A 72,089-nucleotide genomic window follows, 5' to 3' on the forward strand; every position below is an offset into this window, starting at 1 on the left:
ACAGCCATGACAGCACCAGCAAAGAGTTCCTTCCCCTTCTCTCCACTGCCCGGGGAGGCTAGCGAGCTGGACTTCAGAAGCCCGCCCACAGCAGTTTCCATTGGTCGCCTCGTCGCTGGCGTGATTAAAGCCCCGCCCCCTTCTCTCTGGGACCACTCTGAGGCCATCTCCGGAAGCGCAGGGGCCTCGGAGGAGGGCCCGCGATGCATCCTGGGTTTTGTAGTACATCTGCAGGACTGTAGCCTGAGAGTGGGTCCTCGCGATTCGGGAAACTACAATCCCCAGCAGCCGGGCGGACAGCGGAGGCGGGGGGGGCGGTTCGCGTCACGTGGGAGCTGGGCCTGGGCGGGTTGGTTCTCGGTGCGGCGGCGGCAGCGGCTCGGGGCACCGGGGCCTTTTGTTTGGAGCGGCGAGGCCGGCGCCCTGACCCTGCTTGCTCGGTCCCGGCCGCCCCTCGCGGGGGTGGGGGGCCACCCCCTGGGCCGGGCCTAACCTTTGGCGCCGCCGCCCCGCCCTTGGCCCGCCCAGCCCGGCCCGAGGGGAGGAACCGGCCCGGCCTCCTCGCGCGGCCCAGAGCCACCTCAGGAGTCGCAGCTACTGCCCTCCGCGAGCCGGACCAGAGGCTGCCCCTCGCCCCTCAGGCAGACGCCATGAAGATCAAGGATGCCAAGAAACCCTGTAAGATGGGGTTTGGGTTCGTCGGGTTGGGAGAGCACGTCAGGCCGCGTCTGGAAAGCCCTTGGCCGGGCGGCCTGCTTCGAAACGGGTTGCTCCCGCCGGCACCGCGCGCGGGATGGGGGCGGAGGGACGTTTTCTGCGCCGGGTTCCAGGCTCTCTTCCTATCCGCCTAAGCTCGGCTGGCGAGCGCTTGCCGCCCCCTGGCCTTTTCTCGCACTTCCTCCTGAGAGCTGGGAGGTGCAAGCGGGAATTTTTGTTTCGGGGTTTGGCAGGCAAGATTAGAGCTACCAGTCCGCGCTCCCAGCTTCCTCTGAAGTAAAGCTGCAAACTGGTGGTCACGGCTGTCAAATTGCGCGGGGACATTTATAACTTTTTTTTTTTTTAATCTCTGAGCTTTTTGCTTGTGTCCTTGAATTCCACGGTTCCCGGGAGTTGTCACTGTTGTTTAAACACACGTGCGTGTAACCTACCGGTGGGTGAATACCATGATTTGCTTTTATTTAGAATAACAAACAGTTCATGGTTGTTAAAAGAGGAAAACTACCGGTATTCCCGCCACTCAGAGCAGACCGCTAGGAATGTTTTGGTGACTGCTCATATAGAGATTTTTTTAAGACTATAGAGCATGTACTTAAAAATTTTTTTTTTCCATATTTAAAGAGAGTAGGTCGCTTTTATTTGCTTCCTTTTATTTTTAGCCTATTTAAAACTTTTACTCCTATAAATGGCTTATTTAATCACTCAGCCATTGTTATTGTCATACTTGAAATCCATTCTTCTGGGCGACTAGGAATACGGGATGCATGCTTCTGTCTTAGAATTGTGTTGGTATTTTGCCATTTTACAGTGTCGTGTGATTCTCCCAAGAGTTCTAGGAAATCGCTTGCTGTAAAAACGGAGCACTGGTCTTGCCTATAACCGCCCCTCCGGTTTTTTGAAAACCTCTGTGGAGAGTCAACCTACCAAAGCACTCTGAAATCTGCTAATTGTCATTTAAATGTGAGATAATTTAGTTTTAATTTAATGCTGAGGAAATTGGGACTTACTGGGCACCAGAGTAACTTTTCCGAGGCTGCCCCGACCTACTCTATGCTAAATGAGGTTTGATGCCCTCGGGCTCCCTGACTCATAGTCGTGTGTTCTTTTTTTTTTCCCCACCTGTAGGGCATAGTCTGAATACTTAGGGAAGCACAAACCTTTCTAATCTGGTAGTTTTATCTGCCAACTAAAACACTTTTTTTTTTTTTTTTAATGTTTATTTGGCTGCTCTGGATATTTAGATGCAGCTAGGTCTCAAGTTTCCCAACCAGGGGTCGATCCCTGGCCTGCTGCATTGGGAGTGCAGAGTCTTAGCCACTGAGCCACCAGGGAAGTCCCCTAAAACATTTTTTTAAACAATATTATTTTTTTAAAAGAATGATAGATAAAGGGTTCTCTTTCATCAGTGTGTAAAATAGTGATGGTGAAGGCTTTAATGACAGTAATATAGAAACACTTGTAATTTACTTTAACATTTGCTAAATTAAATGAATCTTAAACAGATGCTGTAAAGTAGAACAGTTGGACATCTTCCTTCAACACATACGTTTTCTCATCTCGTTTTAGGATTTCCATTTAGGAAAGTGAGTTTAAGTTTAACCATGACAAGCTTATATTCTGACCCTGTGGTATTTTATTTTTGCCACAACAACAGTTCTATTACTTAGATTGGGCAAACTTGTAGTCAGGTGTGGATACCAGCTCTGTCAGAGGTGTTTCATATTTAGCAAAGATGACAATTAAGAGTTTATAAAATAAACAGGTTGAGGACTAATCCCTATTTTTATGTGTTTATTTTTTTTATCTTTTACCTTTTTGTAGTGGGGTATAACCCATTGACAAAGTTGTGGTAGTTTCTGGTGCACAGCAGAGCAGCTCGGCCGTAGGTATACACGTCCATTCTCCCCAAACCTGCCACCCGTCCAGGCTGCCGCATAACATTCCATCCTCCCCAAACCTGCCGCCTGTCCAGGCTGCCGCATAACATCGAGCAGAATTCCATGCGCTGTACAGTAGGTCCTTGTTGGTTATCCATTTTAAATGTAGCAGTGTGTGCGTGTCCATGCCAAACTCCCTAGGAATCTCTCTCCCCCTTCCCTGGCAACCATAAGATCACCTAGTTTTTTAGAAGTAATTTACTTATTACTACATTGTGGTACATCGTGAGACCATTAATTATGCTGAAAAAATCAGTTAATATGATTTAGAAGCCTGAAATAACATTTCCAGTTTCTAATATGCAGAAGATGACTTTACTGTCTACTCAGTTCTTTACAATAAAAATAAAGAACATCTTGTTTTTGTGCAGTGGTAAAGAAAGTATTTCAACTATGAACTGCTGTGGATAAGTACATACATACATATATATATATATGTCTGGAAAGTATTATTACTTTTCTTTTTTTTTTTTTTGGCCCAAGCTGTGCGGCATGTGGGATCTTAGTTCCCAGACCAGGGATGGAACCTTGCCCCTTGCATTGGGAGCTCCGAGTCTTAAAGCTCTGGACTGCCAGGGAAATCCCTGGACAGTATTTCTGATGTTTCAAACCACTCAGGTTAGCTAAAGAAATATTTATTTTGTTTTGTTTTTGAGTTCTTGTATAGGGTTTCTTTTTTTAATTATAAATTTAGTGAGCGCTTTGTATGTAAGGCACTATGTACATGCACTGCATTGTTTACTCCTTAGAGCAGCACTAATAACTCATACTAATAACTCATAGTATGTATCTCATACTAGTTAAACAAGTGACTTTGGTGTAGCACACTTTCTTAACAGTTACATAAGTGTTAGAAAACATTGCTTTTTTAATACATCACTAATAATATACCAGCTTATAAATCACATGCATGTATTTAACCAGAAAAGAAGAAAAGGAATTCATCCTCTAGGTTGTATAACAAAGATGAGCATTTGAAATTGTGTATTAATTTAACTCCAGGGGAAGGATGAAGTGAAACATTAATGAAAATTTTTTGCTAAAACCAAAACGATGGCAATATTTGCTTTACCTTTACTTGTGCTCTTCACTCTACTTAAATAATAGGTAATAAAAATCTCAACAGTGGTGGTCCTCTGTATCTCAGCTCACATAACTTTTTAAGTGAGGGGTCAGCCTTTGTTTTGCTTACCTATATGGCATGCAACATGATTAACAAGGTGATAATAAAAGTTTTATATATAAAGGAATTCCCTGGCAGTCCAGTGGTTAAGATTCTGGGCTTTCACTTCTGTGGGCCCAGGTTCTGTCCCTTGTTGGGGAACTTAAGAGCCCACCCGCTGCAGGACAGCTAAGCCCACACACAACAGTGAAGACCCAGGACAGTACATCCTCCCCCATTTACAGTATAGGTTTGTATGCCTGCTTTGCTGATCCAAGCAGTAAGACACCCAAGGGTTCTGTCAAGACCAGAGAGATGTATGTAGCATATGTGTGCTGTTTGCGTCTGTGTAATTTGGCCTGTTTGTAAACTGAGTCACTACTTAGGAAGGATCACTTCAAATAGATGGTAAGGTGCAGTTGAAGGTGATAGTTTCTAATATTCCCTGAGATGTAACTAATTTATCAAAATGGGGGATATCTTCTGAAGCTTGTCTGAAGAATTATAATACTGAAGGTGTGAAAATGGTTTATTTTCTTAGTCTGTTTTAAAACAGCACTTTTATTTGGAATGATTCTTGGGAAGAGTGAAATGCCTTTTATTCAAGAACTTGAGCCATATCTGGAATTTACTAGTGCACGTGTCCAGTTTAGAATTTTGTTCCTTAAAATGTTTTGAACATTTTCAGCTTTTGTCTTCTCTTTCTGCTAAAGAACAATTAAATCTAGTTTGGCATAGTATCCCTTTGGGCTAAAATCTGCATGGGGCCAGTTGCAATTAAATAGCTCTTTAATGCTTCTCCCCTACCCTTACCAACACTTAACGAAAGACCAAACTTTTATTTAGTTAGTTGTTTTTGGCCACACCAAGCAGCTTTTTGCTTTGTTCGGTTCCCCAACCAGGAATTGAACCCTGACCTTAGCAGTGAAAGCTAGGAATCCTGACCAGTAGGCCACTAGGAAACTCCTGCGCAGCTTCTTGGAAATGAACAGTCTGCCCTTGGGCTAGAATATCTTCTGTTTAATTATCTGAAAAGACATTCAGTTTTCTTCTTTTGTATACATAATCTGCCTGGTAGGTAGCACTCTGCTTAAGGTGGTTCTGGATATTTTTGTTACTTATGGGGAACTAATATAGCAGTTCTCTTGGGCTTAGGTCAGAAATAGAGTTGAAGCTCCTATTTTTTGGAGGGTCACATAAACAGATCTTGAGAGAGTCTAAGAAATGCTCAAAGACTGGAGAAGGTAATGTTTATTTGCCATCATCAGAGGAGTTTTTTATATTTATAGATTGTGTATTTTGTTCATTAGATGTGTATTTTGTTTCATTTTTTTTTTTCCACCTTGACAGTGGAGAGTTTTATTCCCAAAAGAATGAGAAATGCTTAGGTTATATGTAGGAAGTAGGATGCTTTCGCACTGTAACCTACTTTTAAACTGTCCCTAGGCTAGAAGCAACAAAGCTATTGATAGAGAGATTTGCCTGATTTCTTTAGAAAGTGATATTTTTCTTACCTCTTGGAACTATCAGTAGGCCTGTGGTTGTACTTAACTTTGTAGTTTTATTGCAAATAAAGTTTGATTTCATGGCCATTCTCCCTCTCACTTTGGTTAGTGCCAAAGTAACCAGATTAAATATTTGCTTTAATGGCACTGGCAATTAGATCACTTACTAAATGAAAGGAGTGGATCATAATTAAGAATATATATTTTCTGTGTTCTGATAGCCTCCTCCATACTTTTTGAATGGTGATTGCTTCTCTAGCATAAGGAAGTAAATTCTAGAACTCTGCTGAACTGAAGGATCTCTGTGCAGGAAAGAAGGGAGCTATCATGTTCTAGTTTGTATGTTGTGGTTACTAAAACGTCATGATCTGCAATATAGGGTCTCCAGTTACCCCTCCTTTAAGAGCTGATGCTAATGTTTTACTTATTTAAGATGGCCTCCATTGCTAGCCACCTGATAAAACTGAGAAAATTTAGTTTCTTCAGCATCTTAGTTGTTTATACAAATCTATAGGTGACAAAAGCATAGTGCCTGTATAGAGAAATGTATAGAATCCTTTCTCATTGATGTTCCCAGTTCCTAATGGTATGCTCATGTAGAGTAAATATGAATGCTTAAGAAACAAAGTAGAATTTTAGAGGGAACTGCTTATCCTTGACAACTTATACATCAGTTCAGTTCAGTCGCTCAGTCGTGTCCGACTCTTTGCGACCCCATGAACCGCAGCACGCCAGGCCTCCCTGTCCATCACCAGCTCCCGGACTCCACCCAAACCCATGTCCATCGAGTTGGTGATGCCATCCAGCCATCTCATCCTCTGTCGTCCCCTTCTCCTGCCCTCAATCCTTCCCGGCATCAGGGTCCTTTCCAATGAGTCATCCCTTCACATCAGGTGGCCAAAGTATTGGAGTTTCAGCTTCAACATCAGTCCTTCCAATGAACACCCAGGACTGATCTCCTTTAGGATGGACTGGTTGGATCTCCTTGCAGTCCAAGGGACTCTCAAGAGTCTTCTCCAACACCACAGTTCAAAAGCATCAATTCTTCGGTGCTCAGCTTTCTTCACTATCCAACTGTCACATCCATACATGACCACTGGAAAAACCACAGCCTTGACTAGACGGACCTTTGTTGGCAATGTAACTTATACATAATGACCTGTTAAATACTTGCTGTTAGGCATTTTGTAATCTATGTATCTTAAGTATGAAATTAGTTTTCATTCACTGTCATGATGATTAAGATCCCAGAGAAGAGAAACAGACCTTAAGGAAACAAGGTTTTGACAGGTTAATGATTTTTCCAGTGTCATGCAGCCCAGTTAGTAAGAGTACCCAGTCCCAAATCCAGATGATGATGCCTACCCAAGTGTGCCTTTCTCCAGATAGGTTTACCTTCAACATTATGAACGACTAATTTTTATTACCCAGAGGCCCTTAAAGAAGCCTAGTAAGTTTAATGGGCAAAGAAAAAAGGTTCTTATAAGGAGGTTCTTTTCTCTTGGGTTACTTGACATGATTCTAGACCAATTTTATTACATTTAAATCTTTTTAGAAACATTTTCAAAAGGTAATGACATATTACTATTAAGACAAAATTGGTCCTATTTTTTGTCTTAATCTCCTGGAGCACATGATAAGTATATAATAAATGAAAAGAAATGCCTACCAGAGCAAGAATTAAAAGATCCTTGGGATCCAGGAATCCTAGGTTTCAGGGTTTTAGAAAATGCAGAGTAGCACTTTGAAGGGAAAAGGATGAGTTGCGCGTAGAAGATGTGTCTTACCTCATAAGTTGACTGAGTGCATGGTTCACAGGCAATAAAGTTTGTGGCTAATTAACTAGCTCCTAATTTGTATTTCCAAAATCAAGATACATATTTTTATTTTTATCCACAGCTTTCCCATGGTTTGGTATGGACATCGGGGGAACTCTGGTAAAGCTATCATATTTTGAACCTATTGATATCACAGCAGAGGAAGAACAAGAAGAAGTTGAGAGCTTAAAAAGTATCCGGAAATATTTGACTTCTAATGTAGCATATGGATCCACTGGTATTCGGGATGTACACCTTGAACTGAAAGATTTAACACTTTTTGGCCGGAGAGGGAACTTGCACTTTATCAGATTTCCAACCCAGGACCTGCCTACTTTTATCCAAATGGGAAGAGATAAAAACTTCTCAACATTACACACGGTGCTATGTGCTACAGGAGGTGGTGCTTACAAGTTTGAAAAAGATTTTCGCACAGTAGGTATTTCACTCAGAGGCAAAAATTGATGCCCGTTCTCTTCAATTTTTAAAATATGAGGCTTGGTTTCTGTCTGGTATGTTCCTTAGACTGGTTCTCCGTGCTGTTGCAGAGGAAGTATATATTCTTGACTTGCCTTTTTTTTTAAAATTTTTATTAGGATATTTGCTTTACAGTGTTGTGTTGGTTTCTGCCATACATCAGCATGGATTAGCCGTAGGTCCACTCCCTCTTGAACCTCCCTCCCACTCCTCTGGGTTGTCACAGAGCACCAGGTTGAGCTCCTTGTATTGTACAGCAAATTCCCGCTGGCTATCTATTTTACATTGGCTTGGTAAAGAATCCGCCTTCCAGTGGAGGTGATGCAAGAGATATGGGTTCGATCCCTGGGTTGGGAAGATCCCCTGGAGTAGGAAATGGCAACCCACTCCAGTATTCTTGCCTGGAAAATCACGGGGACAGGAACCAGCAGGCTCTGGTCCATAGAGCTGCAAAGAGTCAGAGGTGACGGCACAGACAGTGCACATGCTCCAGTGGACCTCTCTCAGCTCGTCCCACCCTCTCCTTTCCCAGCTGTGTGCACACGTCTGTTCTCTGTATCTGTGCCTGTATTGCTACCCTGCAAATAGATACGTCAGTACCGTTTTTCTCGGTTCCATATATATGCGTTAATACATGATGTTTATCTTCTCTTTTTGACTTAGTTCACTCTGTAAAACAGGCTCTAGGTTCATCTACCTCACTAGAACTGATCAAATTCGTTCGTTCTTATGGCTGAGTAATATTCCATTGTAAATATGTATAACTTATTTATCCATTCATCTACATGACTTAGTTTTGATTGGAGCATTTAAAAACCTTTATACAGTAAGTAAAAATTGGCCAGAGTTGGGCTTGTTATACATAATATTTGGTAAAACCTGCTAAGCTTAGGAACTGCTACAAAGTTACAGTAGAAGTAGACTCCAGTGAATTTGGTAGTGTGCAAAGCCATATATAAATGGGGCTTGAAATATTTTCATATTATTATCCTGTGTTTGCATGGTTTTTTGAGTATTAATCTAGTCATCTCTCCTAAGGTCACCCATCTTCCCAGACTCCAACTGAAGTCTGTATGTTTTGATTAATAGACACCTGAATGAAGTTCCTGTTACCCCTTTTTTCCTTGGGTTTTATATCATCAACCTCACCACATTCCAATCTTGAAGGGGGGGAGTCATTTGGATGTGGCAAGAGGATTATGCAAACATTGATTTCTGTGCTAGTAGGGGTTTGCCAAGCTTGCAGTCCTTCCCATTAGAACAAAGATTAAAAAGTTGATACTTGGATTTACTGAAATTTGTTTTTCTTGAAAATATGCATGAGGACCATTTAAATATGCATGTGAATTTCTCAAATTCATGTAAGAAAAATCTATTAATAGAGCATAAGTGATCACTTATATGGCTCACAGAAGTGAATATTACTAAAAATTTTTATGATGAGTAGTACTGATTTGTATTCAGTTTATTTATGGTCAGTAATCTGACCATAAATTTCATGAATTTGAAACCAGTTTGTTTGGATGTGTGATACTTAATGGTTGCCAGTATTCTTGCCAAAAGGAGTGTCCTTGAAGCCACCTTTTGTCAAGCCATTGGAAATACTGGTATTCAAATTACAGAGTTCTAATTTTCCTTAAAAGGAATCTTAGTATTTTCTAGTGATGAGGTTTTATAATATTTGTTTTTGTTGGTGTTCAGTTATATACTAAGCTAATATTTGACCATCTGGTATTTGTTAGGTTATTGTGCTAGACACTGAGAACTCAGCTAGGAATAAGACACAGACTAGGCTGTCAAAGAGGACGGTTTCCTAGACCACACGGTTAAGTGAATTACAAATAGAAGTACAGTGCATTATACTTAATAGTATTGCTGTGAAAAGAGATGCCATGGACACTCAAGGGGGATACCTGGTAAGTCCTTAGAGAACGGGAAAGCACTATCAAAGCTGAGATCTTTCATAGCACATATAATCTACTCTTTACTAACCAAAAGTGAATCTAATAATTTCACATTAGTGCCGAAACTATAACATAAAGATAGGAAATTAAGGTATAACTGATTAATTTTGTATATCTTTAAGTGGAAGTAGGTGGATTCTCTGATAGGGTCATATGGGAGGGCATAATGAAGTAGTTAGATTTAGGTGCTTGTGTGGACATAGATTAGGGCTTTCCAGGTGGCTCAGTGGTAAAGAATCCTGCCAATGCAGGAGACGCAGAAGACACAGGTTTGATCCCTGGTTCGGAAACATCTCTTGGAGAAGGTAATGGCAACCCACTCCAGTATTCTCACCTGGAAAATTCCCTGGATAGAGCGACCTGGCGGGCTATAGTCCACGGCATTGCAAAGAGTTGGACAGGACTGAGTAACTGAGCACCCACTTATGCATGTGCATAGATTGACCTTAATTTCTAAAGCCACACATGCTAGATTGATACGGTATGTTTTATTGGAGAATCAAATATGTAAGTGGTGTTGCTATTGTGATATAACTCTCCAAGATGCTAAACAACACAAGGTAAAGTTCCAAACAAAAGTACAACACTTCCTTAGTTTATATGACGATTGCATTCCTTGCAAATTTAGGATGTATTTAAAACCATGTAAAAAATACCTTGTATTTATATACATAGATAGATAAAACACTTGTTTACATAGGCTCAGCTTATTAAAAACATTTTCCTACTAACTGTCTAAACAAAAATATCTGTCAGAATGTTCAAAGATAATGCAGAAAAAGGGTTAATTCTTTGTTTTGCACAACTGTCCGCCTACTCCAGATATCTAGTACCCCACCCAAGTCCTTGCCCACTAAATGTTAGTTTGATTCTCCCCTCCTCCCCATCTTGGTGAAAACTAAAATGTCCCCACAGATTTCCAGAATGCCTCTAGAAGTAGTACTACCACTTCTGAGAACCACTGGACTAAATGAAGCCCCTGAGAGATTTGGGGGCTTCAAAATCTCTTACAAAAGAAAGCAAGTAAAAACGCAGGGGTTGTAGCTGATTTTGAAGTTTTGTGAAGTACATGAAAATTACATAGTGAAGTATCTTGAATGCTATTTGTTCACTTTATGAAACGTCTTTTGGGGTTTGTTTACAGATTGGAAACCTCCACCTGCACAAACTGGATGAACTTGACTGCCTGGTGAAGGGCTTGCTGTACATAGATTCTGTCCGCTTCAATGGACGAGCAGAGTGCTATTATTTTGCTAACGCCTCAGAACCTGAGAGGTGCCAAAAGATGCCTTTTAACCTGGACGACCCCTATCCACTCCTGGTGGTGAACATTGGTTCGGGAGTCAGTATTTTAGCGGTCCACTCCAAAGACAACTATAAACGAGTGACCGGAACAAGGTGGTAGCGTGTTTGTTCCTAGAGCAGCACTCATGTTGGTTTATTCTTAGAAATTGTGAAATCTGCATATATGTATATGGTAGCTTCATCAGAAAAAGTGTATTTTGCAATAGCTAAAAGTGTGGACATGTGAGTGTAAGTTATAGTGTTGCAGATAGGACTGTTTCATAAGGCGTGTGTGTGGACTCAAACTAAAATCATGAAATGTTTGTATTTGGTTAGTGGCAGTTGTCATTAAAATTTCCATAATAAAGCGTGAATTTTTATCGGGAATGATCCCAATAATACTTTTATTTTCCAAAATATTTTTCTCATTTTTATATAGATATATTTAAGCCTAAAGCTTGCCACATGCTTATTTGATTCATATTTAAAGTACAAAGTATTTGGGGTTTCCCTGGTGGCTCAGTGGTAAAGAATCCACCTGCCAATGCAGGAAACATGGGTTTAATCCTTGATCTGAGAAAATGCCACATGCTGCTGAGCAGCTAAGCCCATGCACCACATTATTGAACCTGTGCTCTAGAGCTTGGGAGCCGCAATTACTGAAGCCTGCACACCAGAGCCCGTGCTCTGCATCAAGAGAAGCCACCACGATGAAAAGCCTGTGTACCACAACTGGAGAGGGGACAGACCCCTGTCCCCGCTGTGTTGTTGCCCGTGCAGCAACAAAGACCCAGTGTAGCCAAAAATAATAGTTTTTTCTTTTTTAAGTTGAAGTATTTAGCAACCTTGTAATTAATTCAATAGGATGAATTTAACATGAGCTCTACCTGGTGGCTCAGATAGTAAAGAATCCGCCTGCAATGCAATTGAGGAGAACCGGTTCAATCCCTGGCGTGGGAAAATCCCCTGGAGAAGGGAACAGTTACCCACTCCAGTATTCTTTCCTGGAGAATTCCATGGACAGAGGAGCCTGGCAGGCTACAGTCCATGGGGTCACAGAGTCAGAAATGACTGAGCAATTTTCACTTTCTTTTCTATAATACCTGAAATATAGATGTGAAATGAGATTTTTAAATTTCCTTATGATTCCAATACTTTATCAACTTTTAAGGAAACTTGAGGAAAAGATTTTAGGATTCTTAAATAAGGTTGTTTTGTGGCAGCGAGGGTGTGGGAGGGGAAAACACTTTATTTTTTGGCCACTCGGTATAACGTGAAATCTTGGCTCCTAGACCAGGGGACAAACCCACGGCCCCTGCTTTGGCAGCACAGAGTCTTAACCACTGGATTGCCAGGGAAGTCCCCCAAAAGCTCCTTTTAATTTCAATATAGTATGCCTATTTGAATGGGACTTAAATTTAATTAGTATTTTATTTCTATGATGACTGAAAATCTACCTCCATTGTAACTCTATGCTAAAGAATTACAAGGAAATATTACCTACTTAAGTCAATTCAAAAAGATAGAAATTCAGTCTGTCAGCTAAATTCCAACAGTGATTCAGGAGTAGAACCTGTTAGAAATTCAGGTGAGACTAAAGGAGCAAAGGTTTTGATTTTAAGGATTAGAGAAACATGATTTCATTTTATGAGCATATTCAAAGAGTATTAGAACCGAGTTAATTTCTGTCTTTATAAATGATCTCACTGTATTCATTTTGGAGTCATGTAAATGTTTATGTATTGACTTAGAACTACAATTTTCCTCCTTTTAATTTGTGTGGTGCTAACTTTTTTGTTTTAACACTCCTTTTTCATGCACACAAAGATGTATTTTTAGCAGTTACAAAGTGTGAGGTATCAGGTGAAGATACTCGGAGACACAAAAGGGCTCCTGTGTCATGCTGCTTCCACAAGATTTTTTTCCTTTGGTCTATTCTTTGATCTGACAAGTTTGGTTTTGCTATGCATTTTTCTTAGGTTTAGTAAATGATTTCTACTCATTGGAGAAAGAATACAGTGTGTAAATGCAACTTACCACGTCTGTTTTTTTTCTTTAGCCTTGGAGGGGGTACCTTTCTGGGTTTATGTAGCTTATTGACTGGCTGTGAAAGCTTTGAAGAGGCTCTTGAAATGGCATCGAAAGGTGACAGCACGCAAGCTGACAAACTCGTCCGTGACATTTACGGGGGAGATTATGAAAGGTTTGGTCTGCCTGGTTGGGCTGTAGCATCTAGGTAAGTTTAACACTTACACTATAATTAAGCTTGCTTACTTAGATTTTAGAAAGCAGTGTATCAGGAAGTTGTAAGGGGGCTTCGTTTTACCCAGTTCAGTTACAAGTTTTGAACATCTGTGTGATTTCAATATTAAGTTCACATTAAGAAGTCTTCCCTCGGTGCACTGTAGGAACTGTTTTTATTCATTCTTGTGTATCCTTCCAGTGTTTCTCTATGCAAATACAGATATGTATCCTTATCCTCCTCTTATAAAAGGTAACTTTTAGAGGATAACTGTAAAATACCATTACATAGCATTTTATAGCATACCGTATACAGTTCGCTCTCCTTACCATGGTTCTGCACCTACACAATCAACCATCCTCAGGTTGAAAATATGTCCTGAAAGTTGCAAAAGCTAAATTTGAATCCGCTGTGCCTAGGCAGCTATTTACGTAGTGTTTATATTGTATTAAGTAATATGGAGATGGTTTAAAGTATATATATAGGTTATATGGAAATACTGCATCATTTTGTACAAAGGACCTGAGCATCTACTGATATTGGTGTCCAAGGAAGATCCTGGAGTCAGTCCTTCATGGATGAGAGGGATGACTGTATAGTCTAGAACAGAAGTATTTCCTAGTCTGTGTGCCTGCTCCCTTAACTTTTCTCTCTTTTTTTCCCTCTTTTTCTGCCTCCATCTTCCTCTTTGTCCTCCCTTTTCTCCCTCCCCTCCTTCCTTCTCTCCCTTTTTTATAAACAGCTTCATGGTATTTCATTGTGTGACTATCAGTTTGATGTATGTTTGGGTTGTTCCCAGTGGTTGCTATGCGCAGTTCATTGGGTCATTAAGTAACTTTGTACATTTATACTTTATTTTGCACATGTGTAGATTTATGTGTAGGCTCTAGTTCCAAAATGTATGAGATGTTGCTTGTCCTCAGCAGATTTGATTTTGTTTTTCATTTCTCTACAGTTTTGGGAATATGATTTATAAGGAGAAGCGAGAATCTGTTAGTAAAGAAGATCTAGCAAGAGCTACTTTAGTTACTATCACCAATAACATTGGTTCTGTAGCACGAATGTGTGCTGTTAATGAGGTAAATTTTTTTAATTACATGAAAAATGTGACTTGGAGTTTTCTGTACATGTATCAGGCTTCTTCAAGATTCTTAAGGAGGCCTCTGGGATTGAGATCTCTTAATCCATTAAATCCCAAGGTACACTAATATATATGTTACCTACCCAACTGTGATACTTCATTTAAAGAAAGTAGCAGATCATTCAAATCGGAAATTAGGGCAAAGAGATATTTACATTTATCCAGAAACCTTTTCAGAAATGTATGTCCTAAATATCTTGAAATTGTAAAACAGAGATTCTCCCTAAACAGTAAAACATTTTGAGGCAATGTTGAAAGTGTGGGTGTTGTTTTTTTTTTTTCCTTCCTGTTAATGTTGCATTTGATTAGTGAAGCACTTGGAAGTTTCCTTACTGCCCTCGGCTTCTTTACAGTGCTGCCTTGTTGCATATGGATCAAGCAGCATTGTACAGGGCTATGAAGGCACTGAGACTTGTTCTTCACATGATGTTTGAATGGTGTACACTTACAAAAAGCATATACTGCTAGATTTACCTCATAATTGGGTTATTTTTATTTAAAGAAGGTTATACAATTCTGCCTTCATGTAGTAGGTGTATATGCCCATTTAGTTTTTGTAAATATCAAGTATGTTGTAAATGAGATGGAAACTGTACTTTATGAAGGAGTTCTTCATTTGTTCACTCTAACATTTATTCATTGAATAAATATTTGCAGATTATCATTTGCCAGGTATTGTTCTGGGCACTTGAGGTAAATTAGTGAAGAAAACAAAAATCCTTGACTTTGTAAAGCTTACAGCTGTTCTGGTAATACAGTAAATAAGTAAATTGTTCAGTATTAGGTTGGAAATGCTATTTTTAAAAAGGGAAAATTAGGGACTTTCGTGGCGGGTCAAGTGGTTAAGACTCTGAGCTTCCATTGCAGGGGGTATGGGTTCAATCCCTGGTCAGGGAACTAAGATCCTACATGCCAGGTGCAGCAAAAAAAAAAAAAAAAGAAAGAAAATTAAACAAGTTAAAGAGAATTATGAGTAGACCAGAGAGTGGCAGAGGACAAATTACTAAGTAATTAGGTAGTTAAAGGAAGGCGTTGTTGAAAATGTGACTCTTAGGAAAAGATTTGAAGAAGGTGAGAGAAGCATGGGTGCAGATATTTGGGGAAAGGGAGGCTCCAGCAGAGAGAACAACTGCAAAGGCTTGAGTTAAGCCTCTGAATTATTCTAAATTGAAAATCAGAATTCCGTCTTTTAAGTTTCTTTATAACAGTGTAGTAAGTTAGTTGAGGGAGCTACTAGCAGGTGTTTTAACCTAGAGTTGGGAAATATTTCACTTTGGGGGACTGACAGTAATCTGGGACCTTTTTTATTAGCTCTTACAGGTCCATTTTCAGTGACCAATTAACAGTAATTAAGGCCATACATCGGAGAAGGCAATGGCACCCCACTCCGGTACTCTTGCCTGGAAAATCCCATGGACGGAGGAGCCTGGTAGGCTGCAGTCCATGGGGTCGCGAAGAGTTGGTCGGACACGACTGAGCAACCTCACTTTCACTTTTCACTTTCGTGCATTGGAGAAGGAAATGGCAACCCACTCCAGTATTCTTGCCTGGAGAATCCCAGGGACGGCGGAGCCTGGTGGGCTGCTGTCTATGGGGTCGCACAGAGAAGGACACAATTGAAGCAGCTTAGCAGCAACAGCAAGGCCATACATAAACCACAAGACAACAAGTCAAAGGTTCATGAAATGCTGTGTTTAGTTGCTCTGTTACATCCAACTCTTATGACCCCATGGGCTATAGCCCACCAGGCTCCTCTGTCCATGGGATTTTTCAGCAAGAATATTGGAGTGGGTTGCCACTTCTGACCCAGGGATTAAACACTCATCTCCTGCATTACAGGCAGATTCTTTACCACTGAGCCATTCAGTTCAGTTAAGTCGCTCAGCTGTGTCTGACTGTTTGCAACCCCATGGACCATGGCACGCCAGGCCTCCCTGTCCATCACCAATCCCTGGAGTTTACTCAACTCATCTTCATTGAGTCAGTGATGCCATCCAACCATCTCATCCTCTGTCGTCCCCTTCTCCTCCTGCCCTCAATCTTTCCCAGCATCAGGGTCTTTTCCAATGAGTCAGTTCTTCACATCAGGTGGCCAAACTATTGGAGTGTCAGCTTCAAAATCAGTCCTTCCAATGAACACTCAGGACTGATCTCCTTTAGGATGGACTAGTTGGGTCTCGTTGGAGTTCAGGGGACTCAAGTCTTCTCCAAAACCGCAGTTCAAAAGCATCAGTTCTTCGGCTCTCAGCTTTCTTCATAGTCCAACTCTCACATCCATACACGACCACTGGAAAAACCATAGCTTTGACTAGATGGACCTTTGTTGGCAAAGTAATGTCTCTGCTTTTTAATATGCTGTCTAAGTTGGTCATAACTTTGCTTCCAAGTAATAAGCGTCTTTTAATTTCATGGCTGCAGTCACCATCTGCAGTGATTTTGGAGCCCAAAAAAATAAAGTCAGCCACTCTTTCCACTGTTTTCCCATCTATTTGCCATGAAGTGATGGGACCAGATGCCATGATCTTAGTTTTCTGAGTGTTGAGCTTTAAGCCAACTTTTTTCACTCTCCTCTTTCACTTTCATCAAGAGGCTCTTTAGTTCCTCACTTTCTGCCATAAGGGTGGTGTCATCTGCATATCTGAGGTTATTGATATTTCTCCCGGCCATCTTGATTCCAGCTTGTGCTTGTTCCAGCCAAGCGTTTCTCATGATGTACTCTGCAAATAAGTTAAATAAGCAGAGTGACATATATAGCCTTGACGTACTCCTTTCCCTCTTTGGAACCAGTCTGTTGTTCCATGTCCAGTTCTAACTGATCCTGACCTGCATACAGGTTTCTTAAGAGGCAGGTCAGGTGATCTGGTATTCCCATCTCTTTCAGAATTTTCCACAGTTTATTGTGATCCACACAGTCAAAGGCTTTGGCATAGTCAATAAAGCAGAAATAGATGTTTTTCTGGAACTCCCTTGCTTTTTTGATGATCCAGCGGATGTTGGCAATTTGATCTCTGGTTCCTCTGCCTTTTTAAAGCCAGCTTGAACATCTGGAAGTTCACGGTTCATGTATTGCTGAAGCCTGGCTTGGAGAATTTTGAGCATTACTTTACTAGCGTGTGAGATGAGTGCAATTGTGCAGTAGTTTGAGCATTCTTTGGCTTTGCCTTTCTTTGAGATTGGAATGAAAACTGAACTTCTCCAGTCTTTTGGCCACTGCCGAGCTTTCCAAATTTGCTGGCATATTGAGTGCAGCACTTTCACAGCATCATCTTTTAGGATTTGAAATAACTTAACTGGAATTCCATCGCCTCCACTAGCTTTGTTCGTAGTGATGCTTCCTAAGGCCCATTTGATTTCACATTCCAGGATGTCTGGCTCTAGGTGAGTGATCACACCATCGTGATTATGTGGGTCATGAAGATCTTTTTTGTACAGTTCTTCTGTGTATTCTTGCCACCTCTTCTTCATATCTTCTGCTTCTGTTAGGTCCATACCATTTCTTTCCTTTATTGAGCCCATCTTTGCATGAAATGTTCCCTTAGTATCTCTAATTTTCTTGAAGAGATCTCTCGTCTTGCCTATTCTATTGTTTTCCTCTGTTTCTTTGCACTGATCACTGAGGAAGGCTTTCTTATCTCCTTGCTATTCTTTGGAACTCTGTATTCAAATTGGAATATCTTTCCTTTTCTCTTTTGCTTTTTGCTTCTCTTCTTTTCACGGCTATTTGTAAGGCCTCCTCAGATAGCCATTTTGCTCTTTTGCATTTCTTTTCCATGGGGATTGTCTTGTCGTGATCCATGTCTCCTGTACAATGTCATGAACCTCTGTCCATAGTTCATCAGGCACTCTGTCTATCAAATCTAGTCCCTTACATCTATTTCTCACTTCCACTGTATAATCATAAGGGATTTGATTTATGTCATACCTGAATGGTCTAGTGGTTTTTCCTACTTTCTTCAATTTAAGTCTGAATTGGGCAATAAAGAGTTTATGATCTGAGCCACAGTCAGCTCCTGGTCTTGTTTTTGCTGACTGTGTAGAGACTGTACTGAGCCATTGGGGAAGCCATTTAAGGGCATAGTTTACACTATTCAGAAATTCAGTATGCAAAAATGTATACTCTAAATATATTTTTGTGAGAGCAGGTACAGATTTTCTGGAAATTCAAACATTGCTTTCTCCATCAGTGATTTTCTAATCTTAGAGGTACCTAAGGAACCAAATTAATGAGTAGAATCTTAGCAAAGAAAGTGACTTGTTGGGTTAGGCTAGGTACAGAGAATGCTGGAACCCTGGGGATTGGATGGCCATGCCAGTATTCCAGCCAGTGTTATCTCCAGTGCTATAGATAAAGTTCTCATATCATTGCTGAGCATAAACTGCAACATGCTGACCAAGTTTACAGCTGTTTTAAAAAACCCTAAACACATCTAAAATACTTTTCTTTGGTTTGTCTGCTTTTATCTCATCAGTAATGTTTCTTCAAGTTACTTTCTTTGCTAAATGTATTATTTATAGCTATTTTCAAAAACAAGTCTGTCTCTAATCATTTAGCTAGAGATTTTCCAAAACATTTCTTTTTTAATTAGGCTTTATTTTTTAGAGCAAGTTTAGGTTCACAGCAAAACTGAGTGGGAAGTACAGAGTTCGCATTCAGCCTTGACCCCACAGATGCACAGCCTCCCCTGCTATCAGTATCCAGCACCAGTTTGGTACGTTTGTTGCAGTTGGTGAACCTACATTGACACCTCACTGAGTCCATAGTTCACTTCTGAGGTCACTCTTAGTGTAAATTCTATGAGCTTTGACAAGTGTAGTGACTTGTCCTGAACTAATTTTTTAAGTATTCAGGATTACGAAGGCATATACCAGGAATGTAGAAGGCTCTAATAAAAGGTAGTAATTGTTTATATTTGTAAATAGAGCTCCCATCTGTATTGTGTTGTAAAATCTACCTGATAATTCTTTTTTCAAGTTATTTTCTTTCTTCTTTTAGAAAATAAACAGAGTTGTCTTTGTTGGAAACTTTTTACGTGTCAATACTCTCTCAATGAAACTTTTGGCATATGCACTGGATTATTGGTCGAAAGGTCAGCTGAAAGCATTGTTTCTGGAGCATGAGGTATGATATTAAAAATCAAGTTTTGTGAATTTTAATAGCATGGTTTTGTATACAGGTTTCGTATATTGTTCCTTGCCTGGTACTTTTAAAGTTAAAAATGTGATTTACCTGAAGAGTGTATGGTTCCCGCACTTCAGTTTGCGTTAGGGGGTGGGGTCACTGGAACCCGGCAGCCATCCCTTTCGGATGAGAATCGCACAGTTGTCCTGACCAAGAGAGAGAGCAGTACCAGGTCTGTGAGCTCATGAAATTCTGGGGCTGCTTGTGTACTTAGTGGATTTGTTAAATTGTTTTGTTTTTTCTCCCGGAGAGAACAAATGTTAAATATGAACAGTGAAACAATATATATAATTTAGCAATGCTGCTGCTGCTGCTGCTGCTAAGTCGCTTCAGTCGTGTCCGACTCTGTGCGACCCCATAGACAGCAGCCCACCAGGCTTCGCCGTCCCTGGGATTCTCCAGGCAAGAACACTGGAGTGGGTTGCCATTTCCTTCTCCAGTGCACGAAAGGGAAAAGTGAAAGTGAAGTCGCTCAGTCGTGTCCGACTCTTAGCGACCCCATGGACTGCAGCCTACCAGGCTTCTCCGTCCATGGGATTTTCCAGGCAAAAGTACTGGAGTGGGGTGCCATTGCCTTCTCTGATCCAATTTAGCAGTGAAAATCTCCTTATTCCTCCCACCACAACCTCACCCCCACCTCCAGAGGTAACCTCAACCACTTTAGCATTTTCGGAGTTCATTCTTCAAGATTTTTTTTTTCTTTCACTCGATCCAGTTAATTTCTGACCTGACCAAATATCAGTTCACAAAATGTTTTGCATTAAGTAAACTTACCTTGAATTAGTTTGTTTCTGGTCAGTTAGATACTCGATTAACCATCTTCGTAATACAGATGCCGAGTGTCTGCTCTGCTCTCAGGAGCTTCCGTGTGTCACTGCCACAGCTCTTGCTGTTCAGCTCAGAACGGGCCCCCTTGTGCACGCCCACGCAGCATGCCCTATGCTGTGGAAGTGGAAGCAGAGCCCAAGGAACTTTCTTCAGGAGAAGCAAGGAGAGCACAGAATTGCAGTAATTGTCCTGGAAGCTTTAGTATCTAGAAGTCACTGTTTATGTATTTCAAAGGTCTACATCTTGAGAATACAGGCTTTAAGAAAAAAATTTTTTCAATAGCTGATCACAGATTGGTAGCTTTCTTCTTCTTCTTTTTTTTTTAGTGTATAAACATTTATTAGAAAGTTAGGAAATTCCCTGGTGGTTTGGTGGTTAGGCTTCTGAACTTCCATTGCATCAGGCATGGGTTTGATCCTGATCAAGGAACTGAGATCCCACAAACTGTGTGGAGCAGCAGCCGATAAATAAGCTCAAGCAGAAATCAGTTGTCTTCTCTTTATCCCATAAGCATCCATCAGCTGCCTGCCAGCTGTGAAGATGTTTGATTGCTGTCATAAATGCCCTTGAAATCTTCAGGATAACAGAACATGCACACCTTTGCTTAAAACCCCTTGTTCCTTGCATTGTAGCCACTACCTTTCTTCACACCCCAAGGAAGCCATCCTTTCTGAATTGATGTTCTTAAATAGATGATACCAAATATGTGTTTTTAATAATGGTTAATAGTACATGCTCATTTAAAGCTGCACTACATGAATAATTGTTTTTAAATTACGCAGGGATATTTTGGAGCGGTTGGTGCACTTCTTGGTCTGCCAAACTTCAGCTAAAGTATCAGGTTTATCTCTGCTAATGTCATTCAAGAGGAACTGAAAACCAGAGGCATTATTACTGAGTTATTTTTCATTGGGAACCAAAGGATAAAAGAGTAGCACTCTTCCTGTTGATTTTTAAATGTCAGAATGGTAAGCTGCTAAATGTTGCCATGTTAAAAAGAGAGCTCCAGTAACATGAAATATTTCTAATTGGATTGCTTTTCCTTCTGTATATAGCCAGTGTTAAATCCTTAAATGCAATACAGCCTCTGATGATTGAGCTTCCTCTCAAAAAGACTTTCTATTTATTTTACGTAGCCAGCATTGCAGTACTGTATGTTCAAACATGAATCTTTAAAGTCTCAGAAATGTTTCACTCATGAAAATAATTGATTCTGAATATTTGTTACAAGTCTGTTCTCTGTGTCTTTTGGTTACTAATATATGGACAGTAACATACCCTGTGTGGAAACTTATTGAAATGGCAATTAAAGATGATCATTTTTATGTGATTTTAGAAATGTTAAGGAAATATTAATTATTCATTATTGTTTTCCAAACATATCTTCTCCCAAAAAACATGTTTATGTGATCTACCCCCAGAAGTATAACCTCTTTCAAATGCCATCATTTAATTGAAATACTGTTGTTAAACATTACCTGGAACTTCAGAGTGAACCCTAGGAAATGTGCATAATTGGCAATACTGCATTTTTTGTATTTTGAGTTTATCAGTACATTTTAAAATGTTTTTAAGTTGGAGGCTTAATTACTTACTTGAAAATCTGCTCGTTGAGGGCCCAGGATGATTCGGATGGGTTGTAGCTCATGTGCACTGGTAGGGCGCTATGCCCTTTCTGCACCACATCTGTCTTAGGCCCAGAGTCAGCCATTTCTATTTAACTAGGTCTGAAGCATCAGAGATAAAGATTTTCTTCTTTTATGAACAGCAACAAAATCATTTACTCTAAACAGATGCTATGGAAATCTAAAGGACAAATGGTTTTGAAACTAGGGGAATCTGAGGCAGTATTGCAGAATTATGAAAGGATCATTGTATATTCTGGTAATAAAAACATTATAGTTCCAAAATTTATATATCCTTTTGCCTTGGAATTCTCTATTTTGAAGTCATTTTTAAATAATGTTATAAATTTTTTCAGATATTTACTTTTGCAGTAACATTTTGGAGGTCCAGTAATAGTTCAGTGAAGTTTTCTGAGATTGTTAGTGATGATTTAGGTAGTTGAAAGACTTGGGTAAATTGGGAAAAAATAATTCACTTCCTTAAATTACATCTGGATGTAATCTGGTTGTATTTAGAAAATCTGGATATACTTTGAAGAGCTTAAAACTTGTTTACAGAAAGAAAGAAGTGTTAGGATGTGTTTTTACAGTACAGTTTTGCTCCGTAAAGAACAATTTTCAGTTGACTCTCGAGCTGCTTGATAAAGATATTTCTCAAATTTTGTGCTCAAATACTTAAAATTCAGTTTTTCTTTCTCTGTAGACATGAACATATGAATAATAGGAGTAATGTTCAGAGGGGAAAGCATGTGAAGGTAATTTTTTAGAATTTAGAATATTTGGAACTTTGAATTCATTTCAGTCAGTGGTCATTTTGAAAATCTACAATGATTAAAGATTTTCTACTTAAATGTTTCCTTTTTGTGACTAGATATTTCAGCCAAAAGCTATCTGTTTATTTTAGAATTTTGTGATTTGGGCATCTGTACAAAAAGATTTTGCTTTTAAATGCTAGCTTTAAGTTTTACACTTGTGACAAACTGTATGTTAGCAGTTACAGGTTTGGGGCTGTCTTTAGAAAGGAAATGGAATGGTAAAAGTATATAAAATTTAATTTGATCAATACTTTGGTTAATTTGGGACGATGATTCATACGTTTTGTCTTTTGAACCTGAAGCTCTGCCTGCTAAAATGCATATAAAGTGAACTACTTGGCTTTTCTCTTGTACAGTCTAGAATGACTGGAATAACTCTAATGAGTATTTCTAATAAGAACATAGAGTTTTGATGAAGGCTGCCAAGATTCTAGTTTTTTATTGCAATCCCAAGAAAATGCTTGTAAGCATACAGTGGTAAATAGGTTTGGTTCTAATCCCAGTCAGCCTAATGCCTCAGGGCTCTTCAGTGCTTGAACAGTGCTGTCTGATAGATAGAAATCAGTATGAGAAATCTTGTCATTTTGTGTTTTCTAGTAGCCACATTTAAAAAATAAAAAGAAACAGATGAAATTCTTTTAAATTATGTATTTTTATTTAATGCAGTGTATGTTACCATTTCAACATGTGATACATTTTAAAAGTTATTTAGGAGTTTTTTTAAAGGATTGTTGCCACTTAGTCTTCAAAGTCAGCATACACTTCACATTTACAGCACAACTCAGTTTAGACTAACCCATTTCAGGTTTCCAGTAACCACATTTGAGTAGTGGTTACTGTACTAGTGTAGTTTCTGGAACTAGCTCTTAAAACTATGAATATGGGAACCTAATTTTTTAAAAACAAAAAGAGGAAAAAGAAGTACCTTGTTTGGCCTAGTTTATTTTACTCAGGCTGTATTTCTGACCATTCCAAAAATTATCTTACATTGTATCCTGCCATCTCATTATAGTATATTTCATTCTTCTAATGATACTAATAAAATTGCTTAAGACACATGCTGACCAGGCCCATCAGTCTGTCAGAATGTGTATTTCCTTCACTGAAGTAAATTTGATGATTCCAATATATCAAACTTCCCCCCTCCACCCCGGACATCTTGTCTAACTGAACTTTGAGAAGCCAATTCTAAAGGACTAAAAAGAGACCCTTTTAATTCTTCATTGAGTCTGTACACACAAAGAGAATCATGTTTATAACTTTTGTATTTGATTTTCATTTTTAAACCCCAGCAATAACATTTTCAAATGCAGGGAGCACTGTCAGTTTGTTTTGGGCCTGAGTAAAGAGCACAAGGTCTTGAACATTCCACCACCACTACCACCATCCCTTCCCACAGAAGATTGCCTTTTAACTAGACTTGGAGAATTAATGGCTTTCTGTTCTACACCCTAAGTTCTCCCAAGACAGCATACTTGTAGACCTCCTTGCTTCTTGACATGGGTGTCCACTACTCAGCTACTGTAGTTTAAATAGGTGGACTCTTAGTTTGGATAAAGTTAGTGCCATCGCCAGTGATATATGTGGTGTCTTGACAGTCCTTCTAGAGGTTCGGATTGTTTGCCGAATGTTAGACTTTATAAAGATTCCTGAGTTTTTTACCTTTGTGTGCAAATGTGTTTGTTGTAGTTTAAGTACCAGTTCCTAAAAGACCATTTCTGTAAGAAAAATGATGTAGCTCAAAGGGAAGAGATTGCTTCTGTATTCAGCCGTACTCTTGGCCTTCTAAAAGCAGTCCACCACATCTTGCCTTGATTTCTAAGATTACATTATTGGGTGGAAAGCTTAGCGAGGCAGTAGTTTCCAAATGTCCTTTATAACCACTCTACTGATTATATGCAAAGTTTTTTATATCTTGTTTTTTTTTTTTCTGTTGAGCACTTTATGCTTTTTAGTCTGATGCATTTGAGAGTGTGGTTTAGAAATTTTTTCTCTTCTAAAAGCCATGTAAAAACTGATAAAGGATAATCACTAGAAAAATGAGTATGTGTTATTTTGTATTTAACTTATTTGTTTTGTGATACGTATAAGCAAAATATTAGAAACGTACTGCATTTTTGTAATAATACTTTTTGGCCTTTATTTAACATGATTTGTCATGAAATGTCTCTGATGTCCTATTTTCCCAATAAGGTTTATTAGGGTGTTTTATTCTAATATGGAAGGAATTCAGCCAACTTTGTTTGTCATGAGATAATACTCTCAGAACGTAATGTGCTTTATCTATATTACTGCCTGTTTTCAGTATTTGAGACAGTAGCTTTATATTTCTACTAAGCCTAGTAAAAGATTAGCAACGGCATCAAAAAATGAGTAATTTTTTTAAAGATATTTTAATAGCCTATTGAAAATAATGGTTCCATGAAAAGTAAACCACCCCATCTTTTCAGACACATACAATTTTTTTTTTTTAATTTTTTTAAATTGGAGGCTAATTACTTTACAATATTGTGGTGGTTTTTGCCATACATTCACATGAATCTGCCATGGGTGTACATGTGTTCCCCATCCTGAACCCCCCTCCCACATCCCTCCCCATCCCTCAGGGTCATCCCAGTGCACCAGCCCTGAGCACCTGTCTCCTGCATCGAACCTGGACTGGCGATCTATTTCACATATGGTAATATACATGTTTCAATGCTGTTCTCTCAAATCATCCCACCCTCGCCTTCTCCCACAGAGTCCAAAAGTCTGTTCTTTACATCTGTGTCTCACTGTCTCGCATATAGGGTCATCGTTACCATCTTTCTAAATTCCATATATATGCGTTAATATACTGTATTGGTGTTTTTCTGACTTCCTTCGCTCTGTATAATAGCCTCCAGTTTCATCCACCTCATTAGAACTGGTTCAAATGCATTCTTTTTAATAGCTGAGTAATATTCCACTGTGTATATGTACCACAGCTTTCTTATCCATTTGTCTGCCGATGGACATCTAGGTTGCTTCCATGTCCTGGCTATTGTAAACAGTGCTGTGATAAACATTGGGGTACATGTCAGACACATATAAATTTTCAGTGATTTCCACTTCCAGAAAGTTTAAATGTCTTCTAAAGCATCCTGTTATTTGTGTTATCTGTCTTGTGTCTTCAGTGGGCGTGGGATCATAACTTGGCGTTGTATTAGAAATAGCACCAGGCACTGATCTAACTTCTTTGAATGTTATTTGTGAAATGAGGGCTTGATTTGTTAACACTGGGGAATGACTGGATGATCATCAGGATCCTGAGAAAGATAGTTGCTCCATTCATGGGAGCATTTGAGATGACAGCATTTGAGATTGTTCAGCTATGTGGTATCATGTTCATTATATTTGTATATGTTAAGAGATACTAGCTTTTGGATTCTCACCAATAGAATGGTATTAGTTGTTCTCTTACAGTGTTTTGTTATTGCCTGTAATGGCCAAGTCACAGATACACCTTAAAGTACTATCAAGGGTTGTGTGTGTGTTTGTGTGTGTGTGCTTTGACCTGTAAAGCTGTCTGGGATTTTATTGTGCTATAACTTCAAAATTATATGGGCATTATTAGAACTTTTACGTTGTACAAAAACATACCACTAAATTTATGGATGTTTGAATGTTAGATACATTTGGGATTTTCTTTAGTGTCGACCCCATGGACTATAGCCCACTAGGCTCCTCTCTGTCCATAGGATTCATACTGGAGTGTGTTGTCATTACCTTTTCCAGAGGATCTTCCCAACCCAGGGATCAAACCCAAGTCTCCTGCATTGTAGGCAGATTCTTTACCATCTGAGCCACCAGATTTTTGATCATTGTGAGTGGATACAGATGTGGGATAAACCCCTCTTAGAATTATTTATTGCTTTTGTCAAACACAATTCATAGTGGGATTTATAAAACACAGTGTTAATTACCTGTGAGTTGAAATATCATGGATTATAGTCATCTACATCAAATATGATAAAGACCTAAAATACCTTTATCTTTTGGATTACCTGAGAATAATCAGACTGGGTATGTATCTAACATTTCCAGCTTAATAAATGTAGCAGTGAGTTGTGTTGGGACTTCAGGTACTACAGTTGGTACTGAATGATGTGTTTGAGAGGAAGTCAATTTTTTTTTCCTTAAGAAAACCCCCTAAGTCTTAACATTCTGGCTCTTTCTGTAGTCAAGAGGTTATCTCTCTCTTTAGATTTTCAGTCTTTTTTTGCTGTAGCTGCCAGTAATTTTGTGTTTAAAAAACTAAGGAGGAATATATTTTTCAAAGGAGTGAATAAAGTTAAAATTCAAGATTTTGAATTGTATAAATATGCAACTAAGTTTCAAGATATTGCTGTTTTTTTTCTGTTTCTTAACATCTTTCATATATTGCAGTGCTTACAGTTTTCAATAGCTTTCAAAGAAAACGTTTCAGTTTTGTATAATTTGTGGAATGTACATCAATAATGCAGATCGTCTGAGATTATTTTAGCTATACATCGTATCTGATTCATGGATCTCATACCTAGCAAAGTAGGTAGTCGACACAGGTATTAAGCCATTTTGAAATCTGCCACTTTTTTCTGAGGTGCCCTTTTTAGTTTTCATTTAGAAACAAAAGATAACCGTATAGACCTAACATCAATATTCTGGTCTCCTTGTCCCAAATATAATTAATGGAATATGGGTGTAAGTCAGATTAAGATGTTTTGTCATTTTTTAAAAAATACATTGTGTGCTCTGACTTTTTATTTGAACTAAAGTGAAACGATATAGTGATTTGAATTTTTATATGGAGTTGAATGGCATTTGTCTTAATTTTGTCCACTTACAGAGTCAAATCATAACTAGAATATGTTTAACTTATACAAGCCATTTCCATTTCAGTTGCCTTACTCTGTCTATTGCATTGTTCTTGCCAAGTCTAACCTCTGTTATGTTGAAATTATTCTAACACTGAACCTGTGATGTAAAAATGTATGATGTGCTACAAATTTTATTCATTATAAACTAAGTTATAGCCTATTGTAACCTATAAAACATTCTTGTAAATCATCTAATTTATTTTTTCATTTATGTACAGTTTCTTATGTAAATTTTTTAAATGTTTGTTGTGATCTGTTCTGTAAACATTCCCTTTTGCTTAAGTCTTATTTGCATGAAGGAAACTTGGGTTTTGCTTGTTGTATTAACTGGCTATTAAGCCAACTTAAGTACTCTCTACCTTCTTTTCTGTAGTTTAACTTTTTCTAGTTTTGTTCATATTCTAAATAAATGTTAAAATCATGCTTTTTATTTCCTACTTTGCAAATAAATTCTCTAAGTTATTTACCATGTTATCTTTTTGTTTCTTTATTTTAGATATTTTACTCCCACATTTCCACTTCAATTAAATACAAGGTTTTAACTGAAATCAACTGCAAAGGTGATCTGTAGTTGAAGGCTACATACATAGTTTTAAGTGTTTCATTAAAAATAAATTTATTCCAGGAGGGAAAGAAAGGCCTTATGTTGGCTTTTATACGTATCTGTATACATTTTGAAAGGAAGACATCTCTTTTCTGTTGACATGTTCTTTAATGGCTTGTATTGTATATTGAATATGGTTAATTTTTCTGCACCTTAAAGTCTTGATAATCTCCTATGCAAAAAGCTTTATAAACTTTTAAAATATTGCTATGCTTCTGGTTGTGGGAGTTTTTAAGTTTTGTTTTCTAAAATAAACTTAGAAAACCTGACTCCTGTATTTTAACAATTTTAATAAAGAGTCCTGATCCCCTGTGTTTTCAGATTTCCTAGACACCTCTTCAGGTTTTCAGGACAACTGTTTAATACCTCAAAAAATTGATTTCAGTGTCTTTGTAACTACTTCTACTGATTTTTGTTTAGTGTTTGACCTCTTTTTTGTAATCAAGTTTATTGAGGTATGGTTTTAAGTACAATAATATATATGTGTGTGTGTGTGTGTATATATATATATATATAAATGTTTGTTTATTTGGCTGTACCAATATGTGAGATCTTTAGTTGCAACATGTAGGATCTGGTTGCCTGACCAGGGATTACAACCAGGCCTCCCCCATTTAGAACCGGAGTCTTAGCCGCTGGACCACCAGGGAAGTTCCTGAAGTACAATAATACTTGATCGTATACTTAAGTGAATATGACAAGTTTATATACTCATGTAACCACCCCTCCAAGATATTTCCATCATTCCAAAAAGTTCTCTTGGCCTCTGTCCTAGGCAGTCCCTTTCCCACCCCATCGCCTGGCAACCACTGATGTGCTTTGTCACTAGATTCAGTTTATTTTCTCTGCAGTTGTCATGTAAGTGGGCTTGCATGGTATGTACCCTTTTTTCCATTTCCCAGTCCTCCATTCCTCCCACCTCTAAGGCTTTCTAGAGCTGCTATAGGCAGATCTCAGATATTTCAGGTTCTTTCCAGGCAACTGCAATACAGAAAGTTACACGAGTTTTGTTTCCCTAGTGCGGTGTGCTATAGTATTAATGTCAAAAAAATGCACCTACCTTAATTTTAGAATACTGAAAAATGCTAACCATCGTCATCTGCGTCTTTACTGAGTCATAATCTGCTGGTGGAGGGTCTTGCTGCGATGTTGATGGCTGCTGACTCCTCAGGGTGGTGGTTGCTGAAGGTTGGACTGGCTGTGGCAATTTCTTAGTGAAGTTTGGGAGCACTTTGAAAAGTGAAAGTTGCTCAGTTGCCTCCGACTCTTTGCAGTTCCACCGTGTGCATGGAATTCTCCAGGCCGGAATACTGGAGTATTCTGAAGGAAGGTAGCCTTTCCCTTCTCCAGGGGATCTTCCCGACCCAGTGATCGAATCCAGGTCTCCCGCATTGCAGGCAGGTTCTTTACCAGCTGAGCCACAAGGGAAGCCCAAGAACACTGGAGTGGGTAGCCTGTCCCTTCTCCAGAGGATCTTCCCGGCACAGGAATCAAACCGGGATCTCCTGCTTTGCAGGTGGATTCTTTACCAACTGAGCTATCAGGAAAGCCCACAGTGAAACTTCTTTTAAAGTTGAAATCGGTCTTCTCAAGCCCTGCCACTGTTTAATCAACTGAGTTAGGTAATAATTCTGAATGCTTTGTTGTGGTTTGAGTAATCTTCACTAGGAATAGATTCCATCTCAGGAAACCACTTTTTCCTCATCCATAAGAAGCAACTCTGCATCAACATTTTATCATGAGATTTCAGTGATTTAGTCCCATCTTCAGGCTCCACTTCTGTTTCTCTTGTTTACACACATCGTGTTTCCGCACATTGGCAGTTACTCCCCGCCTGAAGTTTTGAACCACTCAAAGTCATCCATGAGGATTGGAATCAACTTCCAAACTCCTGTTAATGAAGATATTTTGAGCCTTTGCCATGAATCACAAATGTTCCTAATGGCTTTTAGAATAAAATAACACTAATAACCACTCACTTGTGTCAACATATCCTATTCCCTCTCCTGACTCTTAATGAAATGTATAGTTCAGCCAATTCTGGATACTTAAGAAAACTCATTACTGTGGGTTTCTTCCGTAATGCTAATTTAATCTGAAATCTTCCCAGTGCTGTGAAGAGCGGAAGGCTATCTTGCATCTTAGATAAAACTCAATAAAGCTGGAGAAATTTTTTTTAAAAAGCAGTCTAAGACCAAAATTCAGATTAGAGATGTCCTAAAATCTTTCATACACCAAGAGCCGAGTTTGGGCATAGAGAATCCAAAAGTTAGGAGGACTCTCAGACTGTTGGTTTAAGCTCACGATTTTATAGGGAGGAATAAAGCTCAGAGAAGTCAGTTAGATTGTCTTACGTCACATACAGGTAACTGGCAGAACCAAAACTTAACTGTATCATCCCATTACAGTGCTTTTTTAAAAAAATCCTCTTCCTGTTGGGCAAGCAGCAGAATTTTATACAAATAAAAATTTTAAATAATTAGATTGTAATATCCAAACAAGAAAGAGAAACCAAAATAGAAAAACTACAAGTATACTAGAAAAATCATGAATAAAATACAAATATCTCCATAAACAAATATAAGCAGACTAAGTTTGCCAGTTAATGGAAATTGTCTGATTGGGTTTGAAAGGAAAACAATAGCGAGAATTCCCTGGCAGACCCCAGTGGTTAGGGCTCTGCACTTCCACTGCAGGGTGTGTGGTTTGACCGTTGGTCAGGGAACTAAGATCCTATAAGCTGTGGGGTGCAGCAAAAAAAAAAAAGTAAACAAAACCAATACCCTTTTTGTAAAAGATGTTAGTAAAAGGATCTGGACAGTTTGAAATCAAAAGAGTAAAAAGAAAAAACACAAACACTAACCAAAAGAAAGCTTCAGTCATTTCAGTTCAGTCGCTCGGTTGTATCTGACTTATAACAGCATAGACCGCAGCACGCCAGGCCTCCCTGTCCATCACCAACTCCCGGAGTCCACCCAAACTCATGTCCATTGAGTCGGTGATGCCATCCAACCATCTCATCCTCTGTCATCCCCTTCTCCTCCTGCCTCCAATCTTTTCCAGCATCAGGGTCTTTTCCAATGAGTCAGTTCTTCACATCAGGCGGCCAAAGTATTGGAGCTTCAGCTCCAGTGGAAGCTCATTGGAAGGTCATCGGACCTTCCAATGAATATTCAGTACTGATTTCCTTTACAATTGACTGGTTTGATCTCCTTGCATTCCAAGAGACTCAAGAGTCTTCTCCAACACCACAGTTCAAAAGCATCCGTTCTTCAGTGCTCAGCTTTCTTAATGTCCAACTCTCACATCCATACATGATTGCTGGAAAAACCATAGCTTTGACTAGACGGTCCTTTGTTGGCAAAGTAATGTCTCTGCTTTTTAATATGCTGTCTAGTTTTGTCAGCTTTTCTTCCAAGGAGCAAGCGTCTCTTAATTTCATGGCTGCAGTCACCATCTGCAGTGATTTTGGAGCCCAAGAAAGTAAAGTCTGTCACTTTCCATTGTTTCCCCATCTATTTGCCATGAAGTGATGGGACCAGATGTCATGATCTTCGATTTTTGAATGTTGAGTTTTAAGCCAGCTTTTTCATTCTCCTCTTTCACTTTCGTCAAGAGGCTCTTTAGTTTCTCGTTGCTTTCTGCCATAAGGGTGGTGTCATCTGCATATCTGAGGTTATTGATGTTTCTCCTGGCAATCTTGATTTCAGCTTGTGCTTCACTCAGCCTGGCATTTCACATAATGTACTCTGCATATACGTAAAATAGGCAAGGTGACAATATACAGCCTTGATGTACTCTTTTCCCAATTTGGAGCCAGTCCGTTGTTCCATGTCCAGTTCTAACTGTTGCTTCTTGACCTGCATACAGATTTCTCAGGAGGCAGGTAAGGTAGTCTGGATTTTCCACAGTTTGCTGTGATCCATACAGTCAGAGGCTTTAGTGTAGTCAATGAAGCTGAAGTAGGTGTTTTTCTGGAATTCTCTTGCTTTTTCCATGACCCAATAGATGTTTGCAGTTTGATCTCTGGTTCCTCTGCCTTTTCTAAAACCAGCTTGAATATCTGGAAGTTCTTGGTTCAGCTTATGTAGTTATAAAAGCCATCATAGGGAATGAGTTCATTATGTAATCATAAAGTGAACCAAGAAGACAATCACAGTTTAAAATATATATGCAAGTAATTAAATGGCTAAGTAGAAGGTAAATGTAAAAGTGATGAAACTTTCAGGCAGGAGACTGTCATCATGGTGAGAGATTTCAATGCCTCTCTCAAGTATTACTAGTTCAAGAAAACAGAAAATCAGTGAAATATAGGCTTGAACACCGTGGTTAAGCTGAATTCTGCACCCAGCAGAGAGTGCACATTATTCTCAAGCACACATGGAACATGTACAAAAGTTGATCATGTATAGGCCATAGAATTAGTCAATAAACTTCACCAGATGGTCAATACCAAAATAAGATTGATTATATTCTTTGCGGCCAAAGATGGAGAAGCTCTATACACCCAGCAAAAACAAGACGGAGCTGCCTGTGGCTCAGATCATGAACTCCATGTTGAAAATTCAGACTTCAATTGAAGAAAGTAGGGAAAACCATTAGACAATTAAGGTATGACCTAAATCAAATTCTTTATGATTATACAGTGAAAGTGACAAATAGATTCAAGGGATTAGATCTGATAGAGTGCCAGAAGAACTATGGATGGAGATTCATAACGTTGTATAGGAGGTGGTGATCAAAACCATCCCCAAGGAAAAGAAATGCAAAAAGGCAAATGGTTGTCTGAAGAGGACTTACAAATAGCTGAGAAAAGAGAAGCGAAAGGCAAGGGAGAAAAGGAAAGATAAACCATCTGAATGCACAGTTTCAAAGAATAGCAAGGAGAGATAAGAAAGGCTTCTTAAGTGAACAGTGCAAAGACATAGAGGAAAACAACAGAATGAGAAAGACTGGAAATCTCTTCAAGAAAATCAGAGATACCAAGGGAACATTTCCTGCAAAGATGGGCACAATAAAGAACAGAAGTGGTATGGACCTAACGGAAACAGAAGATATTAAGAAGAGGTGGCAAGAATGCACAGAAGAACTGTACAAGAAAAGTCTTAATGACCCAGATAATCACTCACCTAGAGCCAGACATCATGGAGTGTGAAGTCAAGTGGGCCTTAGGAAGCATTACTATGAAGAAAGCTGGTGGAGGTGATGGAATTCCAGTTGATTCCATCTTTAAATCCTAAAAGATGATGCTGTTTAACTGCTGCACTCAATATGTCAACAAATTTAGAAAACTCAGCAGTGGCCATAGGACTGGAAAAAGTCAGTTTTCACTCCAATCCCAAAGAAGGGCAATGCCAAAGAATGGTCCTCTCAGAGCAGGGATCAAACGCTAGTCCCCTGCATTGGCAGGTGGATTCTTATCCACTGCACCACCAGGGAAGTTTGTTGTTTATTGTTTAGTCACCCAGTTGTGTCCAACTCTTTTGCAACCCCATGGATTGGGATTTTCCAGGCAAGAATACTGGAATGAGTTGCCATTTCTCTTCTCCAGGGGATCTTCCCGACCCAGGGATCAAACCCGAGTCTCCTGCGCTGCAGGTGGATTCTTTACCCTTGAGCCACCGAGGAAGCCCCACCAGGGAAGTCCCTCCCCTCAATGTTTATTGTTTCTTAACTGGCCTTACTATAACAAACATTTTAAAATGAGGAACTTGATGCCATGAAAAAATAAAATGTGATCTATAATTTTTGGATTTGCACTTGGTCACTGGATTCGATAATATTTTTGTAAGCAGCATTTTTTTTTTTTAACAACTATTTCAATAAAAATAGCTAAAGTCATTTTCTGAGAAGAAAGCACCTTAGATGCAAATAATTTTCTAGTCCTGAGCTAGTTCTGTTGGTTAAAATAGTGATATTTAGGATCAATAGCCATGGTTTTTATGACTACAAGAACTTTTTAATTACTGTTACTCAGTCCCAAAGACACAGATTGTTAACTCTATATTTCCTGATAAAGCATGTTACAAAGTAATACAAGATAAGTGAACAAACCACTGCCTCTATCATCTGTCTATCTACCTGTTAACCAAAGTCCATAATTTATTCAGATTTCCTTAGTTTTTAACCTCATATCCTTTCTCTGTTCCAGGATCTCACATTACATTTAGCTGCCATGTCTCCTTAGGCTCATCTTGCTGTGACAGTTTCTCATTTTCCCATGTTTTTTGATGACCTTGACAGTTTTAATGAGTACTCATCAGCTATACTACAGGATACCCCACTACTGAACCTCATCTGCTATTTTTCTCATTATTAGACTGGGTTAGGAGTTTATGAAAGGAAGATCACACAGATAAAGTGCCATTTTCATCACATCGTATGAAGGATACATAGAATCAGCATAATTTATGGCTGTTGATACCAGCCTTGATCACCTGACCAAAGTAGCATTTCTCAGGTTTCTCCACTGGAAAGTGACTCTCCTCTGACCCTTTTCATTCTTTGGAAGGAAGTCACCATGCACAACTCACTTTTTCACCGTTTACTTTTGGAAAACAGTTTAATGTGCATGCCTTTCTGACTATAGATTAGTAGAAGACTTCTGATTCAGTTCCAATAAATTCAGGAAAACTAAGAGTTTGGGTAGAACATTATAACTGAATACTAGAGTGGATTTAGAGAAAGTTTCCATGGGTAGAGTCGTCTCTTGTGTTGTTGAAAGAGGATGTTTGCTGTGACCAGTGCATTCTCTTGGCAAAACTCGGTTAGCATTTGCCCTGCTTCATTTTGTACTCTGAAGGACAAACTTGCCTGTTACTCACCAGGTATCTGTTGACTTCCTACTTTTGTATTCCAGTCCCTTATGACGAAAAGGACATCGTCTTTTTGGTGTTAGTTCTAAAAGGTCTTGTAGATCATCATAGAACCATTCAACTTCAGCTTCTTTGGCATTATTGGTTGGGGAATAGACTAGGGTTACTGTGATACTCAGTGGTTTGCCTTGGAAACAAACCGAGACCATTCAGTCATTTTTGACATTGCACCCAAGTACTGCATTTCAGACTCTTTTGTTGACAATGGGGGCTACTCCATTTCTTCTAAGGTCAGTTTTTACTCCAATCCCAAAGAAGGGCAATGCCAAAGAATGTTCAAACTACTACACAATTGCACTCATTTTACACGCTAGCAAGAGAATGCTCAAAATCCTTAAAGCTAGGCTTCAACAGTATGTGAATTGAGAACTTCCAGATGTACAAGTTGGATTTTGAAAAGGCAAAGGAGCCACAGATCAAATTGCCAACATCAATTGGATCATAGAAAAAGCAAGAGAATTCCAGAAAAACATCTACTTCATTGACTATGCTAAAGCTTTTGACTGTATGGATCACAACAAACTGTGGAAAATTCTTAAAGAGATGGAAATGCCAGACTACCTTAGCTGCCTCCTGAGAAACCTGTATGCAAATTAAGAGGCAACAGTTAGAACCAGACATGGAACAATGGACTGTTTTAAAATTGGGAAAGGAGTACATCAAGGCTGTATATTGTCACTCTGCTTCTTTACCTTATATGCAGAGTACATCATGAGAAATGCCAGGCTGGATGAAGCACAAGCTGGAATCAAGATTGCTGGGAGGATATCAACAACCTCAGATATGCAGATGACACCACCCTTATGACAGAAAGCAAAAAGGAACTAAAGAGCCTCTTGATGAATGTGAAAGAGGTGAGAGAAAAAGCTGGCTTAGAACTCAACATTCAAAAAACTAAGATCATGGCATCTGGTTCCATCACCCCATGGCAAATAAAGGAAAAAAATGGAAACAGTGGCAGAGTTTATTTTCTTGGGCTCCAAAATCGCTGCAGATGATGACTGCAGCTATGAAATTAAGAGATGCTTGCTCCTTGGAAGAAAAGCTATGACAAACCTATACAGCATATTAAAAAGGAGAGGTGTTACTTTGTAGAGCTTCCGTGGTGGCTCAGATGGTAAAGAGTCTGCCTGCAATGCAGGAGACCTGGGTTAGATCCCTGCATTGGGAAGGTCCCCTGGAGAAGGTATTGGCAACCCACTCCAGTGTTCTTGCCATGGATGCAGGAGCCCAGCACACTACAGTCCAGTGGTCACAAAGAGTCAGACACGACTGAGCAACTAACACTTACTTTGCAGACAAAGGTCTGTATAATCAGAGTTATAGTTTTTCCAATAGTCACATACAGACGTGAGAGTTGGACCATAAAGAAGGATGAGCACTGAAGAAATGATGCTTTCTAACTCTGGTGCTGGAGAAGGCTGTTGAGAGTCCCTCAGATACCAAGGGAGTCCTGAATATTCATTGGAAGGTCTGATGCTGAAGCTGAAGCTCCAATACTTTGGCTACCTGATGTGAAGAACTGACTCATTGGAAAAGACCCTGATGCTGGGAAAGATTGAAGGCAAGAGGAGAAGGGGATGACAGAGGATGAGATGGTTGGATGGAATCACTGACTCGATGGACATGAGTTTGAGGAAGCTCTGGGATTTGGTGATGGACAGGGAAGCCTGGTGTGCTGCAGTCCATGGGGTCACAAAATTGGGCACAACTGAGTGACTGAAGAATAACAGCAACTGGGAAGATCATGCATGATGCAGACCAGCTAAACCCTTGTGCCACAACTACTGAGCCCGTGTCCTGCAACTGCTAAAGCCCTCGTGCCTAGAGCCTGTGCTCTGCAACAAGAAAGAGAAGCCACAGCAATCAGAAGCCCATGCACCACAGCTAGAGAAAGCCCATACACAGCAATGAAGACCGAGCACAGCCAAAAATAAACAAACAAAACAAAACAAAAGCAGGCAGTCTGCTTCCGGTTCAAGATGGTGGAACAGGAGGACATGCTCACCTCCTCCTTCGAGAACACCAAAATCGCAACTAGCTGTTGAACAACCATCAACAGGAGAATGCTGGAACCCACCAAAAAAAGATACCCCACGTCCAAAGACAAAGAAGAAGCTGCAGCAAGATGGTAGGTAATTTATAAGTAAATTAAAATTATTTATAGTTTTTGATAGATAACAATTAAGAGCTTAGCTTGTTATGAAAGAAAACATGAACTGTGATAATTTTTTTCTGTATATAATACAGAAAAAAATATACATCATACACAGGTAACCAAAAGTTGAATATATGGTATTATGCTATTTAAATAAAATCAATAGACAAAAAGATTGGGATAAAATGTATTACATCATTAATTGTGGCTGTCTTTGAATGATGGATATAGTTGGGCTTATGTTCTTAGCATCTAGAATGAAGACAGCAATATTTTTAGTATTAAATAGGTTTTTACTTCATACTACTTCAACACGGTTATACAAGATCTCTGAATCACCCAAAATATATTTCAAGTGAGATGATATAATGGCATTTCCCCCTCATTTTTTTTCTCTAAACCTTTTTTTCCTTCAGAAGAATATTGTGCTTGTGCTTGTGCTTAGCCACTCAGCTGTGCCCAACTCTCTGCCACCCCATGGACTGTAGCTCACAAGGCTCCTCTGTCCATGGGGATTTTTCAGGCAAGAATACTGGAGTGGGTTGCCATGCCCTTCTCCAGGGGATCTTCTAGACCCAGGAATGGAACCAGGGTCTCCTGCATTGCAGGCGGATTCATTACCAGCTGAGCTACCAGGGAAGCCCCGTAAGCAAATTACTCTATTCTTATTCCTGTTTTAGTTTTCCAGGTAAGTATATTTTACATAAATTTCACCTCACTAGTACTATTTTTTAGGGTCACATTGAATTCTACTTCAGTTTCCCAGGTTATCAGACATCCTGTCTAGTTTTGTTTTCACGGTTTTTCATCCAAATACCTAATACCTAATAATCACAGGTAGTATCCATTGTAATAATCCCAATTCAAAACCATAATTACCATAAATAAGCAATGCAGTCAGTAAAATTCAAATCTGATTATGGTCTCCTTATGAATCTGTTGTTCAATCACTCAGTCATGCCCAACTCTTTGCGACCCCATGGACTGCAGCACTCCAGGCTTCCTTGTCCTTCACTATTTCCCAGAGTTTGCTCAAGCTCATGTCCATCGATGATACCATCCCATCATCTCATCCTCTGTTGCCCCCTTCTGCCCTCAATCTTTCCCAGCATCAGGGTATTTTCCAATGAGTAGGCTCTTTGCATCAGGTTATCAAAGTATTGGAGCTTTAGCATCAGTCCTTCCAATGAATATTGAAGGTTGATTTCCTTTAGGATTGACTGGTTTGATCTTACACTCCAAGGGACTCTCAAGAGTCTTCTCCAGCACCACAGTTTGAAAGCATCAATTCTTTGGTGCTCAGCTTTCTTTATGGTCCAACTCTCACATCTGTATATGACTACTGGGAAAACCATAACTTTGACTATACAGACCTTTGTTGACAAAGTATTGTGTCTGCTTTTTAATACACTGTCTAGGTTTGTCATAGCTTTTATTCCAAGGAACAAGTGTCTTTTAATTTCATGGCTGCAGTCACCATCTGCAGTGATTTTGGAGCCCAAGAAAATAAAGTCTGTCACCATTTCCATTTTTTCTCCATCTATTTGCCATGGAGTGATGGGAATGGATGCCATGATCTTAGTTTTTTGAATGTTGAGTTTTAAGCCAGCTTTTTCACTCTCCTCTTTCACCTTCATCAAGAAGCTCTTCAGTTCCTCTTCGCTTTCTGCCATTAGGGTGGTGTCATCTGCGTATCTGAGGTTGTTGATATTCTCCCAGCAATCTTAATTCCTGCTTGTGACTGAATCTTGATTCATCCAGTGGGGCATTTTGCATGATGTCCTAAATGACCTCTAAATAGCTAATGAACCAAAGGGTCAAGTCCTTAAAGCCTAGGAATTAAAAAAAAAAAAAGCCTAGAAATAATTTTCTCTCTTTATACTTAATACAGGTTTCATCTTTTGAAAACAGAGAATTCAAATAACCCAATTCTTTTTTTTTTCTGCGAGGAATGCAGGATTTTAATTTCCCAACCAAGAATTGAAACTGTGCCCCCTGTAGTGGTAGTTGTGGAGTCTAAACCACTGGACCGCCAGGGAAGTCCCTATTCTTTTCTTAAAATGTATTTATTTGGCTGCACTGGATCTTTGTTGGGGCACACAGGAGCTTTGATCTTTATTGCAGCTTGTGGGATCCAAAAAATGCCATTATAGATATAATGCTTCCCTTGAATATACCTGTACCCTAATTTTAAAAAGCTATAGGAACATTTGGATGTATTTACTAGAGGTGGTAATGTCCTCTTTTTAAATATGGTGTGTTCAAAAGACACTATTGGAAAAGCTAAATTTAGTCACAAGTGACATCAATATATGTGGGAAAAAAAAATATGTAGAACACAATGACTGGTTAAAATTGCCACTCTCTTTTCTTCCTCAGAAAATTGTCTCTTTTAAAAAACTGACTTTAAATATGGTAGAATATTAGATAGCATTTTACTGTTGACAGAAATATATAATAAGAATATCAATGAAAAATGATAGTGCTATAAAAATAATTGTGTAAATACTATATTCATTTGACATATAAAACTTTAGGTGATTAGTTTTATTAAAGTGTATAATTTAAAATTCTTAGATTAATAAGAAAATATGCTTCTTTTGATTAGATATCATAATTGATACCAGCCCAGAGTTCTGACCAAAGATGTCCAAAAGATCTCTGCATCTTGATACATATAAATTTACTTCATTTTAATTTATATATTATTACTTTTCATAAATATAGCCCAATTTACCTATTCTTCACTGATAGATTAGAGTTTATGTCCCAAAATATTTCAAAGTTGCAAAGAATATTATATATCATACAGTCTACTTTTGCTCATGTGCAAGAATTTCTATAGTGTCTATAAGTAAATTTGCTGGTCTAGAAGCATATTTTCTTTCTTTTCTTATAAGATTTTTCCTATGAAATATGTCAAACCTACTAACAAACATCATATGATATCTATGCATCATTTAAAAAACAATACTTAATGTCATACCAGTATATCTACTGACTTGTTTAAAATAATGTTGAAGTTATAAAAGAAGTAATTTAAAAATAATTTTTAAAGTTAAAATTAATAATAATGAAAGCATTTCCTATGAACATTTATGATTTCCATCCATAGTATGTAAAGGGAAATTTATAGCTTTTAGTATGTTTTTTGAGGAAACAAGAAGATTTAAAAATAAACACAGTAAGGATTCAACTCAAGAAACTGAAAAAGCACAACAAATCACTAAAAAGTGGGGGATGGGCTCAAAATAAGGACATGGAGATGAAATATTAAGGACATCCCATAAGGAGATGAAATAAGGACAAGGATATGAGATGGAATAAAGAAAATAGTGAAGATGAACAAACTCAAATCCAGTTTTTGGAAAAGACTAATATGGTAGATCAAGAAAAAAGATAAAGATATAAATAAGCAAAATAGGACATTTCTTCAGAAAAGTCTGAGAATCACTAAATGGTACATTTCTCTTAAATAAAGATTCTTTAAAATATAATGCAAACAAACACATGAAAAGATGCTCAACATCACTCATTATTAGAGAAATGCAAATCAAAACCACAGTGAGGTACCATTTCACACCCGTCAGAATGGCTGCTATCCAAAAGTCTACAAGCAATAAATGCTGGAGAGGGTGTGGAGAAAAGGGAACCCTCTTACACTGTTAGTAGGAATGCAAACTAGTACAGCCACTATGGAGAACAGTGTGGAGATTCCTCAAAAAACTGGAAATAAAACTGCCATATGACCCAGCAATCCCACTGCTGGGCATACACACCGAGGAAACCAGAATTGAAAGAAACACGTGTACCCCAATGTTCATCACAGCACTGTTTATAATAGCCAGGACATGGAAGCAACCTAGATGCCCATCAGCAGACGAATGGATAAGGAAGCTGTGGTACATATACACAATGGAATATTACTAAGCCATTAAAAAGAATACATTCGAATCAGTTCTAATGAGGTGGATGAAACTGGAGCCTATTATACAGAGTGAAGTAAGCCAGAAAGAAAAACACCAATACAGTATACTAACACATATATATGGTATTTAGTCAATCGGTAAAGATAACTCTGTATGCGAAACATCAAAAGAGACACAGATAAATAGAACAGTATTTTGGACTCTATGGGAGAGGGCGAGGGTGGGATGATATGGGAGAATGGCATGGAAGCATGTAAATTACCATATGTGAAACAAATCGCCAGTCCAGGTTCAATGCAAGATACAGGGTTCTCGGGGCTGATGCACCGGGATGACCCGGAGGGATGGGATGGGGAGGGAGGTGGAAGGGGGGTTCTGGAAGGGGAAAACATGTACACCCATGGTGGATTCATGTCAATGTATGGCAAAACAAATAATAAAAAAAAAAGAAAATAGAATGCAAACATTAGCACCTACTTCCTCAAAATGAAGCTTCATAACAGACCAGTGCCAACCAAAATGCTGTATAGTATGCCTTCCTGTTCATAGAAGACAATTAGATATGATTAGTGGTTCATGGTTTCCCCGAGAAAACTGTACTTGTTAGAAAAGAACACTCAGCTGACTGTGACATTTCTATGATGAATCTTTGTGTGAGGCCTTTACTTGTGTTAAGACATATTTTAAAAATTACTTTCTACATTGATCAGGTTTATGGCAAGATATTTTAAAAATAATAATGATGATTGTGTGATGACAATAAATTCACTTCTCTGCTTCACTTTGATCTGGTACACCTTTCTCCTTTACATACAATTATCTTTCTTTTTTACTTTCAAAATATCCATGATCCCAACTTCCAGACATCTTCTATATTTAGATTATTTGCTATTGTTCTCTTCCTTTTTGGCCGTGCTTGCTTCTGGTTTGTTTCTAATGCTCTCATCTAATCTGTTCCTACTTCTCAAAGAGCAGTAAGACCTTAGCACAGACAGCCAGAGAATCTTTGACCGTTGGTCCTTGGTCCAAAAGAAAATTACTATCTCCACCTTGTAAAGGAGCAATTAGGAACCAGAGGAGTTAGGATACAGAATCACTTCCTTCTTTGTGCAATACTTCTTTCATTCTATCATCTTTATTTTTGTTATATAACACTTCTAATAGTTCTCTTATTAGAAAGATTAAAAGCACCCCCCAAAGCATAGACGTGGGAAAAGGACATGAACATATCCATAATTACAGAATCCTTGCACAACCAACCTAAATACTCTGATGAATCTCTGTCTAGATCCAATTCAGAGAGATTAGAGAAATAAAGGTAAAAAAGCAAGAAATTAAAGCACTTTAGAATAATTTTATCCGTGATATAGATAACGGTTTCTTAAACAAAGCATAGCCACAATTAAAAGGGAAAGGGTTAATAAATTGGACTACATTGAGATTAAGAATTTCCGTTCAGCAAAAGAAATGCAGAAAAGTAAAAAAGCCAAACCACAGACAGAGTGGGAAAGAATATTTGCAACTCATAATCATCACAGTGCTCAGAATACATGAAGAACTCCTACAAATCAATAATTTCAAGCAAAAGATAGGCATTTCATGAAAACGAAATGCAAATGGTTAACAAACATAAAAAGTTAACTAAACTCAGTAATCAGGAAATACAAATTGAAACCACTGTGAGGTACTACTACATGACCATCAAATTAAAAAGTCTGACTACTAAATTTAAGTGAGACTCTAGGGCAATAGAAATGCTCTTAGAGTGATGAATGGCACATAAACTGGTGTGGCCACACTTTGGAAAACAGTATGATGTGACCAAATGGGTAACTACATAGATTTTTAATTTTTAATCATTTGTTTAATTGTACATATGAGTTTTATGTGCTTTTCTATATTTGTCATATTTCATAATTTTTTAAACAGTTAAAAGGTAGTAAATAAGCTCTTACTTTGGTCTGAATGGAAACCAAATCTTAAAAAATAATGTTTGGCTCATGGAATATATTTTAAAGGGGAAACAAGGTGCTTGTTTTTACTAAAATATTACTATTACTATTGTTATGAACTTTAAAAGATCCATGGAACTGCTATGGCTTAATGGGGAAAACGTTATTCCATGGAATTCACCAGGCCAGAATACTGGAGTGGGTAGCCGTTCCCTTTTCCAGGGGATCTTCCTGACCTAGGAATTGAACCAGGGTCTCCTGCATTGCAGGTGAATTCTTTACCAACTGAGCTATCAGGGAAGCCCATAAGTTGTCAAGAACTTTAAATGATCTGTAGAACTGCTATGGCTTGATGGGAAAAACTTGATAGGGATCCAAACACTCTGAAATCAAGAATCTAGTTCATTACTATGAAGAATTTATTAAGAAAAATTTATTTGACTAGGAAGTTTGTATGGATTTCCCCTTTTTCCTAAGAGGATTACCCAAAAAATGTATTTCTTAAAAGTTACTGTCACTGTTGGACAGAAGTATACTGATGATAAGACTGGACCTCTGCAAGTTTCAAAAATAGTTCAATTTTTAATTGGAATTTGACAAGTATGAGAAAATATTGTGTTAACTCAATAAGGTCAATACTAATTATTGTTATGTCTAAAGTTAGGTAACTCTTTTGAACTCTTATTATTTATGCAGTGGGAAAATATCTTCTACAGCTTCCTTTGAGTCTGGGATCTCAAGTTGCCATAATATTTGCCTAGAAAACCCGAACAGTGCAGAAACGCAAAAATACTTTCTCTCCATCACACAGTGTTCCAAAATTAATTTTCCCTCTGCCTGGGTGACATAGTTACCCAGCTGAAAACCTCAATTTCCAGTTGCTTTCAGATAGGTGTGGCCTCGTGACTGAGTTCCCACCAATGGAAATTTTACTTCTGGGTTGGATAGCATCACCGACTCAATGAACATGAGTTTGAGCAAACTCTGGGAAATAGTGAAGGACAGGGAAGCCTGGCATGCTGCAGTTCATGGGGTCACAAACAGTTGGATGTGACTTAGTGACTGGACAACAACAACAATGGTGCTACATAAAATCTAAAGTTGACACTCTGACTACCTGGAGTTTGTGCTATGTGCAACAAATGTTGCATATTGCAATGTTTCCCTCAAAAATTTGAAAATCCTGTAGTTAGCTTATCTGTTGTGGTACCAGGGGAGTTTCAGTGCTTGTATGAAGAACTAGAAAGTTATCCTCTTAACATCTGACAAACAAATGATATTGACAATTTGTTCAGGTAATGCATATGGACAAGCTGAAGTGTAAGAAGCAATTGTTTGATTCAGCTTTGTTGTAGTTTCTCATTTTATGCATTTAGCATCTCCTATGTGAATGGCATCCGGTCCCATTACTTCATAGCAAATAAATGGGGAAATGACAGAACCAATGAGAGACTTTACTTTTTGGGCTCCAAAATCACTACAGATGGTGACTACAGCCATGAAATTAAAAGACACTTGCTCCTTCGAAGAAAAGTTATGACCAACCTAGACAGCATATTAAAAAGCAGAGGCATTACTTTGCCAACAAATGTCCATCTAGTCAAAGCTATGGTTTTTCCAGTAGTCATGTATGGATGTGAGAGTTGGACTATAAATAAAGTTGAGCACCGAAGAACTGATGCTTTTGCACTGTGGCGTTGCAGAAGACTCTTGAGAGTCTCTTGGACTGCAAGGAGATCCAACCAGTCAATTATAAAGGAAATCAATCCTGATTGGAAAGACTGATGCTGAGGCTGAAACTCCAATACTTTGGCCACCTGATGCGAAGAACTGACTCATTGGAAAAGACCCTGATGCTGGGAAAGATTGAGGCCAGGAGGAAAAGGGGACAACAGAGGATGAGATGGTTGGATGGCATCACCAACTCCATGGACATGAGTTTGAGTAAGCTCCAGGAGTTGGTGATGGACAGGGAAGCCTGGCGTGCTGCAGTCCATGGGGTCACGAAGAGTCGGACATGACTGAGTGACTGAACTGAACTGAACTAATGTGAAATTACTCTTTGGGAATAGAATAAGACAAAGTCTGAGGCTAAAGGGAACACTCATTTTCTTGAATGTAAAAAATGAGAATTAGATGTATAACCAAATGGGCTTTCTCAACAAATAGTGACAAATTCTCTCAGTTTTCCTCTGAGAATGTGTTGATTTCACTTTCATTCCTAAAGGCTGTTTTCACTGGGTAAACAATTCTAGGCTGATGTTTCTTTCAGTTCTTGAAAAATATTTGTTTTCTTCTAGCCTTGGAGGTTTCTGATTAGAAAGTCACTGTCATTTGGATCATTGTTCCACCATTGTTCTTTGTACCTGCTTTTTTACTTTGTCTTTAGGCTTCAGAAATTTGATTATGAGTGCCTTAAATGTGTTTGAATTTATACTGTTTAGAGTTCACTCAGTTTCTTGAATCTATAGGTTTATGCTTCTCACTAAATTTGTAGAATTTTCAGCCATTTTTTTTTCAATGAATACTTTTCAGCCCACATTCTACCTTTTTTGGGGGTACTCTGATAACACCAATATTAGATAGTTTTTATTTCAAGCTTCTTGAGATTATGGGGTTTTTTTCAGCCTATTTTTCCAACTGGTCAGAATGGGTCATTTCTATTTTTCTGTCTTCATGTTCATGGAATCTTTCCTCTGACATCAACATTCTACTCTTGAGCACATTCACTGAGTTTATTTTACACATTATATTTTTTATTTCTACAATTTCAATTTGTTTCTTCTTTATATTTTCTGTTTCTTTGCTGAGATTTTCTATTATTTTTGTTTTTTTAAGAGTACTTGCAATTGCTCAGTGAAGCATTTTTGTGACTGCTTTACACTTCTTGTCAGATAATTCCAACATCTGTGTCATGCCATTGTTGGCCCTTGTTAATCGTCATCTCTCATTCAAGTTGAGATTTTCTCTTTGTATAATGAGTCAGCTACTTTTCTATCTTTTCTGGACATTTGGGGTGTTGTGTTCTGAGACCCTGGATCCTACTTAAACCTCCTGTTTTTGGTTTAAAACGGGGGAAGAGTATAGAAATCTAGGCTATCCACATGGCCTTCATTGACATTTTATTTTGCTGGGAAAAGGGCTGAGGGAGGAGCAACTTGTTACCATCAGGTGGGAGAGAAACTCCAAGGTTTCTTCTCTGCCACCTCTGTATGTACCACCCCAGAAGAAAGAAGGAAGAGTGCTTCATTACTGCCAGGCAAGAGTGAAAGCCTAGTGATTTTGCTCAGTATTTGCTGATGAGGATGAGAGTGGAAGCATGACAATTTCAGGCAGTTTGGCCAGAGTAGGGCAATTTTTTAAAAAGTTTCTTTCTTGCCAGACTGTTTTCTCATCCTCTGTCAAGAGAAAGCAGGCCTGGGTTGGGGGGTGAGGGGGTGGTGCCTGCTTTTTTTGTCTAAGTGTGTTGGCATTTCTGGATTATCATCTCCCAGCATATATAAGAGACAAAAGAAAACTCAGGAAACAAAACAGTACGTCGTTCATTAAGTCTCGGGGACCCTGCCCATCACACCTCCTTTTCTCCATCTTTCAGAGTCTTCTTGCATTCATTTTATATTAATACTTAATGTTCAGGATTTTCAGCTTACTTAATAAGAGGAATAGGGAGAAGTGATTCTGCTCCATCTTTCCTGGAATCAAAAGTTCAGCCTTCCTAACAGATGATAATGCTTTTTTCCCTGAGTAATTCTGAATAACTATCCTCACCTGGAGTAATGAGAGGAGCAGCACAGAACAAAATCTTGAGACACATCTATTCTTCCAAAGAAGCCAAAGTGTCCCTGCCCAGGGGTCTCTGCTGCCTGGTATGCCCACCGTTTACTAGTTGAGGAGCAAGAAGGGAATATTAGTAACAGTAGATCCAGGGAAAAGGGAGATTTATGAAAAGAGCAAAGCTATTTAGGAGTGATTTATCAGCTTTTTTTAACTCCACTACAGCCCACACTTCAGTGGATAATAAATAGGAAAAGGAATATGCTTTTGAAAGGGAGTTTGAAAGGTTCACCATTAAAGTGTTATATACTTTTTCCCCCAGAACTTCCCTACCCAAGGCAATGATTAAATAAAGGAAAAAGAATCGCTTCCTTTGTTTGTTGTGGGTTTTATTTAGATCTTTACTTATTTGGACCTGTAAATTCTCACTTTTGGTTAAAGTGTCATAAATCTCTATGTAATGACTACAAAACCAGTTTGTAAAGATGACTAATGTGAGCAAAAGGTGACATCAGTGGTCATTAAAGACCAAAGTTACCTAACCATCAAGGTAATGAATAATGTTAAATGTTAATCTTCTTGTTCTATGGCTATTTCTTGGTTGAACAAACAGGTCTCTCTTACGTTTGATGATTGATATGCCTGGAGCTGGTTGTACTATATAGCTTTTTGAAGATCTGCCTTTTCTTCTACTTTTGGTATCTATTAACTTAAGCTGCTAGCTGGCCTCTTTACCACAAGAGCTCTTTTGGCAATACGAGTATTGAACTGGTTGTTATGAGCTTTCTTATTATGACAAATATCCAGGCTTCTAAAGAACTGATCTCTTTTGTGAAATGTACCTTCCACTTCTGGCATGTTTTGCTCATGTATTTTGACCTTCTCTGCGTCTGGTAGCTTCTGTTCCTTGTCGTTCTGCTCATGGTTTATTTGCGTGGGCTTCCCTTGTAGAGGTCCCTCCTTCTGCTGATGGAGTTCATCAAGCAGGTCTACTCTCTGCTCTAAGATTTGGCATTCATTCTCCAGCAAGGCTGCAATCAAATGCAATGAGTATGTGTCTCGTTTCAGTCTCCTCACTTGTTCCTCCAGCTCTTGCTTAGCTGACTCATTGTTTGTTTGCGTTGGGGAATGGGCGCCATTATTTTTAGGAGTTCTGATGTCACTCTGGGATTTCTGATAGGATTTTATTAGCTCGCTGAGCTCGGTATGTTGCACACTCCAGTGTTCTGCTTCCTGTAGTAACTGCTCCATGTTGTTCCTCAGTCTGATATTTTCTTCTTGAATGTGAGGGAATCCATGCTTTGCTTTTTCCTTACTTAGCTGAGTTTCAGGAAGGGCTTTTTGTCCTTTCGAACAATTTACCAAATCCCTTGAAGAGTCTTGCACTGTGTCCTCAGAGTTCTGGTTGTCCAACTTTATCTCCTGTTTCTTTGCATTCTCTTTTTTCCCTAGGTCCAAACTAGCAAGCAGTTTTTTCACTAGTACTTTATTTATTTCATCAAGTTCTATGATTTTTTCTCTAAGTTCTGACACCTCAGACATATTGGTTTCCTTAAAAGATTCTTTTGTTTCTGTGACCTTCTGTTCATAACTTGTCACATGTTCAACAATATCTTTAATTTCTTTTAAGAGGCTTTCAAACTTCTTTGCAATTCGCTGTTCAATTGCTTCATGGTCACTACTTTTTAGGGAAGGGAGAGAACTGCAAGAAGCTGGGGGAAGTGATCCAATTTCAAGTAAGGCAATCAGAATCCTAGGGTCCAAAGACGCTTCACTGAGATCAGGAGGCTTAAGTGTTTTGGAGGGGGTGGGCAGTTCCATCTCAGCTGAATGTGTGCAGCTGATGACCAGGTCACGAGTGAAGTAGAAAACCTTAGCGATTCCAGGAAGGAGAGGTGGTGGTCCTCTGTGCAAATGGGTAGAAAATGTGGAACTAAGCAGAACTCAGAGACCAGAGTTAAGGTCTGAAATCAGGAAGATGATGTTTAGGTGAAAGGTAACATCTCACATGACCTAAGAGGAAGGAGGGTGGGAAAGGGGACTAGGAGCTAGGGCTCCATTTCTCTTCTTCCAGGCTTCTGGTCTTTATTCCCTGACCCTAGCAACCAGGTCTTTATTCTGTCACTGCACCATTGTGGCCTGTCTCTAGATTCTGTCTCCTTTGGGTCACAACAGAAGTTTCTTAAACTCCCACCTGTTGACTCAAGACCAACCTAGAGCTACTCCCCACTCCAGGAAGATCTCTACACCAGTCTTTCCCTTCCTTTCTATTTTTTTTTTTGGGGGGGGAGTGTGTTATTCATCTCATTCAGTGACTTTCCCCTTATCCCCACCATACACAACCTGTTCTCAACTGTGGTATGTGTTTGTACCACTTAAGTGCATGGCTGAGAGAAGTTGTCCCTGGTGATGGTCCCTGTTCTTTCATAGCGCCTGGAGCCCTTATTGCTCCCCTTCTAGGAGAGGTGCTTCTGCAAAAGAAAAGTAATCCTTACAAAATAGAACACAAAAAATGCTTCAGTCTTTCTGTGATTTTAGGGAAATAATGTTAGGAATAGCTCCATTAAAAAATATTCTACTCTAATCAGAGAATATCTGAATGTTTTTTAACAACACAATTACAAATTGAGAATTTCTTGACTTTGAATGCAGGCATCCTTTAAGACAAGCTTAGTAAGCTTGCTTCTGAATCATTTACATCAGGTGTTATAGAACTTTAATTACTTTTTACAAGAACTTTTTAAAAATAGCATAATTTATCTAAAGTATTGAAACAGTTAAATCCTGTAGTGGCTTATAGAAAAGCAATTGAGTATTAAGTCAAGTGCAGGCTTCCCTGGCAGCTCAGCTGGAAAAGAATCCTGCAATGTGGGAGACCTGGTTTCGATCCCTGGGTTGGGAAGATCCCTTGGTTGGGAAGACCCCTTGAAGAAGGGAACAGCTACCCACTCCAGTATTCTGGCCTGGAGAATTCCATGGACAGAGGAGCCTGGTGGGCTACACTCCATGGGGTCACAAAGAGCAGAGTCAGACATGACTGATCGACTTTCACTTGCAAACCAAGGGCACTCTTGTCTCTTTGTCCTTAGGAGTCAGGGCCTTGAGCATATTAAGTTCAAAGAAAATGTTCCTCAAGTGAGACTTTTTTCTTGGCCTTCAATATCTTGCTAGTAGGCACTTTACTAACTAGAAGTTTGCCTCCGGTCTCAAGGGAAAACTCATTATTTAGCAGGTTTTTTTTTCTTTCTTTCTTTCTTTCTTTCACAGCTCCCAACTCACTTTGACTTAGTTGTCTTGAGTGTAAAGCTCATCCTCCAGCTAGCTGGGCTCAGGGCCATCGCCTTATAACTATCCACAGATGCAGTTGGGTTGGTCTTTTTTTTTTTTTACTTGAAGAAGGAAACACTTTTCTAACCCACACAATGATACCACAGAGGCTAGAGACTGCCCTTATGCTTTAAATCCATCTCAAAGGTCCAACTTTGGTTGATGTTTTGATGTTTTCCCTTTGACTCAAGTCATTATTTAAAATACATTTTAATAAATCTCCAGGGCAAGGAAACTTTTTTCCTGATCTGGTAATTAATTTCTAGCTTTATTGTGTTGTAATTGGAACATATAACATTTCTTCTACTTTTGAAATTGACATTTTCTCACTGGCTTGATAGATTATCAGTGTTCATGTATATTTTATGGATACTTGAAAGAAACTGAATTCTCTGTTTTCTTCTTATGCTTGCAACTTTTTTATGCTTTTGGACATAAATCTGATATTACCTGAGTTTCTGGAAATGGGTTTGAAGGTAGCTTGGTCAAGATATGACTGACTTTTAAAAACTGCACAGCATGAAAGTTGCAAGTTAAGTTTTATCTGGGGCAAAATGAGGACTATAGTCAGGAAACAGCATTTAAGATAGCTTTGAGAAACTGCTGGGGTGGGGGTTCAGTATATAGGTGATTTTGGTGAAAGGGGAATCCGTGCAACCAAGCACATATTTTTTTGCAGAAAGTTTCTGCTAGTCTCACGAACGTTACTAGTCAAGAGGAGTAGTCGTCACCACTAAAAGCATTTTAATGCTTTTCTAGATACGAAGAGACATAAGAATTTGGATAAAAAAGCTGGTTCCTGAAAATATCTATCTGAAGACCTGTTCTGCCTATTGTCCCAGAGCACAGAGTGCCTCATTTCTGGTCTCCACCTTGATTTCCTTTCAGGGGATGTTTAAAGTTAGCAGATGCAGTAGCACATGATTTAATGCTTACAGAGGTAGATGGCAAGTGCCAATTTGTAGTTGGCAATAACATGAGAATTCTCTTTTTATCAAAAGGAAATTTACATATTTCCTTCCTTCCTACAAATACAATGAATTTCAAGTTGAATTGCTGTTATATTTCTGTTAATTTTACTGAAATGTGAGTTTATTGTAGATGCTAAAAAACCCACCAGAATGGCCTTTTCTTTATTGACCCATAATCCCAGTGGATAACTATGAAAGTTAAACACTTTTGGATTTTCTTACAATTGGTATTTACTAAATGTCCTTAACTTAATGACTTAAAAAAAAAAAGAAATGTGAAAGAGAAAAAAACTATTAGAGAGAAAGCTTGCATAAAATTTTCTCTCTTTTTAAAACCACTTTGTCTTAATAGAAATAGAAATCATATCAAAGGATACATTACATCAACATACCTTATTTCTGGTGATGTTAACCTTGGTAACTTCATCAAGTGATATCTGATGAATTAAACTACTATGAAGTTACTGTCTTTCCCTTTATAACTAACAAAAGTCCTGGGGAGGATGTTTTTAGACTAGGAAATCATTCTGTTTCTCTTCAAACTATTGCATATACAATATAATTTTAGAATCCAGAAGTGAATCTTGCTGTTGTTGTTTAGTTACTATGTCATGTCTGACTCTTTTGCAACCCAATGGACTGTAGCCTGCCAGGCTCTTCTGTCTATGGGATTTCCCAGGTAAGAATACTGTAGTAGGTTACCATTTTCTTCTCCAGGGCATCTACCTGGACCAAGGATCAAACCTGTGTTTCTTGCATTGCAGACAGATTCTTTACCACTGAGCCACCATTTTGTTTGCAGTAATTCAGTTCAGTTCAGTCACTCAGTCATCTTCTACTCTTCGTGACCCCCTGGACTGCAGCACGCCAGGCTTCCTTGTCCATCACTGACTCCTGGAGCTTACTCAAACTCATGTCCATTGAGTTGGTGATGTCATCCAACCATCTCATCCTCTGTCATCCCCTTCTCCTCCTGCCCTCAATCCTTCCCAGCATCAGGGTCTTTTCAAATGAGTCAGTTCTTCGAATCAGGTGGCCAAAGTATTGGAGTTTCAGCTTCAGCATCAGTCCTTCCAATGAATATTCAGGACTGATTTCCTTTAGGATGGACTGGTTGGATCTCCTTGCAGTCCAGGAGACTCTCAAGAGTCTTCTCCAACACCACAGTTCAAAAGCATCAATTCTTCAGCGCTCAGTCTTCTTTATAGTCCAACTCTCACATCCATACATGACTACTGGAAAAACCATCGCTTTGACGAGATGGACTTTGTTGGCAAAGTAATGTCTCTGCTTTTTAATATGCTGTCTAGATTGGTCATAACTTTTCTTCCAAGGAGCAAGTGTCTTTTAATTTCATGGCTGTGGTCACCATCTGCAGTGATTTTGGAGCCCAAGAAAATAAAGTCTGTCACTGTTTCCACTGTTTCCCCATCTATTTGCCATGAAATGATGTGACCAGATGCCATGATCTTAGTTTTCTGAATGTTGAGTTTTAAGTCAACTTCACTCTTCTCTTTCACTTTCATCAAGAGGCTGTTTAGTTCTTCTTCACTTTCTGCCATAAGGGTGGTGTCATCTGCATACCTGAGGTTATTGATATTTCTCCTGGCAATCTTGATTCCAGCTTGTGCTTCCTCCAGTCCAGCATTTCTCATGATGTACTCTGCATATAAGTTAAATAAGCAGGGTGACAATATACAGCCTTGATGTATTCCTTTTCCTATTTGGAACCAGTCTGTTGTTCAATGTCCAGTTCTAACTGTTGCTTCTTGACCTGCATACAGATTTCTGAGGAGGCAGGTCCGGTGGTCTGGTATGCCCATCTCTTTCAGAATTTTCCACAGTTTGTTGTGATCCACATAGTCAACAGATTTGGCACAGTCAGTAAAGCAGAAGTTGATGTTTTTCTGAAACTCTCTTGCTTTTTTGATGATCCAACGGATGTTGGCAATTTGATCTCTGGTTCCTCTGCCTTTTCTAAATCCAGCTTGAACATATGGAAGTTCACGGTTCACATACTGTTTCAGCCTGGCTTGGAGAATTTTGAGCATTACTTTACTAGCATGTGAGATGAGTGCAATTGTGCGGTAGTTTGAGCATTCTTTGGCATTACCTTTCTTTGGGATTGGAATGAAGACTGACCTTTTCCAGTCTTTTAGACACTGCTGAGTTTTCCAGATTTGCTGGCATACTGAGTGAAGCACTTTCACAGCCTCATCTTTTAGGATTTGAAATAGCTCAATTGGAATTGCATCACCTCCACTAGCTTTGTTTGTAGTGATGCTTCCTAAGGCCCACTTGACTTCTCATTCCAGGATTACAGTGGTAATCTAATGGTGATTTTCCATTTCTCTCATTCCTCTCATATTTATTGATTAGAATTAATTTATAAAAAATATCTGTCTTTTTTTCCTGTATTTACTCATCCATTTTATTCATTCATTCATTCACCTATGTATTTATATACATATGGGCTCACAGATACTTATTTTATTTGTGTGTACTTGTGTGTTAGTCACCCAGTTGTGTCTAACTCTTTGCAACCCCATGGACTGTAGCCCATCAGGCTCCTCTGTCCATGGAATTCTCCAGGCAAGAATACTGGAGTTGGTAGCCATTCCCTTTTCCAGGGGATCTTCCTGATCCAGGGATCGAAGCTACATTTCCTGCATGGCAGGCAGATTCTTTAAGATCTGAGCCACCAGGGCAGAATACTGTCATTTTCTTACTCAACTATGTGTCAATAATTTTACATAATGGATTTTTTGGTATAATGAGTATATTTTTATTTTGTGTAATTGTTCTACTTGCTCAATAGTTTTTGTTCTGTTTTTTAACCAAAGCGTAATGTCTCAGTAATGATGGCTATTCAAAGCTTAGGGTCTTTATATTTACAAGGCAGTCTATGTAGGATGAGATTTTAAACATAACAACCTATATGACTGCTTTTATAGGTATTATTGCGTGTATGCGGAGAAGGCAATGGAACCCCACTCCAGTGTTCTTGCCTGGGGAATCCCAGGGACGGGCGAGCCTGGTGGGCTGCCGTCTGTGGGGTCGCACAGAGTCGGACACGAATGAAGCGACTTAGCAGCAGCAGCAGCAGCAGCATTGCGTGTATGTAGCCATTTTGGAGGAGAAATTTTCTGAAAGTGCGAAATTTTATTCAAACAAGCAAAATACAAACGTAGCTGGAGAGTCTGTTAGCCCTTTTCCTCCGTCTGTCGTCTTCTCTGAGACCACCAGGTGGTGGTGTGGGCTTCTAAAATTACCATATAGCATCCTTGCCTTTCCCCGGGTCCTCCAATCTACCAACCGCCTCCCCCTCCTTTTTAAATATGGAACTCTAGAATGCGTGGAACGATAAAGATATTCTCATCCACGGTCTTACTTTTTCAGAGTTAGAGAGTGGCGATTCTTAAGTGGCTTGCCCGGAGAGTTACAGCTAGTTACGATGAGAGCTGAAATTAGAGGCCAAACCTGCTGCCTTAACTCCTTAAACTCGCCCTGGAAGCCATAGTCAGTTTCTGCCCAGTATTATGTATATAGAAAAAGGTTATGTGGAAGAACAGGTTTTCACAGCTGCTGAGACCGCCTTGTTTTACAAGGATGTTGGCGACCAAACCCACATAATGCAAATGGCATTTTGACTGAGGAAAATGTGACCAGAGAGACTTGCAAGACTCTAGCCTTGTTCCATTTCCTTTAGAAGCCGTATTCCATTATTGGCTAATTCAGTGTTGGCAGCGACTTTACAGAACAAAACTGCTGTAAATAATGGAGTGGCTGTATGCAGGAAAAAATTTAACAGAAAACGTGCAAAACAGCCCTCTGGTGGGCGGGAAGACAGCCCCTACCCCCACCTCCATCAGCCGCCACACCTCTCTGCTGCCCTAGAAACTGTGCTCCTGACCTGCTCCGCCCCCTTCCCTGGATAGAGCACCCTCTGGACAGACAGAATCTTCTGAGATTCACATTCGGGTTTTGGGACAACAAGGGGACGTGAGGAGTTTTTCTTCTGTATGCTATATTTTGGCTACACATACGTCTTTAACGCAGGAGCCCAGGGGTAGACAAATGAAGATTGAGGTAATCAATGTTGCACCTTTTTTCTTCAGTGGTGACTTACTTCTCTTTTACGTTTCTTCATCCTTCCCAATCCTCCGACCTGATCTGTGTAACTCTTATCTTGGATACTCAAGTAGTAGGAATATTTCAGAGGTTGGGGGTGGGAGGGGAGGGGAGAAATCCACAACAAAGTGTTCTTGCTCTGATGGAATTTTTTAAGTGCAAAACTTACACTCTGAAAACTATAATGTATTGTTGAAAGAAATTAAAGCTATAAATAAGTGGAAAACATTTCATGGGGATGGATTTGAAGACTTGATATTGTTAAGATAGCAATACTCCCCAGACTGATCCACAGACTCAACACAATCTCCATCAAAATCCCAGATGCCTCTTTTGCAGAAATTAACATATTGATTTCAAAATGCTGATCTTGAAAAAGAAAGACAAAGCAAGAGGACTTATATGACCTGATATCAAGACTTATTCTTAAGATGTAGGAATCAAGATAGTGTGGTATTGGTGAAGGGATAGACACATAGATCAATGGAACAAAATAGAAAGCTCAGAGATAGATTCACACACTTTTTTATCAAAGACAGAAAGGCAATTCACCAAATGGTGCTGAATAAACTGGACACTCATATGCAAAAAAGCATTCTTGACACTCACACCTTACAAAAAAGAAAACAACTCTAAATGGATTTTATCTTAAGTGTAAAAACACAAAACTAAAATTTGTAGAAGAAAACATAGGAGAAAATCTGTGACCTCATATTTGGTGATTAGCTTTTGGATATGACACCATAGCATAATCCACAAAAGGAATGTTTGATAAATTGGAATTTCTCAAAATTAAAATAATTCATTCAGTGAAAGATACTGTTGGAGTGAATGAAATAAAGAACTACAGACTGGGAAAAAGTATTTGTAAATCACATATGCAATGAAGTATTTGTATCCAGAATATGTTAAAAACTCTTAAAACTCAACAATAAGAAAACAAAAAGCTCAATTTTAAAACTGGACAAAATATCTGAACAGAACATTTCACTGAAGAAGATATATGGATGGCAAATATACCATCAGTATAAAAAGATGCTTAATATAATTTGTCACTAGGGAAGGCAAATTGCAAAAGAATGAGCTGCCGTGACATACCATTTGAATATTTAAAAAACAAAAATCAGACAACCCTGACAATACCAAATGCTGTCAAAGATTTGGAACGAGAGCTGTGGGAAGGCAAACATGGTACAGGCACTTTGGAAGACAGCTTCTTATAAAGTTAAACATGGACTTACCATACGAACTAGTAACCATGCTACCAGGCATTTACCCAACTGAACTGAAAACTTATGCATACACAAAAAACTGAATGTGAGTGTTTTTAGCAGCTTTATTCATAATCCCCCAAAATTGGGAGCCACCAAGATATCCCTCAATAGGTGAATAGATGAACAAATTGTGGTATACATGATGGAAAACTGCTCAACAAGAAAAAAGAAACATGATATTCATCCATGCAAAAAATGGATAAATCTCAAGTACCCCTTACTAAGTTGAAAGAACCAGACTGGAAGGGCTACATAATGAATGATTCTATTCATGAGGCATTCTGGAAAAGGCAAAACTGTAGGAATGGGGAAAAAAAGATCAGTGGTTTCGAGGAGAAGGGGTTAACTAGGCAAAGCACAGAGTATTCTCTGGAGTGATAGAACTCACATGTATGATACTGGAATGATAGATATCTGATTCTGCATTTCTCAAAGCCTACTAGCACAAAAAGTGAATTGTATAATTTTTTTTTCTAAGTTAACTGGGAGGTTAGAGGGGGGAAGTGGAGATTGTGACCATGCTTAATGACTAACCTCCAAAGAGTAGACTATGGAAAAGGGAGCAAAACTTTATAGTGAAGAAACCTGGCAAACACTATCTGAACCCATTAATGTCATCAGTGTTGAGTCATGTCAATCTCATGTACCCCTGATGTTAATTTCAATCACTGAAATTAACATCACCGATAGTGGGACAAATAAAATTTTCTGTGCCTCCAGGATGCACTGAGACACACACAACCACCACGTCTCTGGTATTTGTGGCTAGAAATGCATAATCTGAATCTAAACATGAGAAAACATCAGATAAACAAAAAGTGAGGGACATTCTAGGAAGTAAATGGGCTATGCGCTACAAAAAACTCGAGGTCATGAAAGCAAAGAAAGACTGGGATCTGCTTAAAGGGGATTAAAGAGACATGACAACTAAATGGGACATGTGATCCTGGACTGGATCTTGACATGAAAAAAAAAAATAACATTTAAAGGACATGAACTTAAATTTGAATATAGTTTCTAGGTTGAAACCCGGGCATCAGTACTTTTTAAAGTTCCCAGTAGATTTCTATGTGCAGCCAAGTTTGAGGACCATTAAAGTCCTTCCCCAGGTTTTTTTTTTCTTAATGAATAGGTTCATTTAAGTTTTTATTTATATATTTTAAAATAAAAATTGTATATATATTTAAGGTGTACATCATGATGATTTGATATACACAGTGAAATAACTACTGCAGTTCAGGCTGATTAACATATCATCTCACATAATTAGCATTTCGTCCAGTGAGTGCACTTGATATCTATTCTTTTAGCATATTTTCAGGTTTGATACAGTATTATTAAATATAGTTGTCATGCCTGTACATTAGATCTTTAGACTTATTTGCCCTGGTTTCAGTTAGAACTCAATGCTAGCCCAATTAGACCGAGCCGTTTCCAGCTCCTGCATATGGTGTTTGAGGATTCCTAGGCTACTCTGAAGACAGATTGTCAAGATGAAATGCTAGAAACCTAATATTGGCATGCTTGTACAGTAATTGATCAGAATAATGATTATATAACTACATTAAAAGAATTGCAGAAGACTTGAATGATGTAAATAATTAATCTTCCTTTACCATGATGTTTCTTGGTCATCAATTCTGCCTTTTTTCTTAATTTTTAAAGACAAGCTTCTATTTCTAAAGCAAAAGGGGCAGTGAAATCGATCCAAGAATAAAGTTAAGAAGAACCCGAGTAGCTTGTCTCTAGGTGTCAGATTTCAGCTGTCTTGCAGATCAGGATGCTGGGCCTCTTCACCTCCTGAAAGACCAGACTTTTTACCAGCTATATTGCACCATTTACATCTCTGCAAAATAAAAAGGAACACTGAATCCTTACCCATCCTCCAGCTAAAGCCTCACCTCTCTTATCTTTCCAAGTGAAGGGCTGAACACTGTTTCCTCACTCCTACTCACTCTTCATACTGTTCATGGGTTCTCATGGCAAGATGGTTAGATAGCATCACTGACTCAATGGACAAGAATTTGAACAAACTTTGGGAGAGAGTGAAGGATGGGGAAACCTGACGTGCTACAGTCCATGGCGTCACAACTTAGCTACTGGACAATAACAACTCACTCTTCAAACCACTAGAATCTGCCTTCTTGCCCTAGGACAGAGCTTACTGTTCTTACTGAGATTTCATCGTTTTTCTTGAATAAATGCTTTTTAGATTCTTGCAAGCCTTTGGTTAACTTCCAGAGTTCTAAAATTTTGATTTTGACTTGTTTTTTTGCCAGTGATCTTGTTGCTTACATGGAGGAGTGCATTTTCAGAGGTCTTTATTCTACCATCCTTAATCTAAAACCACTCACCATCTTCCCCTTGAACCCCAAACTGCCCTTCCTGCTTGGTTTCTTATCTCCTTAAATGATACCCACAGAGTTTCATAAACCAGAAATCTAGAAATTATCTTTGACTCCCTTCACCCCTCTCCCTTCCTCCCTCCCTCCTTGGATCCAATCAAACACCAAATCCCAATCATTCTGCTTTCTAAACCTCTCTCAAGCTCATCTCTTTCTTCTCAACCTCACCCTTATTACCAAGATCCCATTACCATTTCCTCTCACTTTAATCCCTGCCTCTAATGGGTTTCCTTCCCACTGCATTTGTGCTCAGTTGTTCAGTCATATCTGACTCTTTGTGACCCCATGGACTGTCATCCTCCAGGCTCCTCAGTCCATGGAATTCTCCAGGCAAAAATATTGGAGAGGGTTGCCATTCCCACTCTATAGCCTCCATTATACTACACACATATGGGTCATTTAAAAATGCAGAATAGTGAAGGATAAAAGTTTGGACTTGGGACTCAAGTTGACATAGACTCATAGGCCAGTTTTACTATTCACTAGCTCTGGGTCTTTGGGCAAATGACTTATCCACTCTGTGACTCAGTTTCCTCATCTGTAAAACTGAAATAACATTGATTCTTAACTCATAGAATATTTATGAGGATCAAGTAAGAAAATCCCAGTATTTATTACATCGACTGACATCTAGTAAGGACTTAGCATATGATAGTAATATTATAAGACTAAATTTCCAACTTTAAATGTGACCTGTAATGTACAGTAGCATCTGGCAGGTGTTTACACTTCCATCATCTTCACTTGTCACTCCTGCTTACCCCATTGGAGCCATTAGAAATTTCATTTTCTTGTATATATGAGAACATAGGGTGTCCTTTCTCCGTTCTCAGCTCTGAGCCTTCAGACATGTAGTTCTCTAGGCCTGAAACCTGCTGTTTCCCTAACACAGCAAACATGCTTCTGGCTCAGCACCTTGGCATGGCTATACCCTCTGCCTCGGAGGATCTTTCCCGGATCTTGACACGGCTCACTCCCTTTCTCTACTCATGTCTCTACCCAAATGTCCTCTCCCCACGCAGCCTTCCATGATCGCCGTATGTAAGCTGGTGCTCCCTCTTTATCCTTTGTGGTCCTATCCCTCCCTGGCATTTCCTGATCAATTTCTTTTATTATCTACATGTTTTCTTGGTTAAAATGTAAGCTGTACGTGCTAAGTCACTTCAGTCATGTCTGACCCTTTGTGATGCTATGGACCGTAGCCCACAAGGCTCCTCTGTTCATGGTATGTCATGTCTGACTCTTTGTGATGCTATGGACCATAGCCCACAAGGCTCCTCTGTTCATGGTATTCTTCAGGCAAGGATACTGGAGTGGGTTGCCATTTCCTCCTTCAGGGTCTCTTCTCCACCCAGGGATCAAACTGGTGTCTCTTAAGTCTCCTGTATTGGCAAGCAGATTCTTTACCACAAGCACCATCTGGGAAGCCCGTAAGCTCTACAAAGGCAAGATTTTTGTCTTGTTCTTTATTGTATTTCTGACATTTATAAAATCCATGACTCATGAAAGATACTTAAAATATTTGTGGAATGAATGATTATGTGTGAGATCATGATGAGTTTCCCTGATAAGACTTACTGATGAAGCTATACCAAGATGCAGATAAGAAATAGATAACTAGTTCAGATATCTGAAATGGCCTCCTAGTGTCAGCTGTAGGACCACTGACAGCAAAAGTTCACTTTAACAGATCTATACCATTAAGACAAGAATAAGAGATTCCAGGTGGACGTAAGAGCAGTACAATAGAGGCTTTCACTAGTTTCAATAAGTAAGTCAAAAGACCGTTCTTGGATTAGTAATTTTCTCTTTGAAAGTTTCTATAATTATGGTATTCCTGGGATTCGTTACATTTGCTGACTTCTGAAATATTACTATCCTTCGATACACACATGTATGTCTTGGTCTAGCAGCTTAGCCTCTTCTTTCTAGAGCTCATTCTGCAGTGCATGCAATCAGCCAGCTGTCATGACCTTTCTTATCATGAAAGGAAATCTGAGTTTCATAAGATCTTTGTTTTCTGTACTTCGTTCTCCACTTCTTGAATTTTCTACTTATGAAATCTTACTCTCTAGCTGGGATTTCCGTTCTCTCTTGCTGCTTTTTCTTATTCTTTCCAAAAAAAGTTCTTTGGAAGAATGCTACCTTTCTACCCAAGAATATCCAACTTTTGTGTTCATTTTCCAATAGAGCTTTGCTTAAATAAGTAAGAGAGATTCATGTTTCAACATTTCTGTTTTCCAGCCCTTACTGAGCTAGCAACTCAGCATTTAGCTTATATTGGAAATGGCCTTTATCTTTTGTTAACAAAGGTTCATTTTGTGAGCCATCTATCATGTGTTTCTTAACTTCTCAGTCTGGTCACCTGCGAGGTATTTCCGCCACATAAAACCATTACTCAAAATTTGAATTTCATTTTCTTTGTGAGCAAGAGCACTTGCTATGTCTTTTGGAAATTTCTGACAATATTTGACTAGATCACCGAGGTTTTTTTCAGTTTTCTGCTTCCAGTTGTAAGTGTCCAAGTCTCTTAAATCCAGTATATTTTTGTTTAACCCTTGGGAATTCAGATTTTATCTCTTTACTAGAATTAACTTCATTATAGGCTTTTTTCAACTCTGAAAGTTTGCAAAATTCTTTGTAAAAATGAGTAACATTTCCACTGAGTTCTTGCAGTCTAATGTCTTACCCTGGTTCTTTACATTCCTGTTCTTGGGACCTAAAATAACAAGTGAGGTTACTATTGGCATTTGATTTTTGTCTTAGAGTCCTTTGATTGCAGCTCTAAAGCCATTTCTTCAAAGAGATTCCTATTTGTATCTTGGGTTCCTCCAAAAATGTCTTTGTAGCTTTGATCTATTGATAATCTGACAACTCTTTAAGAGTTTCTTTTTTCTCCCAAGAGGCTTTTAAATTTCTGCACAGTGTGCTGCAAGTCATTTCATCTTTTTCTATTTGTGGACAGAAGCATCCCCCCCACCCCTGGAAAATTCCAGAGTAACTACTCTCTAGTAAGGCAGTTATGCTTATAGATTGCCAAGGCACATATTGAAAAGTCAGGCTATAGGGACTGCAGTGGAGGAAGGTGATGAGGACAAGAAGAGAGAAGGCTGAGGCCAGCAGGTGCCAGAGACAGGAGCCAGGCCCAGAACAGGCAGTGGGTCCAGGTGAAATGGATTCCTGGCAGAGCCGGTTGAGAAAAAGTCCATGAAAAGTTGGAGCTGAAGATTTCCTGGTCCCCCAGGACTTCCTGCTGTACAGCATCTTGCCCTGACACCCAAAGCTTAATTCCAGAATTAGGCAGGACTGGTCCATCTCCAGATCTTATTCCAGCCCTGCTACAGCCAGACCCTCCCCTCAGCATTACAGGTAGCCCTGCAGCACCTGTGTAGGAATTAGAAACAGACACTCTTTCCAAGATGCTGTCCTGCTTCAAGACGATTGTAGTGAAAGTCGCACAGTCGTGTCTGACTCTTTGCCACCCCATGGTCTATACAGTCCATGGAATTCTCCAGGCCAAAATAACAAACTTTCCAGTAAAACAACTATGCATGCTAGAGTAAATGTTTTTAAAATTATGTAACTGCATTGCTGAGGTGGCAGAAAAAGAAAAAAATCAAGAGTGAGGAAAGCAGGAATTTAGAAAAAGCAAAAAAACATATTTTTCCCTCGGGGCATCTCACAAATTTAATTTTCAGTTTTGATACTTGACTGTAATGCAGGAGGATAGGGGACAAACCATCACAGAGTTTAGTAGAAGACCTCTCTGTAAAGTTGAGCCTGCAAAATACTAAGTCCTTTTTGTCAGGGTAAAGTAGAAATAAATGCACATCACACAAGTGGCCAGTAAGGAAAGTTGCTTATCTTGACCTTGTTTCTGAATGGAGAGAGGGGGAAATGACTTCCTTGAGAATTTAAAACCAGTTTTTCTTGGGGCACAACACTGCCTGAAGTAAAGAATATATTTTCTAGTCTTCTTTGCAACATGACATGTATGTTCTGTCTAGTGAAATCTAAGTGGAAGTGATGCATGTGTTTCATTCAGGACTTTTCCATGTTTGCTCATAAATGAGATTTTTTTTTGACCTTCCTTTCTTGGGCCAACCTTGTCTGGTTTGAGAGTTCTCAGAAAGGAAGAAAGGTATTGGAGTAGACAGCTAGCAGTCTCTGCTGCCCTGATACAAGAGGTGATTGAGACATGGGGTGTCACAGAAACAGAATTTTCACATGAACAGGAAGGATTCTCCTTCTTTAAAGAAGATCCCAGCCCTGGGAGGCTTCCCAGGTGGCGCTAGGGGAAAAGAATCTGCCTGCCAGTGCAGGAGATATAAGAGATGGGAATTCAATCTTTTGATCGGGAAGATCCGCTGGAGGAGGGCATGGCAACCCACTCCAGTATTCTTGCCTGGAGAATCCCAGGGACAGAGGAATCTAGTGGGCTACAGGTGGTCGCACAGAGGGTGCCTCACACACCCTGGCATGCCATCACACACCATTGCACACTCTTGCATGTCCTCCCATGCCCTTGCACTCTCACACATCCTCACACGCCCTTGCATGCTTTCGCACGTCCTCGCACACACTCGTACACCTTCACATTCTCTTGCATGTACTCGCACACACTCGAACACCCTCACATGCTCTCGGATGACCTGACTCACCCTCACATGCCCATGTATACCCTAGCACGCCCTTGCCCATGCTCACACATCCTCACATGCTCTTGCACATCCTTGCATGCCCTCACATGCCTGTGCAAACCCTAAAATGCCCTTGCCCGTGCTCACATGTTCTTGTATGTCCTCGCGTGCTCTCGCACATCTTTGCACGCCCTCACATACCCTCACATGCCTGTGCATGCCCTAGCAGGCCGTCACACATTCTTGCACATCCTTGCATGCTCTCACATGGCCTTGCACGCACTTGAATGTCCTTGCACGCTCTCGCAAGTCCCGCATGCCACCTGATGCCCTTGTATGGTCTCGCACACCCTCACATGTCCTTGTATGCTCTCGCACATCATGGCATGCTCTTGCATGTCCTTGCACACCCTCGCAGATTCTCACACGTCCTCGCATGGCCTTGCACACTCTCCCACAGCATTGCACCCACTCGCACATCCTCATACACCCTTGCACACCACTGCAAGCCCTCACACACTTTTGCGCAGCCTCACACGGCCTCGCACACCCTCACACATCCTTGCATGCTTTCACACGTCATGGCACGCTCTTGCACACCCTCACAGATTCTTGCATGTCCTTGCATGCCCTCACAGTTTCTCACACATCCTCGCATGCCCTCACACACTCTCCCACGGCCTCACACGCACTCACACATCCTTGTACACCTTCATATGCCACTGCAAGCCCTTGCACACTCTTGCACAGCCTTGCATGCTCTTCCACATCCTCGCATGTGCTCACCCACTCTCACATGGCCTTGTACATCCTTGCACACACTCACATGCCCTCTCACGCCCTCACATAGCATCACAAATCCTCGCATGTCCTCCCATGCTCTCGCAAGCCCTCGCACGCCCTCCAACATCCTCGCATGTCCTCGCACACCCTCGTTCACCCTCGAATGCTCTTGAATCCACTTGCACACTCTCACACAGCCACAAATGTACTCCCAAGCCCTCACACGACCGCACATGCCCTCACACACCCTTGCAGGCCCTACCACACTCTCGCCCATGCTCACGTATTCTTGCACATCCTGGCACGCCCTCGCATGACCTCAAATGGCCTTGCACGCCTGCGCCCACTCCCACATGCCCTTACACATCTTTGCATACATACCCTCTCAAGCCCTCACGTGCTCTCACACACTCTCAAATGTTCTCACACACTCTTGCAAGCCCTCACACACCCTCGCACACCCTCCACGATCTTGCATGCTCCCATGCATCATCACACACAATGCCACACCCTCACATGCACTTGAACGCCCTAGCACTCCCTCACATGCTCTCGCATCCCCTCGCACGTCCTTGCACCCTCTTGCATGCACTTGCATGCTCTCACATTCCCTCACACACCCTTGCACTCCCTCACACGACCTCACATGCTCTCGCATCATCACACACTCTGCCACACCCTCACATGCACTCGCACACCCTAGCATGCCCTTGTGTGCCCTTGTATCCCCTCGCACCCTCTCACACATGCTCACATGCCCTCACATGGCCTCGCACTCCCTCACATGTGCTCACATGCACTTGCATGCCCTCATACAGCCTCACACACCCACGCACGTCCTCACACATCCTCACAAGCCCTCACATGCCCTCGCCTCTCCTTGCATGTCCTTAAACCCTCTCACATGCACGCCCTCACGTGCTCTCACATGGCCTTGCACTCCCTCGAATGTCCTCGCACACTCTCGCAATTCCTTGCATACCCTCACACGCTCTTGCATGCCCTCACATCCCCTCGCACATACCCACATATCATCACACCAACTTGCACTGTCTCGCATGCTCTCACATGCCCTCCAACACTCTTGCAGGCCCTCATGCTCTTGCACACACTTGCACACCATTGCAGTCCTTGCACACGCTCACATGACCTTGCACGTCCTCACACTCCCTAACACGCCCTCAACCACCCTCGCCTGCTCTTGCACACCATTGCACGGCTTCGCATGCCCTTGCACACTCTTGCTCGACCTCGCATGTATTCACACACCCTCACACGTCCTCGCACACCCTTGCATAGCTTAACATGCCCTCGCAGGCTCTCTCAGGGCCTCGCATGCTCTTGCACTCCCTCTATGTCCTTGCATGTCCTCACATGCCCTTGCACATCTTCACACACTCTTGCACATCCTTGCACATTCTCTCACGCCCTTGCCTGCTTTCACACACCATCACACGTCCTCACACACCCTTGCAAGCCCTCTCATGCCCTTGCACATCCTTGCACACTCTCACACATCTGTGCATGCTCTCACATGCCTTTGCACATGCTCAGATGCCCTCATACGTACTGGCATGGCCACACACGCCCTTCCATGTCCTTGCATGCTCTTGCACACCCTCACACGCTGTTGCCCAGCCTTGCAACCCTCGCACATCCTTGTGTGCTCTCGCACGTCCTCACACATCCTCGAATGACCTCGCCTGACCTTGCACACCATCACACACTCTTGCACATCCTCACACACTCTCTCACACCTCACATGTCCTCATATACTCTCAAACACCTTTGTACACTCTTACACTCCCTTACATGCCCTCACACACTCTTATACTCCACTGCAAACCCTCACACACTTACACTCCCTTGCCTCGCATGCTCTCGACTCCGTCTATGTCCTTGCATGTCCTCACATGCCCTTGCACACCCTTGCACACTATTACACTCCCTCCCACTACCTCGCACACTGTTATACTCCTCGCACACCTTTGCAGTCATACATTTCCTCGCCCACCCTTACACTCCCTCACACACTGTTACACACTCTTACACCCCTCACACACCCTTGCACACTCTTACACTTCCTTGCATGCCTTCACACACTTTTACACTCCATTGCACACCCTCACACACTTACATTCCCTTGCTCAGTCTTACACTCCTTGCACATTCTCGCACATTCTTATACTTCCTCTCATGTTCTTACAATTCCTGAAATGACCACTGGTTCCAGGGTCACCCCCAACCTACCCTGAACATGGGATCTCTCTTAAACTCCCTGGAACACCCTCTCACACTCTTACATTCTATCTCACACCCTAGCACACTCTTACACTCTCTCACAACACCCTCACACACTCAAACTTCCTTGCACACCCTCGCACATTCTTACACTCCCTGGCATGCCCTCTCACACTCTTACACTCCATCTCACACCCTAGCATACTCTTATACTCCCTCACATGCTCTCACACACTTATACTCCCTTGCAGACCCTCGCACACTCTTCCACTCCCTCACATGCTCTTCCACTCCCTTGCACACCATCCCACACTCTTATACTCTCTTGAATGCTACTATACTGCCTTACACCCTCCTACACTCCTTTGCACACCCCCACACTCTTACACTCCCTCGCTCATCTCTGCACATTCTTACATTCCCTCCCATGCTCTGACATTTCCTTGCCCACCCTCGCACATCCTTATACTTTGTCGCACACGCTTGCAGACTCTTACACTACCTTGCATGCTCTTGCACACCTTCTCACACTCGTACATTCCCTCGCACACCATCACACACTCTTACACTCCCTTGCATACACTCACACACTCTTACAGTCCCTCAGATGCTCTTACATACTTTCCCACAACCTTGCACACTCTTACACTCTCTATCATGCTCTTATACTTCTTCGCACAACCTCACATGTTCTTACACTTCCTTGCAAACTGTTACACTTCCTTGCACACCCCTTACACTCCATCAGACACCCTTGCACACTCTTACACTCCCTTGCATGGTCTTACACTCCGTGGCACAACCTGACAAACTTACACTCCTTCACACACCCTTGCACACTCTTACACTCCCTCGCATGCTGTTATACTCTCCTGGACACACCCTCACAACTCTTACATTCCATCACACACCCACACACATTCCTACACTCCCTTGCACACTCGTACACACCCTCACACACCCTTGCACACTATTACATTCCCTTGCACACTCTGAAACTCCCTCATACACCCTCACACACTCTTGCACTCCATCATACACCCTTGGACACTCTTACACTCCATCGCATGCCCTCACACACCCTTGCATGGTCTTACACTCCCTCGCATATCTTACACACTTACACTCCCTTGCACACTCTTACATTCCCTCTCACACCCTCACACACTCTTACACTCCCTCACAAACCTACACCTGTGGTCACATGTACATAGTCTCAGAGTTAACCACTCTCAGACCATAGATGTGTTGTCACAAGTTCACAGTCTCCATGGTTACCCCACCTACCAGACTGTGTACCTGGACTCACATTTCCAGTTTCCAGGGTAATCCCCACACCCAGACCCTACACATTGTGTCACTTGTCCACAGTCTCCAAGGTGAACCCCTCCTAGACCCTACACCTGGTGTCACATGTCCACAGCCTCCACGGTGACCTCACATCACCTACCCTGTACCTAGGGTCATGGTGACCCTCCTTCCAGACCCTGTACCTGGGGTCACATGTCCACAGTCACCATGGTGACCCCCTTTTCAGACCCTGTAGCTGGGGTCACACGTCCACAGTCTCCAGGGTGACCCCTCTCCAAGACCCTGCACCTGGGGTCACATGTCCACAATCTCCAGGATGATCCAGCTCCCAAATAATGTACCTGTGGTCTGATGTCACAGTCTCCAGGGTGAGCCACCTCCCAGACCCAGCACCTGGGATCCTATGTCCACAACCTCCAGGGTGACTCTGAACCAGGGTCACATGTCTACAGTCTAAAGTGTGACCCCACCTCCTATACCCTTTATGTGGAGTCACACATCCACAATCTCCAAGGTGACACCCTCCCAGACCATGCACCTGGAATCACACGTCCAGTCTTCAGGGTTAGCCCTCTCCCCAGACCCTACACTTTGGGTCAAACGTCCACATTACCCATGTTGACCCCACCTGCCGATGCTGTACCTGGGCTCACATGTCCACAGTCTCCAGGGTGACCCTGCCCCCAAGACCCAGTACCTGTGGTCACACATCCAGTGTCCACGGTGACCTCCTCCCAGACCCTGCACCTAGGGTAAGACATCCACAGTCTCTACAGAGGCCCCTTTCCAGACCCTGCACCTGGGGTCACATATCCACAGTCCATAGGGTGACCCCATCCCTCAGACCCTGTACCTGCTGTCACGTGTCCACAGTCCCCAGGGTGATCGCAGCCCCCAGATACTGCACCTGAAGTCAAAGGTACACCATCTCCAGGGTGACAAACATCCCAGACACTGAAAGTGGGTCACATATGCACAGTCTCCAGGGTGACCGCAGTCCACATCCAAGCACCTGATGTACATGTTCAGTCTCCATGCTGACACCCCTCTTCAGACACTATACCAGGTATCACATGGGCACAGTCTCCCTAGTGAACAATTTTGCAGGCCCTGTACATGGGATCACATGTCTACATTCTCCAGGATGAACCTCCTCCAAGACCCTGCATCTGGGGTCACATGTCCAGAGTCTCAAGGGTGACCCCACCTCCCAGACTCTTGCCCTGGGTTCACACATCCACAGGCTCCATGTTAACTGCTTCAAAGAACCTGCACCTGGGTTCACATGTCCACAGTCTCCAGGGTGACTACACCTTTCCAAAACTTGTACCTGTTTTCACATTATCCTCAGTCTCTTTTATGACCCCTCTCCAGACCCAGCATCTGGGTTCACAAGTCCACATTCATCAGGGTGACACCCTCCCAGAGCCTGTATGTGTGGTCACATGTCCACAGTCTCCTTGGTGCGACTCCTCCCCCACCCTGGGACCTTGGGTCACATGTCCACTGTCTCTAGGGTGACCCCACCTCCCAGACCCTGTACCTGGGGTCACATGTCTAGGGTCTAAAGAGTGACCCATCTCCCAGATCCCGCACCTGGGGTCACATGTAAACAGTCTCCAGGATGAGACCACCTCCAGACTATGTACCTGGGGTCACATGACCACAGTGCTCAGTGTGACATCTCCTCCCAGTCCCTGCACCTATGGTCACCCATCCACCGTCTCCAGGGTGAACCCCTTCCAGACCATACACCTGGAGTAACATGTCCACAATCCCAAAAATGACACCACTTTCCAGACCCTGCAACTGAGTTCCCATGTCCACAAGATCCAGCGTGATCCCCTCCCCCACCCTGGACCGGGATCACATGTCTACAGTCTGAAGTGTGACCCCACCTCCCAGAAACTGCATGTGAAGTCACACATAAACAGTCTCCAGGGTAACCCCCTCTCGACCCTGTACCTGGGGTCAAATTTCTGTAGTATCCAGAGTGACTCCCTCCCAGATCATATACATGGGGTCCCACTCCACAGTCTCCAGTATGAGCCCACATCCAGACTCTGTACCTGATGTCTCATGACCACAGTGTCCTGGGTGACACCATCTCCCAGTCCCTGAACTTAGGGTAACATGTCCAGAGTTTCCAGGGTAACCCCCTCTCAGACCATTTGCCTGATGCAACACGTCCACAATCCCCAGAGTGACCCCACGTCCCAGATCCTGCATCTGGGATCACACGTCCACAGTATGCAGGGAGAGCCCCCTCCCTAGACCCTGCACTTTGGGTCACATGTCCACAGTCCTCAGGGTGACCCCACCACCCAAACCAGAAACACCTGCACACAATCTCCATGTAACCCCATCTCCCAGACCTTATACCTGGAATTTCACGTCTACAGTCTCCATGATGGACCCCTCCCAGTCCGTGCACCTGGGATCACACACCTGCAGTTTCCAGGGTGACCCTCTTTTCCCCTGCACCAGGGGTTATATGACCACAGTCTCCACATTCACACCCCACATCAGATCCTTTACCTGTTGTCACATGGCCACAGTTTCCCTGGTGAACCCCTTCATAGACCCTATTCATAGGGTCACATGTCCATAGTCTCCAGGGTGAACACTCTTCCAGACCATGCACCTGTGTTCACGTATCCACAGTCTGCACGGTGACCCCACCTCCCAGGCACTTCACCTGGCTTCACACATCTACAGCCTCCAGGGTCAGCCTCTACTCCAGACACTGCATTTTGGGTCACACGTCCACTTTCTCCAGGGAGAAAACACCGCACAGACCCTCTGCCTGGTGTTAGCTGTCCACAGTCCAGGGTGACCCCTACTCCCAGACCTTTCACTTGGGGTCACATGTCCACAGGCTAAAGGTAGGGCTCTTCTCCAGATGTGGTATGTGGGCTCCTTTCTAGTTGTGGTGAGTTGCACTTCACTAATTGTACCATGTGTGCTCCTCTTTGTAGTGATGTGTGTGCCTGGGCTCCTCTCTTGTGGTGGCGTGATGCTCCTCTGTAGTTGTACTGAGGTCTTATCTCAATTTGCTGTGAAAGCTCTTCTTGAGTTGAGGCAGGGGACTCAGAGCTCCCCTCGAGTTCTGCAGGTTCCACCTCTCGGTTTGCAGCCGATGGCTCTGGGTCCTTTCGAGTTGCAGTGGGAAACTCGGGGTTCCTCTTGAGTTGCAGCAGTAGACTCATGGCGTTTCTCAAGTTTTGGTGATGCCTCATCTTGTGCTGTGGTGGGGTGTCTCCATGGGGTGGAGAGTCCTCTCTAATTTTGGCATTGGTGTCTCCTCACTAGTTTTTCATGGGATTGCTCCTCTCTAATTTGAGGGGCTCCTCTCGAGTTGCTTAAGTGGGATCATCTTTATTTGAACCAGACAGACTTCTTTTTAGGTGCAATGTCCTGGGGGCTCCTCTCTAGTTGTGGTGAGGGGATCCACTATAGCTCTGGCGGGCAACTGCCTCTGTCTTTGTTGCAGGGCTACCCTTGTGATGTGGAAAAAGTCTCCTCTTGAACAGAGGTGGATTCTCAGGATTCTTCTTGAATTATGTTGGCATCTTGGGAATCCTCTCGAGTTGCATCATGGGGCTTGGGGCTTGTCTCAAGTTGTGACAGGGAATTTGGAGTTCCTCTCGAATTGAAGCAGGGAACTAGGGGTTCCTCTTGAGTTGAAACAGGGGACTTGGTGCTCCAATCGTGTTGTGGCTGGGAAGGTGGGGTTCCTCTTGAATTGCAGTGGAAAACTCGAGGTTCTTTTTGAGATGCAGTGGGAACCTTGGGGTTCCTCTCAAGTTTCAACAGGGAACTTGGGGCTCCAGTAGAGTTGTAGATGGGAATACGGGATTCCTTTCAAATTTCAGGGAATACTCGGGGATGCTCTCGAGTTGCAGCGGGGCAGTTGGGCCTCTTACCAAGTTGCAGCAGGGAATTCGGCATTCCTCTAGAGTTCTTTCGGGAAACTTGGGGTTCCTCTCGAGTTGCAGCATGGGTTTCATGGTTCCACTAGAGGAGTAGTGGGGAACTCAGGGTTCCTCACTAGTTGGGTGGGTACTCAGGGTTCCTTTGGACTTGCAGTGGGGCATCCTCTCGAGTTGTCTTGGGGAGACTCATCTCTAGAAGGGATGTGCAG

The 72,089-nt window shown here is 40.7% G+C and overlaps 2 protein-coding genes and 2 long non-coding RNA genes across 6 annotated transcripts; 1 reads left to right on the top strand and 3 right to left on the bottom strand.

The window, feature by feature from the left end:
• Window positions 1-337: 337 nt before the first annotated feature.
• On the top strand, window positions 338-28,044 carry PANK3 (pantothenate kinase 3). 3 transcript variants are annotated; one of them, XM_081521446.1, is made up of 7 exons: window positions 338-678; window positions 7,221-7,573; window positions 10,724-10,980; window positions 12,923-13,099; window positions 14,061-14,184; window positions 19,240-19,365; window positions 21,036-28,044. In XM_081521446.1, exons 1-7 carry the CDS (start codon window positions 651-653, stop codon window positions 21,084-21,086), a joined length of 1,116 nt encoding a protein of 371 aa, XP_081377572.1. In that variant the 5' UTR covers window positions 338-650; the 3' UTR covers window positions 21,087-28,044. The 3 variants fall into 3 exon arrangements, with proteins under 3 accessions (XP_081377572.1, XP_081377573.1, XP_081377574.1); XM_081521447.1 differs by having other exon boundaries at window positions 10,724-10,977; XM_081521448.1 differs by lacking the exon at window positions 12,923-13,099 and having other exon boundaries at window positions 10,724-10,977.
• LOC145518042 (uncharacterized) lies at window positions 5,050-20,300 on the bottom strand. The gene is made up of 3 exons (XR_014062536.1): window positions 20,200-20,300; window positions 19,474-19,571; window positions 5,050-6,587 (listed from the first exon to the last, which is right to left on the bottom strand). It is a non-coding gene; the product is annotated as an uncharacterized LOC145518042 (long non-coding RNA).
• A 19,190-nt stretch (window positions 28,045-47,234) lies between the features above and the next one.
• On the bottom strand, window positions 47,235-52,945 carry SPZ1 (spermatogenic leucine zipper 1). Its single transcript, XM_081521449.1, has one exon. The coding sequence runs from the start codon at window positions 48,681-48,683 to the stop codon at window positions 47,568-47,570; it is 1,116 nt and encodes a 371-aa protein (XP_081377575.1). The 5' UTR covers window positions 48,684-52,945; the 3' UTR covers window positions 47,235-47,567.
• A 5,209-nt stretch (window positions 52,946-58,154) lies between these two features.
• LOC145518046 (uncharacterized) lies at window positions 58,155-60,111 on the bottom strand. Its single transcript, XR_014062556.1, has 2 exons — window positions 59,732-60,111; window positions 58,155-58,411 (listed from the first exon to the last, which is right to left on the bottom strand). It is a non-coding gene; the product is annotated as an uncharacterized LOC145518046 (long non-coding RNA).
• Between the last annotated feature and the right edge of the window lie 11,978 nt (window positions 60,112-72,089).

This window comes from Giraffa tippelskirchi, chromosome 8, assembly GCF_054371585.1.
Source record: "Giraffa tippelskirchi isolate mGirTip1 chromosome 8, T2T-mGirTip1v1.2.pri, whole genome shotgun sequence".
Lineage (NCBI taxonomy): Eukaryota > Metazoa > Chordata > Mammalia > Artiodactyla > Giraffidae > Giraffa > Giraffa tippelskirchi.

Bases quoted from the DNA above. Each gene is read 5' to 3' on its own strand.
- PANK3 (XM_081521446.1), top strand. From the start codon at position 651: ATGAAGATCAAGGATGCCAAGAAACCCT. The intron at 679-7,220 runs GTAAGATGGGGT...TTTTATCCACAG, and splicing joins CAAGGATGCCAAGAAACCCT to CTTTCCCATGGTTTGGTATG. The intron at 19,366-21,035 runs GTATGATATTAA...TAAATTACGCAG, and splicing joins CATTGTTTCTGGAGCATGAG to GGATATTTTGGAGCGGTTGG.
- SPZ1 (XM_081521449.1), bottom strand. From the start codon at position 48,683: ATGGAACTGCCCACCCCCTCCAAAACACTTAAGCCTCCTGATCTCAGT.